This window comes from Sinohyriopsis cumingii, chromosome 7, assembly GCF_028554795.1.
Source record: "Sinohyriopsis cumingii isolate HCF-2022 chromosome 7, ASM2855479v2, whole genome shotgun sequence".
NCBI classification, from domain to species: domain Eukaryota; kingdom Metazoa; phylum Mollusca; class Bivalvia; order Unionida; family Unionidae; genus Sinohyriopsis; species Sinohyriopsis cumingii.
In genome coordinates, this window is record NC_142967.1 from 39,562,166 (window position 1) to 39,634,254 (window position 72,089).

General features: G+C 37.8%; 3 protein-coding genes across 3 annotated transcripts; all 3 read right to left on the reverse strand.

The window, feature by feature from the left end:
- Positions 1 to 19,208: 19,208 nt before the first annotated feature.
- LOC149795064 (uncharacterized) lies at positions 19,209 to 29,796 on the reverse strand. The gene is made up of 2 exons (XM_089963751.1): positions 29,463 to 29,796; positions 19,209 to 19,462 (listed from the first exon to the last, which is right to left on the reverse strand). Exons 1-2 carry the CDS (start codon positions 29,794 to 29,796, stop codon positions 19,209 to 19,211), a joined length of 588 nt encoding a protein of 195 aa, XP_089819877.1.
- Positions 29,797 to 40,697: 10,901 nt separating this feature from the next.
- LOC149795065 (uncharacterized) lies at positions 40,698 to 43,874 on the reverse strand. Its single transcript, XM_089964769.1, has 2 exons — positions 43,694 to 43,874; positions 40,698 to 42,462 (listed from the first exon to the last, which is right to left on the reverse strand). The coding sequence occupies exons 1-2, from the start codon at positions 43,828 to 43,830 to the stop codon at positions 41,805 to 41,807; spliced, it is 795 nt and encodes a 264-aa protein (XP_089820895.1). The 5' UTR covers positions 43,831 to 43,874; the 3' UTR covers positions 40,698 to 41,804.
- A 2,167-nt stretch (positions 43,875 to 46,041) lies between these two features.
- On the reverse strand, positions 46,042 to 51,707 carry LOC149795066 (uncharacterized). Its single transcript, XM_089964027.1, has 2 exons — positions 51,449 to 51,707; positions 46,042 to 46,775 (listed from the first exon to the last, which is right to left on the reverse strand). The coding sequence occupies exons 1-2, from the start codon at positions 51,616 to 51,618 to the stop codon at positions 46,130 to 46,132; spliced, it is 816 nt and encodes a 271-aa protein (XP_089820153.1). The 5' UTR covers positions 51,619 to 51,707; the 3' UTR covers positions 46,042 to 46,129.
- Positions 51,708 to 72,089: the final 20,382 nt, after the last annotated feature.

Below are 72,089 nucleotides of genomic sequence, written 5' to 3' on the forward strand. Positions count from 1 at the left end.
TGATTTTCACCCTCTTGTTTCTTTGCTACTACTTCTTCTTGCTGTTGTTGCTGTTGTTTTTTTCTTACCTCTTCTTGTTGCTGTTGCTGTTGCTGTAGGAGAAAAGCTTGTTCCGCTTCCTTTTGTCGTTGTATAAATTTCTCCAATTCTTCTTTCTGTCTCTGTCTAAAATTCTCCACTTGCGGTAATGACGAAGGTTCCGGAACAAATTCTTGCGAGGTAAGAAAATCCACAAAATCCCAATGTACCTCTTCTGAAAGTAAGTCCGGGTTCCCTTGGGCGGTCTCCCCTGCTGGTGCACCCCAATGGATCGTTTTCTGAATTTCCGTCATGTTGAATCACTGTCGCATAGATTGACTGCACACAAGCGCTAGCGAATCTATATAGACCAACTGACGTCACAGACTAATCTCTTCGGATTGGATGCGGGCTGACTGAATTTTGTAACGCGTGTTTGGATTGGAGAATGAACTCAATCCGTTTCAATCCTACCTCTACCTATAAATAAGCGCAGTTCAGTGCATTGATTCACCTGTTCTCGTCGCTTCAAGATGTGGACCGATGTGCAATCTTCTACGCTTGTGTCTTCCATGATGTTCCGGACGGACATACCCATGTATGTCCGATCCAAGTGGACCGTTGTCCACAGGACAAACACCAGTCTGTGGATACGTAGGATCTACGTAGAAAGACAAGGATGCCTGAAAAGAGTCCTGATTTACGGTCCTACAGTGAAACGTAGCCTAAGGACAAGAAGAAGACCAATGCGGTACCCTTTATGTTAATGGATACATTAACATAAACCCAAAGGCCCTTTTCAGGGCCAGCCATATTTCTCGAAAAGAGATAGCCTTTCCATTGCCTACCCTTTTTTAAATTTAAATTTAAATTTAATTTTAAAAAAACTTTTTAAAAAAAAAAAATCCCATATTCAATTCCCCTTGTCCCTAGACAAACCCAAACTCTATTCCCATGTTCAATTCCCCTTGTCCCTAGACAAGCCCAAACTCTATGTTAAATTCCCATGGTCCCTAGAGTGGCCCAGCGTTTTTCTCCATGTTAAATTTCCATTGTCCCTAGAGTGGCCCAGGGGTGTTTTTAATGCTAAGTCCCATTGTCCCTAGGGTGGCCCCATTTACTACTAATTTGACGTCTTCGGATTTAACGGTATCATGTGGCAGAAATAATATATCAGCCTGATGAACTTCATTAGGAACACTAACATCAAAATGTGCAAAGTGAATTTGTTTAGGCGGTGGTTGGTAAATTTGCCATATTGCCTGTTTGGATAACCACTTTTTAGCTGTAACGCGTGTAACGTTTGCTGCTTCAGCGAGTTTACTAATTGCTGCGCTACCCCTCCAGTATCCTCTTGGGGAATAATAAATCGACTCCATTTATAATTAATTCCCAGCACCTAGCGCTAATTTACCTTTCATCGCGGATTTTATTAACCAACTAGCTAACCTCTCCTTGAAAGATTTATCAGTGATGGAATTTAGCGCGTGAATTAATTTCACATCTGCGAGATGCCTATCTTGTAGATTTTTACTTTTATAACCTACATCATGAGCATAACACGCCTTACCAATAGCGTTTATCGGATACTCACCTGGTTTGGGTTGATCTTGGTCATCAAGTCTGATATCAAGTCGGGTTCCAGGAGCGCAGTAACTATATTCCGGGAGGTGTTTTTCTCCTGGATATTTAGCCCACAGAGCTCCCGGTAATTTTCCTAATTTTGCTGCAATATCACCTCCTTTTTTTGTTGTTCAGTTTAATTATAGTGGCGTGCGCACAATTGTGCATGTGCCACTTTTTTCTGACTGCACCGCAGCCTGCTAGTTGTTCCTGGGGAAGGGGATGGTGCCACCTCCCCCAGGCAATTATGGATTCAAGGAACCCTGATAGTTTGGCCTCAATCTGTGGGTCCATAAAGGTCCCTACAGTTGAATGGTTGGCTGTCATTAGTGGGAAGGAGAGCTCGGGAACGGTCCTGCTTGATTTACATCGCTGGTTTCTTGTTGCATTTGCCTGGTGTTTCTTGCGATTTGCTTTTGTTATTTTTTTTTTCTTCTTCTTCAAAATGTTCTAAAAGGAGGGGGGATGTTCTATGCTGTTTATAGAGGTTCTTAGTAGAAATCGTGTATGAAGAGAGATTTTCAAGGTTATTATGGTATTACTAGTCGAGGTGTTTAGGGTGTGTTTCCTGCGTTATGTTTTTTATAAGTTTTTAGATATTACCTCTTTAAGTTATTTATTAATTAATGTTATTAGAGACTGAATGTTATTTATACTTTATTTAGCAAGAGACCGGAGTCCTAGCCGATTACACGGTTCGTTAAGGACATCTAGGACAGGAATCCTAGCTGATTACTCGGTTCGTTAAGGACATCTAGGACATCCGATTTTGCGGTTTCCTTAGTTTTTTTATAGGTGCTTCGTAAGTGAATTATTTATTAATACTTTTATAAAATTGAATGATATGTTATGGGTTTCTATGTGGTGGCTTCTCAATTTATTTAGCTAGTTACTAGGTCTTTTGGTTTTATGGGGATATTAATTATATTTTGTTCCTAAGTCCTGCTGAGACTATGAATTGATTTATATTTTTATATGCTGATTGTTTATTTTTATAACAGTCCATAAGTAACTCTGGGTATGTGTGTGGTGATCCAATCTCTTTTTGGTTTTTGATAAATATTTTCCGAGCGGGTTGATATTTTGGGCATATATTGAATACGTGGTGTAGATCTTCGGTGGTGTGGCAGTTAAAGCAGTTAATGGTTGCTGGTTTGGGTCCTATAAACATTCCAAAACTGCTTGCTAGTTTAGTTTGTCCAGTTATTATTCTGTTTATGGTTTTCTGTTCTAAATAGGTACCATTAATTGGCATGCTCTGTCGAAGAATTGTTCCCTAGAGTGTGTATTGCGATTTTGGATCGATTTGATAACGCTTAGGGAATCGCTTATAATGACTGCTTTAGGTATTTGGTTGTCTTTGATCCATTGTAGCGATTCAAGTATAGCCCAGAATTCAGTGGTGTAAATGGAGCAATAGTCAGGTAATCTGGATCCCGTTTGTATATTGAATTCAGGGATGACTATTGCTGCTGCTGTTCTTGGTGGGTTGTTTGTTTTTCATCCATCGGTATATATTTTAACATAGTCCGGGTATTTTTGGTTGATTTCGTTTACCAGTACAGGTTTTAGTAAGTTTTCTTGTCCTTCTTTATAGCCTAATTTGGTAGCTTCAATGTTAATCCTTGGTGGTTTTTGTAACCATGATGATTTGTTCTGGTATGTATTGTTTGTTACCTGTTTTTTTAGTAGAGGTATGTTTTCTCTTAATTCAAGGATTACTTTGCCACTTGGTGTGATGGGTATGATTTTGGGTTTGAAGACAACTTTACACTTATTTATAGCTATTTTGGTGGGATGGTTGTCTGGGTGGGTATCTAATCGAATGGAGTATCGGAGAAGCAATTCTTGCCTACGTAATTTTAAAAGTAGTTCTCCTGTTAGTGTTTGTAGTTCTTCTAATGATGTTGAGGGGAGTGTTCCTGTGCATAATAGTAAGGCTTTTCTCTGGATAGTGTCAAGTTTTTGTAGTACAGGTTGCTTAGCCGAGTTATATGCTTGGCAACCGTAATCCAGTTTTGATCTAATTAGGCTTTTATATATCGTGAGGTGGGTTTCCTGGTTGGATCCCCAGTCAGTCCCTGTGATGTTCCTGAGCAAATTGAGATCTTTGTTACAATTCTGGGTGAGTTGTTCAATGTGCTGTTTCCATGTGAGGTGGTTGTCAAAGAACATTCCTAGGAATGTTACTACTGTTACGTATTTGATTAATTGATTTTACATATAGAAGTTTGGATAGACTAGGTTGTTATTTCGTTTGGGGGTGAATATGATTGCCACAGTTTTTTCATGAGATATTTTGAAACCCCATTTGTCCGCCCATCTCCCTATGTTGTCTAGGCTCTGCTGGATGTCTTTAACTACTGTGTTATTGGCAGGATTTCCATTCCTCCATATGCCACTATCATCTGCAAATTGTGACAAGTTTATTTTTGTGGAGGCTGCATTGAGGTCAAGGTCGTTTTCCATTAGGTTAAATAGTAAGGGACTTATTACACTGCCTTGCGGTGTTCTAATTTTAAGTGAAAATTCTTCCGAATGGGTGTTGCCTATTCTTGTGGTAATTTTCCGGCCTGTGAGGAAATCGCCAATCCAGTTGAACAAGCGTCCAGTTATTCCAAATTGGTTTAATTTGGCCATTAGTCCATTGGTCCATACTAAGTCGAAAGCTTTTTCTAGGTCTAAAAAAACCGCTATGAGGTTGCGATCGGTTTTCCTATGTGCGTTAAAAGCGAGTTTGATGTCTGTTTCCAATCTGAGAAGCTGGTCAGTGGTGGACCGTTTGTTCCGAAAACCACATTGATTTATGGAGAGTGGGTTATTGTTTTCTAGGTGGTATTTTAACCTATTTGCGATTATTGTCTCCATTATTTTGCAAATATTGTTTGTAAGGCAGATGGGTCGGTACAAATTTATGTTTTTTTTTTTACTTGGCTTTGGTTTATCACCTGACTGCACTGACTTGTCAGTGGAGATAAATTTAAATTTCTTTGTACCGCATCGCTCACACTTGCCTGTAAGTGCTGATCTGTTATTTTTTGTTGTAATAGTTGTTAGATCACCTGTTGAGGTACGCGCCCTGCATTTCACACAATATAGATCCATATTATTTTTATATTACTTTCATGGAAATCACTGACTTTTCAGCTACAAAACGACGAGAACCAGTTAAGCATCACGCAGCGCTACCAAATTATGTTCGTTTGATTATAATTGGACCATCTGGGAGTGGTAAAACACAATTACTGTTGAATTTAATAATGAAGTGGATGAAGTGGGACAAGTTGTATTTGGTAGCACCTTCAGTTCATGATCAACGATGCTACGAAGTGTTAAAAGATTTTAATGAAAGAGCAAAATTGTTAAACGACGGTGATGCTGTTGTTGAATTTATCACTGATATTGATGAAGCACCAAGTATTGATGATATTGATGGATTTATTAATAATTTAGTTGTTTACGATGATGTAATGCTGGATAAACAATCAAATCCAGCTAGGATAATTTCCAGAGGCAGACACAAAAACACAGATGTAATTTATGTAACCCAAAGATACACCCAAATTCCTAAAGTGATCAGAGATAATTGTAATATCCTTGCCGTGTTCAACGGAGTTGATACACACAAATAAACATTCACCAAACTTAGTGTAGCGGTGATATGGACATAATTAAATTTAAAAATTTATTTAGTCGTGCTCAATCAACCCCACACGGATTTATAACAATAAATTTACACGATCCTAGAACACGGTATCGAATCGGGTAAATAAAATTTTTGGATAATAGCAGCAGAGGGGGCGACGCTCTCAGCTTGTCACCGACGATCGCGTATTTTTCCTTCGATGCAAGAAAGAAAAAAAAAACACATCGGCGATAACAGGTAAGCCAAAAATTTGTCATAGACGGAGTTGTCTTACGTTGAATATCGCATTTTTTTTAACGATTTTTGTCATCTCGTAGGAAGGCTTAATTTGGCGAAATACAGGTGAACCAATTAGAGCTTGTCCGCCCTCTCTGCTGCTCAAATGTACTACCTTCAACAACCGCAAACAGCGATTCCGCCCGACCCAACGCTGGACCGGTCGAAAAGCATATATAAAATGAAATGTATACACAAGCCGCCACCGGACTATCCGACATGCACAGAGAGTGGACGCGTGCGCTGACCGGTAAAAATGGTTTGACACAAACAGAGCAGCAGCAGGGAGGGTGAACAGACCATGGTTATTTCGAAATTTAAAAGCTCCTATGAAATAAGTTTTTGTAGAAACTTTTAATTTCAATTCCAAAGGCTGCTACGGGGTGTTATTTTTGATCGAACAGACCCACACACACATAGGTGTGTATCAAAGACATATGCATGAGGAAAATTTTATTTTTTTTAAATATTTGGTGGAGACCAATCCGATATCGTGATCGTGGATCATGTAAATTTATCGTTATAAATACATGTTGGGTTAACTGAGCGCGACTAAATAAATTTTTAAACTTAACAATATCCATGTCGCCGTTGCACCAAGTTTGATGAATATTTCTTAGCGTGTGCGTGTCAACGCCGTTAAATACCGCTAAAATGTTACAATTATCTCTAATTACCTTTGGTATCTGTGTATACCGCTGAGTTACATAAATAACATGTGTATTTTTATGGCGCCCGCGAGAAAATATCCTGGCCGGATTTGCTTGTTTGTCTAACATCACGTCGTCGTATATAACTAAATTATTGATTTCTCCGTCAAGATCTTCAACAGATGGTGCTTCGTTGATATCTGTGATAAATTCAATAACGTTATCGCTTATCGCCGACTCATTTTTGTTAAAATCCTTCAATACTTGATAACATCGCTGATCGTCAACAGATGGTGCAATTAAATATAATTTGTCCCATTTTAATCATCTCATTATCAAATTTAACAATAACTGAGTTTTACCAGATCCTGATGGGCCTATTATTATCATTCTAATGGAATTTGGTAATGCTGCGTGATGTTTAACCTGCTCACGTTTTTTTGTGGCTGAAAAATCAATTACATTCATGATATAATAATATTTATGGATTTATATTGTGTAAAATGTCGATCGCGTACTCCAACGATAGGTCTGACTGAAGTTGTCACGCGCAATAATAAACCAGCAATGACCGGTGCGTGCGCAAAATGTGGAATAAAGAAATTTAGATTTGTTTCTGGTCAAAAAAAAGTACGGTGGTGACATTGCTTCAGGATTAGCAAAATTACCTGGTGCTCCTTGGGCAAAATATCCCGGAGAAAAACATTTACCTGGATATAATTATTGTGGCCCCGGTACTCGATTAGATATTAGACTTGATGATAATAATAATCCAAATCCGGGCGAAGATCCGGTAAATGCCATCGATGATGCGTCTTATATTCATGATCTTGCTTATCGAAGTGGTGATTTACAACAAAGACATGTCGCGGATGTAAATTTAATTAACGCGCTAAATTCTATTCTTGATAAATCTCTCAAAGAAAGATTTGCTACTTGGATAATCAAAGGCGCAATGAAAAGCAAATTAATGTTCGGCGCTGGTAATAAATAAAATGTACGCAATTTATTATTCACCACGGAGATTTTGGCGAGGAAAATCAGCAATTAGCAAACTTGCAAAAGCCGCTAAAGTAAAAAATCCCGTGGCAGCATCGTGGTTATCAAAGCAGGCTGTTTGGCAAATTTATCTTCCTCCGCCTAAACGAATTGAACACGCACACTTTGACGTTAGTGTACCTAATGAGGTTCACCAGGCCGATATAATGTTTCTTCCTCATGACACCGTTAACGGTAAAACCTACAAATACGTGCTAACGGTCGTTGACATCGCTAGCAGATACAAAGAAGCAGAGCCGCTAGCAACTAAAATAGCTACCGAAGTTGCAAGCGCATTTAACAAAATTTCTCAACAAAAACCTGGACCACAACGTGGTCTGACTTGGCCAAATTTACTCCAAGTTGATCCAGGAAGAGAATTTCTTGGTACTGTTTCGTCGCTGATAAAAAAAAAATTAACACAAATATACGGCGCGGGCACACCGGAATTCATCGAGATCAAGCAATTGTTGAGCGGTTTAAAACACTTGCTGAGCGATTATTTGGGTATCAATATGCGAGGGAATTTACCTCTGATGAGCGATCTCAGGAGTGGGTAGAGAGATTACCTGACGTAATTAGCGCAATTAATAACGAAATAACAAGAACAATGAAGATGAGACCAGCAACGGCAATCACAAAAACAAATATACCAATAATAAGGCGTGATTTTTCAACACGACCCGTTCTAGGTAGTATCATCGTAAGGTATTTATATAAACCTGGTGAGGCTGAAGGTGGCCGAAAAAGAGCAACTGATCCCGTCTGGAGTATAACATCACATAAAATATCTACCGTAACAAGGTCAACAGGAAGACCGGCAATTTATATTCTTGATTCGTTAGCTCCTCAACGTGGATTTACTCGCGAAGAATTACAAGTAATTCCCGCTGATACTCAGTTACCACCCAAATCACTTAGATAACCAATTCGTGCTAACTGAGATAATTTTCTAACTCTAGAAACGGCTAAATAAACTAAATTTGACCATTCTATGCGATCATCAACAATCCAGACGTGAGTATCTATAGTTAGTCCTTGCGACGAATGAATCATCATAGCGTAACCTAATTTCCAAGGAGATTTTTCTGCATTTAACGCCTCTTCGACGAGATTAATGTCAACGGCGACGATATCATTTAATACCAAATTCTTTTTTTTCCTCCTGGTATATCAACGTCGATATTTTGCCGTCGAGTATCTGCTGGCCGATAACACAACGGCACCGGCAATAATGAAAATTTTTCACGTTGACGTTGAAATAATTGTCGCTGAAGATCATCACGAACTATTTTTCTGCTCGCAACTATCAAATGATCAGGTCTCCATAAATCTAAAAAATCTTTCATTGATGTTTCGCTGATTACTTTTCTCATTACGTCGCATTGGATTTTATTTGATTGTAATCGAATTAATTTTTTAAACTCAGTCAAAGATTCATCAAGAGATCTATAATCGGTATTAACTTCTTCAACACAATTTTTTAGCCAGTTATGTGGTGATTCGCCGTCAATTGGATTTGATTGACCATGGTCGCCGCACATTATAACGGGGGTGTTTTTCGACGACAACCACTCAAGAAATAATTTTAACGTATCTAACGAAACCGTACAAATTTCATCAAAGATCATAAATTTATTGATATATTTTTCACCCATACGTAAAGATGTCCAAGTGCCGCCGCTGTATTTGAAATAACTGTGATAAGTACAAGAATTAACGCCACGTTGTTTCATTTCTTTCGCTAATCTGTGTGTTGGCGTCAACACAACTAAGTCTGAGTTTTTAAATAATTCTATTGCTCTGGTAGCTTTTCCTGAACCACTAGTTCTATTGATATACACAAATTTATATCGCGATATCGGATCATACACGGACGGCGCCGATGAAATTTCTAATTTTGTACCGCGATGATATTCGTCACTATCTGCGACGTCGGCGGATTCACAATAACAAAGAATATTCTCATCTTTTATTCTCCAAGTACCCCACGCACCGTCGCTAACAAGATTTTCTAACAGTGATGAATATTTTTCGACGACGTAGAATGAATCAGTTGCCACTCTAACTGCGATATCGGGAAATTGATTTATCATTGAAAGTAAATTAATACTTACGTATGCGAGCATCGACGATCTTAAATGAGTATATTGTGGTGATTCTCCATCAAGATAACTGACTACGGTCCCTAATTTTACTCCATCAACGTGAATAGTTTCTCGGTTACAAAATATACCCCTCGATGTAGTATCGGCAATTATAAAATCTAATTCAACATCGTCCATGAATAACCTAGAATGATGCCGTTTGTGATCATAAGCGCCACCTTGAGTAAATTTACGAATTATTTTTCTATCTAAATCTTTGGCGGTTTTTTCGTCAAGGTCAGTTGCAGCCAAACTTTAGTTTGTTTTTTATACGAAATAATTGCTTCACTAACTATCAACGACGTCAGCATGGACGAATCTAACATATATCGAAGTAGCGCAGTATGAACACAACGTTGATTTGCAAAGTGTTTACCAAACCAAACGTAGCAAATTTTATGTAAATTTTCAGGAAATTCGAATGATACAACACGGGCGAATCCGGTTATGGGAAAATCCGGCAAAGGACCATTTACTGACACCCTAGTCATTTCGCTAGTGGGATGGCCAAATTGAGTAAAATATTTAGTACAATCGCCATATCCTAGAAAACTTCCAGGATAACACGCTGCCTTGTCGACGGATATCATATTGTCGCGGTCATATTTTGTGTTCCATAATCCGCCGTGACCATATTCGACACAACTGTCCTGGACGTCATTGAGAAATTCACCCTTGGTTGGCTTCCAAAGATTTTTCTCTCTAGCAGCGTAAGCAGAAACAGATGAAACATTAAAACAATTAGATAATAATTGCTCAGAATTTGCCGAATATTTATTTGCTAATTTACTCATCGAGTCATGTAATGATTTATTTCTATAAACGTCACCGTTGGGTCGCACAAACTGTTCATAATTATCTTCGCTGCGAAATAACCACACTGATACCGGATCAGATTTACTTATTTTGTGAATAAATTTAAACATCTCCGTGGAATTTTCTTTTTTGTCAGAATAGAATTTAACAACACGATCTCGTGGAAAAATTGTCACCGTGGATGTCCACGCGTGGGAATTGTGATCGATAATTTCTATCGACGCTCCTCGGAATTTATACGCGGATTCGTGTAAAATTTCTCCCGATAATGTTTTTACCGTCATGGGTAATTTTAAGTTACCTGATAACGCAGCAACGTCAGTTATTGATGCGCCGTTGACGACCGATTGAGCCCAGGTATTTATTTTTGCTAACCTTAACTCGGTTAAACCGGATCCACGTTTTGTATTTTTTAGATGTTCCATGACTCGTTCGGCTACACAATTTATCACCGAAGAAATTTTCATCGGGGATAATTTTCCAACATCTGGTTTATTATTTAGTTTGTAAATTCCATAAACAACTGCACTTACCGGGTAAGATCTAGCATAATATGGTTTATCTATGCCTGTTAATAATCCAGGCCGACTATTCCTGGATAAAATAACATTTTTCTTTCCTCCGATTACGGGGTCATGTTTATCACGAATAACCCAAACGCCGTCAAGCATCTGTGCGATAAATTTTATTCCAAAAATAAATTGTTCATCTTTATGGTTAATTCGAATATAATCAATTATTTTTTTGGCTCGCTCGTCGGTCATGGTATTGTCGATGGAATTTGTTTTCCAAGTTGACCAAGTATGAACCGCTCCATCATCAAAAAACTCCTTCTTGGCTTTATCAGCATCAGGTATATCGTATTCAACCTCATCAATGTCAAATAATTTCATATTATATTTTAAACAAATATTTAAATAATAATGAATCATTGCAAATGGCTATTAGTCGCTTCATTGAATTGTTGTAATAAATCATGCAAACGTGAATATTGCGGCGAACATATTCCAGCTGTCCGCGGTGGTAGTTTAGGGCCGCAAAGATGCCTAAATGCCACGTTGGCGTTCGAGGAAAAACCCGATTATGCATAAAATGTGGTGGAAAACGCTATCGAGAACTTAAGAGACATTATGACAAAAAAAATAACCCTAACGACAGAATAATCAAATGTGGAGAAGATTATCTTAACAGATTTCAAGCAAATCTTAATTTAGACAAATGGTAATTACTATATGAATTCAATATTCATAGGACATCCAACCATCGATGGCTACGAAGCATCAATCGACGGCGCAGTCAGACATTGTAAATTAAAAAATCAAGTTGGTGGTGTTATTAATTCTGGTTATCGTCATTTTAGAGCCGGAAAAAAAATTATCTTAATCACAGATTTGTATACGAGTGTTTTAATGGTCTAATCAAAGACGGTCTTGTAATTGACCACGTTGACGGAGATAGACTTAACAATAAATTATCCAATCTTCAAGCAATTACCCCTAGCGAAAATTCTTCGCGAGATAATACCGGTAAATTTTCAAAAACTCCTAAGGCTGTTAAATCAGTAAATGTGAAAACCGGCAAGGAGGAATATTTTCCATCAATGAGCGCCGCTGGTAAACATTTTGGCATTCATCCTGATTCAGTGCGACGTGCTGCAGAAAAAATATATAAATCAACATTTTCGTACGAATTTGATTCGTGGATCGAATTTCCTACAAGTAAATAAATTTCAGAAATAAAATATATTTTTTTATTTACATTTATTAAAGACACAAAATATTGTATAATGAATGAAGAAAATATCAACAACGTAATTGACGCCATGGAAGAATTGAAAAACAAAAAAATAAAATTATCTTCCGAGTTAGATACTGATAAAATTATCTCCGACCTTGAGATACTCGCACACGAGGGTAGATACGTTTTACCAGCCGAATATAAATTTATAAAGAGAATTCAGTCAGCGATGTATCAGTCGTTGGCATCTGTTAACGAGGTACAAATTAAAGAATTTGTTGCGTTATCTGGTGCCGTCGAGAAAATTAGATCAGAATTATCTGACGAGTACGAATCAAGAAAAGTAATTAATACTCGAGCAAGACAATTAAGAAAAATGGTAAATTCTGAGAATTAAAAATTTATTTGTGAAATTTATAAAAATAAAAAAAAATATTTTTATTGTATTTTATCTAATTTTTTTTCTGGTCATTTTTTTTACCGTGGTGAGGATTAAAAATCCTTAGGATCTCACTAACAAATTAATATTTAATGTTTCTCCGCTCATATCAAGTAAATTTCCATCCCTGTCGGTTAATCTGAAATTCATTCTCGATAATAATCGATTATGACACCGTAAATAGGTTGGGTTGATCGGTTCTCGTACAATCAAAGAACCAGGCGGGGTTGTTGGCGAAAACGAATAAAGAATAAATCCTTCCTGAGCCTGATCTGACACTGACGCGTTTGTGCTGTAGCTACCCTCGATGACATCCGCGTGAAGATTAACCGCGACGACGTCCGTTATATTTACGATATCTGGAGAAATATGCCGTCCGCGCCCAGATGGATCATTATCATGCCCAAATATGTATGCACGTGGTAATGCTTTTCTCCATGCGGCATGTAATTGAGAAAATAACTCATCAATGGCGTCACTGACTGATTTTTTCAACTCAGGTGCGTTGTAGCCGGGAAATTTATAATCTGGCAACGCTGCCTCGATTAGCTCGTATAAATTTAAAAATGTTTGTTTATTTGCTGTTTTTTATCAATAATTTCCTGAATCAATTTTTGATGAATATATTCCATGTCGGACGTTAATTGATTTAGTATTTCTACGTGTTTGATTATCTCGCTGCACGCTGATACGTTAAATATACACTCTTGAAAATTCCGTCGTAGCAGCCGTAGTTGTTCTTGATGTTTCTCATTAATCTCCTTGAAAAATATAATAATATTTTTTAGAAAAATAGTTACTTTGTCCTCAACCCATCGTCCGTGCTCACCCCAATACCGTGACATTTCTAAAACCTGACGACCTGTATTAAATTTCCACGATAAATCATTTTTACTAAAAACAAAAAATTCAGCTGTATTGTAATTTTTCATGATATCTAATTTATTTTTATAATCTGGAATAATTTCATGATAAGATTGTTTATCAGTGACATAGTCAGATTTTTTTGGTTATGGTGGCGCAGGCGGTGCTGGCGGTGCAGTTATAGGCCAACCTAGAATTGTTCTAATCGTGGATTGATAAATATCGACGACGTACGGTGATTTTACTTCGATAATTGAGGTTAACGTTGGTTCGTGTGCAAGTATTTTTATACCCGGTTCTTTATCCGCGGTTATATTTTTTATTCTGAGTAATAACTCATCATTGATTTGTTCGACCTGATAACTACCTGTTGGTAATCCAACAACGGTTCAATCGGGAGTACCGTCTGCGTGATTTTTATTAGCGAAAACAAATTATTTGACAATGAACTACCAAATGATTTAGATCTAATATTGGGCCAGCTATAATAAACACGTAATTGTGATAGCGCGATTTCATCGATGGGAATCGCTATTGGAAAATTAATACTAAATTCTGGTTTAGTCGAGCTCGCCGAGATCATTGTTGTTCTTGGCGGTGTTGTGTTCGTCACGATCTGTTGCAGCTCTGACATTATTAGTATCTGTAGCTTTAATATCGGCTTGGTTATAAATTTTTTCATCGCGGAGAATTCAAAATCAGATATATTTCCGTCGTTGAGACTTTCCGACAACAACGATGATAATTTCGAATATGCCGTCGTTGCCATGTGTAATTTATTTACATACGAAGATAATTTCTCGTTCGTACACGAAGATATTTTTTTTGCAATAATATTAAGAACGCCTGCGATTGTTGTTGCCGTAGAAACAGCGATTGTAACAGCGACCGGCGCCATCATTCTTACCGCGGATAATATCATTCCAGCGCCGGCAACAGCTGCTGATACCGAATAAACAACTACGTCAATGACAACTAATCGACGTTGATATTTTTTTATTTTTATCGTGTACGTGTTAATTATATTTTTTAGCGAATCTCGCCATGACCGTGCGAGATTATATCGGTAATCGGACGCGGTCATTATTATCTTACTAATTAAATAATTGAGGTGACTCAGCGATAAATTCTATGCACCACCAATAATCTGTCGACGCTGTTACTGCTCGCTCAGGTGGTTCTAGCTCGAACGTTTCTTCGACGTCTTTATTTAGCAAAAGATTTAAAACTCCAAGAAATCTATCTGCGGAGTGTCTCCATTTATATTTTTTAGTAATTATTCTGAATCTCACCAAGGAAAAAATGTAAAACTGATACATGCCAGTAACAGGCGCGGTGTATTTGAAACTATTATTTTCTGGTGTCCACGTCGCTGATCCAGACGCGGTTGTGAACACGATATTACTAACTTGTTGTGGTGTTATTGTTTGTGGAATACTAATAAAATTAGTTTTACCAATAATTTCTGGAAGCCGTCTTCCAACACCTTCAAATAGATCAGTAGCAGCTTTGATGCTAGCGATTTTTAGGTTAATTTCAGCTATTTTTTCTATTTACTTCGGCGGTTGTTTCATTAATTTTTTTATTTACCTCGGTGGTTGTTTCATTAAATTTTTTATTAGTTTCCTGTAAACCATTAAAATCAGCTATATGTGCGCTGTACTTGGTTCGTTGAATTATATCGGTTAATTTGACATTACTTGTTTGTAACTTTCCATGTTGATCCTGAAAAATAACAACCTCGTCGGGATCTATTCCTGATATCGCTAATAAATTACTAAGGTCTTCTTTTGTCGCGTACTTGGATAAATCAACGTCAACACCTTTTTTGCTCTTAATAGAGATCTTCCATAAATATCAACCATTATTTAATCGAGATTGATTTAATTTATCAGAAGTATAATCAAGTACAACTTTGTGATATGGTTTGATTGACCTCGATATCGCATCAAGAATATTAATTGTTTCAACGCCGCATGTCGGTGGATCAGTTAACGTCTGCGTTGGTAACGTTGAATACCAAATTGGAATATTTAATTTTTTTGCATAATTTAAAAATTCTTTCGGTGGTGCTAACCCGTACGAGTCAAAGTAAATAATTTCACGCGGATTTATCGCGTAAGCAACCCAGTGTGTTCCTGGACCAATACTCGAATCGAGATTTATAATTCAGGTTTCGTTACGGTTTGGTTTGGCCGGTAATTGATCTCGCATAAACACACCTCTGAAGAATTTTATTTTTTTATTTTTTACTTCGTTAGATAAATCTAAATTTGACATTGGCGTTATCGCATTTTTGGATACCATGACGGTGGCGTTCCTGGCAATCGAAGGCCTTTTCCGTACCATGACGGTGGCGTCCCTGGTAACCTCAGGCCGCGTCCTTTTTTTACCATATCGCCCTCCTGTTATTTTTTGTGCTAATTTGCTGCCTGCGTATCTGGCTGCACCTAATACGACGCCTTTTGCTATTATCGGAGCTGCCGCTGCTGATTTTGCTGCTATAAACGGAGCCGCCATGGCTGATTTTGCAATTATTGCTGGTATTATTCCAGCTAATAGTGGGAAAAATCCACCAATTTTAACCATGTCCTTGATGGCGCTTGGACTAAGATCAACGTGGACGCCAATATTTGCTGATTTAGCTTTGGTAAAATGTTTATGTTGAGTTTTAGTTAACGCTAATTTGTTTGGTCCACCTTGAATTTGAGCATTTTTTAACGTTAATTTTACCCCGCAGGTTTTTGTTATATTTGATTGAAGTTTTTTTATCTGACCTGGACTCAGAGTTACACTAACGTGATCGTATGACATTTTATAGTTATCAGGTTGATTTAAATTTAGATCACATTTTTTCTACTGGCGCGTCAATGATTCTCATTCGACCGCTAGTACCCTCAAGAAGCATAGTTCTATCGCTAAGTATAACCGCGATTACTTTATGAACAATTCCCACTGTAGTAATTCTGGCTTTAAAATGTATTTCAACGACAGATTGTTTTATTAAATCGAGATGTTCAAATGAAAAATAATATATCGGATATAAAGTCATAAAATCTAACTGTGATATTTGTAATCCAGTATCAATATTTTGATCTCGCCCCATAAAACTTAACAGGCGATGATATGCACGAGCTACTGAATTATTATTAAAATCTATCGATATTTCTTCAGATGGTTCTTGTTGTCCATTTATTCGCAACGATACATTGGTAGCGGCAACTGAATCAAATATCATATGACTACCTTTTTGATGATATCTGTTATTATTTTGAAAAGCAAACAATATATGTCTAGGTGCAGACACACCTTGTTGAGATGCAATACGCCAAGTAAAATCACCATCAATATTGATAGTGATAGTGTCAGTAGTTGTTGTTAGCCACGACATTACTCATTTACCACCTTGATCCATAAAAGAAAGTAATTTTTGTTCTTCAGGTATCGATGGAGTCAATGCTGGCATCCACAGGGTAAATTTAGTTAATATTACTTTACCATTATTAACAACATCAGCAACTTCATCAGCTGGACCTTCTCGCCAGATAGCATTATTGCTACCATTTCGAATAAAAGTAATTGTGTGTTTGGCTCCAAAAATTACCTTTCTGAAATTTCTACAAAAACCAAATATATGTGATAACGGAATTGCACACGAAAATCTTCTGTGACCTGCTGTTAACATAGCTCTGCGTGCAGCAAATCCTAAGTTGTAATCATTATTTATATCCGCAACTATTGGTTCAACAGCGGCGTTGTCGTTACCAGCAGCGACAGTTTTTGGTTGTCTTTTAACAAGCTGTACATGACTAGCAGCATTAGAATTATCCTTGGTAAACATCATACTTGGACCAGCTGATCTAGTAAAATCATCTGAGTATCTAGCTAAACCTATAATTGTCGTAGCAAGATCAACATTATCGGTAATTGATTCAATTTCTCTTCCATCAATCATATATGTGGCGCTCTTAAATAACGCCAAAATACCGTTGTTGACAAATCCTACTTTGAAATTTCCATCATAAGTGGTATTGTCAAGTTTTAAAATTTCACCGGTAACTTCGATAAATGCCTCAGATGGTAAAAAATATCTGGTTGTATCATGAACCTGAATTTCAACACGATTTTCACTATTTGGTGTTACCGCGTCGTACGAATAATACTGACAATCACGCACCGACGTATCTTTACTTATGGGTTCATCCATGTCAAATGCTTCGTTAGATGTCCGCGCAAACATTTTATTATAAAGATTATCTTCTAAAACGAAGACCGCTGCCTGATATAAAACTAGTATTTATTGGTTGATTTGTTAATTTATTTATTTCTTGATTTACTATTTTATTAACTTCTTGATTTGTTAATTTATTTGTTTCTTGATTTGCTAGTTCTACTAATTTTTTATTTGCTGCACCATTTATTATCTTACTAACATCGCTAGGCATTACAGCGGTGCTAGGTAATTTAACCGAAGCAGCGGCGATAGGTTTTTTTTCTGCCTAATAAATTTGATATTCTATCTTTGACCGCACCAAAAGCTTTACCGGCAAAATCACCAACAGTAGAAACAACTTTATCACGAACTACTCCCATTGCTTTCATTGCTAATTGTTTAAAAAAATATCCAGCTTTAGGAGCTATTCTTGTAACAAAACCTTTAAAAACTTCACCGAACCCATTTCCATGAGTAAATTTGTACATGGGCAACCGAGCATTTACCACTCGAACCTGCACAGGTTTACGATGATGCTTGTGAACGATCATTTTATTTAATTAATTCTTTATTTAACAACTAGTCGCTGTGGTCGTCGATGATTTCATCGATGAGATTTCTATAAACGTGAATATCTACGATGCCACCGCGAAATAATCGCTGACAGATATCGGCTGCCTCGTTGGTTATTTCGCGTGAGTTGTTTCCGGCTCGTTTTCCTCCAATAAGAACTTCTAATCGAGATACGTCGTTAACAACACTATCTGGGCAGACGGAATTATGACCGCTACCGTTAGCACCTGGTGATTGTGGCGGTGAATAAAATTCTTCTTTTCTGGTTGCAATTCTTTGTCTTGATATATAATTTCTAAAAATTTTATATTCTGGGTCAGTAAGATCAACCTTAGAATTTTTATGAGCAAAACATAATGCAGGAATCCAGTCAGATTTATTAAAAGTATGCCAATATTTTTTTATTAGATGTTCTCTTCTATCTTCATAACTTGCAGCAATGCGCTCTAATTCATCTTTAGGTCGAGTTTGTTCTTCAGTTTGTTTTAACCCAGGAAGAATACCACGTTTTCTTACCTCTTGATCTTTAACATCTCCAAGTAGGATTTTTTCGGTGGTTTCAGTGACTGGTTTAAATACCTCCGTCGATAGTTCTCTAAATCCACGTTTTGCATCATCATATGCGCGTATTTTTCTTTTAACAGACTCTCTAACAGGAAGATACTGTTTTATTGCTTCTAATCTTTCTCGTGCTAATCTAGCAGAATGTGGTTCTCCGACACTCATGAGTATTTATATACAAATAATTTCAATTTATAATAATAAAAAAATTACTGGTTGGTCTCGACCAAATATTTTAAAAAAATAAAATTTACCTCATGCATGTCTTTCATACACACCTATGTGTGTGTGGGTCTGTTCGATCAAAAATAACACCCCGTAGCAGCCTTTGGAATTGAAATTAAAAGTTTCTACAAAAAATTATTTCGTAGGAGCTTTTAAATTTGGAAATAACCTTGGTCTGTTCACCCTCCCTGCTGCTACAGAGCTCAAGTAAACACTACATGTAGAAAAGAAAGGGGGGGTGAGTAACATTAAATTTCAGTGTAAATAAGTCCGAAATTAGCCAAATCGTATATTAAAGAACTACTTCAAGTAAATTACACACTAAATTTCCATCCACCATCACATGCATAACATCCGGTTGCAGTAAATCAGAACCAACTATTCAGAAATTGTTATAATATTGTCCAAGAGTAGTGAGAGTGGAACTGTCCTGATGCAGAAGGCTGGTACAGGAGTAAATCCAACCATCTGATTTCCAGCGATGCACGAACCACGAGTAGTGGGAAACGAAATGTGAGGCCTCCAGGCGGGGTAGGATTTTATTCATGTAGTGAAGCTGTGTATCCTCAGAGTGGGTCTGGGGACAAGAAAACTCCGTCAGCCATATTGGCTTTTGGAAACGGTCCCATAATCCTCCTTAGGGGGCAGGGGCCAGTTTTTATGTACAAATTTAATGCCGCAATCAGCGACCTAGTATAAAAAATCATAAAAAAAATCAAATACACAAGTGAGGTCAAAAAGGTCCATATTTTTTTATACCTATATTAAAACAATGCATAAGAATATTATTCACTTGACCAGAGAAGTCAATGGCAGTTCACAGCAGAAGAAATTTATGCACCCCAACCGCTAACTTATACATGCATTTTTCACATCCAAAGGCCATTTTTGACAGCATGTGGTGGTCACAGTGCAAACGCAAGCCCTTTCCCTGGATCTAAATTTTGAAAAACATTGTCTACTAGATAGTTTGATGCAATTCAGAATAGTTGTCATCCAAGCCGTTTTTGAGATACTCTACTTGCCTTGAACCCCCGTGTCTACTGCTATGGGAGGCTAGCTCTTCTTCCTAGCCGACTATTGGTATTTCACTATCAACATACTGCAGAGCAACTATGGAAGTAGACCAGCAAGTTGTTCTTCACCTTTTCTTTTTTGTTTGTTTGTTTGTTTGACTGGCGGCGGAGACCAACGTTATTGTGCACTACTCGTGCTGAAGCCTTCTGCAGATGTATCTGCGGATGATCGGACCGCGCGCGTTTAATTAATAAATTTATTTAGACTAACCTTTGTATCCAGACGGTAAGTATAATCCCTCTTCTAATGATCCACAGCCTTAAATCCTTTAGAACACACACTTTTTTAGTATAAATTCCTGTCAGAACAGAACACATGTGTATTCATCGGCTGTTGACGTCAGATTTGAATTACCCACGCATGCGTGTAAAGCAGCATCACCACAAGGTAAGAGTAACGCGTGAAAACCAGTCTTGCGAGGCATTTATCACTTGAAACTTACTGATGCTTGGGTGGGAGCTGTGTCGTTACGGCATAAATTTAGGAGAGAGACAGATACCGTCGCACATTGGAATCTCTGGCAATGAAACAGCAGACAAAGTTGCGAAAACCAAACTAGGAGATCAAAACTCTATCAAGCTTAACTATAGCTCTACAGAAGCAATAAGCTTCACACAAACATATATAGACCAAACATGGTAAGATTTTTGGAACCCCTCCACAAAAGGTAAAAAGCACCATGAAACCCCAAAAAAACGTAGATAGGAACATACAGCTACCTAAGGGTACCTATTTAGAACAGAAAACCATAAACAGGATAATAACTGGAAAAGCTAAACTAGCAAGCAGTTTTGGAAGGTTTATAGGACCCAAACCAGCAACCATTAACTACTTTAACTGCCACACCACCGAAGATCTACACCACGTATTCAATATATGCCCAAAATATCAACCCGCTCGGAAAATATTTATCAAAAACCAAAAAGAGATTGGATCACCACACACATATCCAGAGTTACTTATGGACTGTAATAAAAATAAACAATCAGCATATAAAAATATAAATCAATTCATAGACTCAGCAGGACTTAGGAATAAAATATAATTAATATCCCCACAAAACCAAAAGACCCAGTAACTAGTTAAATAAATTTAGAAGCCACCACATAAAAACCCATAACATATCATTCAATTTTATAAAAGTATTAATAAATAATTCACTTACGAAGCACCTATAAAAAAAACCAAGGAAACCGCATAATCGGATGACCTAGATGTCCTTAACGATCCGAGTAATCAGCTAGGATTCCGGTCCTAGATGTCCTTAACGAACCGTGTAATCGGCTAGGACTCCGGTCTCTTGCTAAATAAAGTATAAATAACATTCAATCTCTAAAAACAACTTAAAGAGGTAATATCTAAAACTTATTTAAAAAAACATAACTTAGGAAACACACCCTAAACACCTCGACTAGTAATACCATAATAACCTTGAAAATCTCTCTTCATACATGATTTCTACTAAGAACCTCTATAAACAGCATAGAACATCCCCCCCTCCTTTTAGAACATTTTGAAGAAGAAAAAAAATCGAAAAAAAAAAACAAAATAAAAAAAATTGCAAGAAACACCAGGCAAATGCAACAAGAAACCAGCGATGTAAATCAAGCAGGACCGTTCCCGAACTCTCCTTCCCACTAAAGACAGCCAACCATTCAACTGTAGGGACCTTTATGGACCCACAGATTGAGGCCAAACTATGGGGGTTCCTTGAATCCATAAAAGCCTGGGGGAGGTGGCACCATCCCCTTCCCCAGGAACAACTAGCAGGCTGCGGTGCAGTCAGAAAAAAGTGGCACATGCACAATTGTGCGCACGCCACTATAATTAAACATAACAACAACAAAAAGAGAGACAGAGAGAGAGACGTCATGTCAGAAATGTGAGATAGCGTGAATGATAAATAAATTGTAAAAAGACCACAAACTGTATTCAGATGTGAAAATATGCTACACAATAATAATAATAATAATAATAATAATTTATTATTACTAGTGGTAGTATCTTCAATCATATTTAATAACATTTACAATGGTATAAATGGATTTTTAAGACATACATTCATATCTACATAGTAATACTTTACATTACTTATAAGAAGAACATGATTATTATGATGAACATTATTAATAACATTTGCAATGGTATTAATGAATGCATACATACATACATACATACATACATACATACATACATACATACATACATACATACATACATACATACATACATACATACATACATTACTTATAACATGATTAGTATGATGAACTTTATTAATAACATTTACAATAGTATTTATGAATACAAACATACATGCATACATACATATATACGTCTGTTATAATTTTACACCATAACTTATAACATATGGATAATGTTATATTTTAATCAAAAACAATAGTTTCTTCTTCCCTTCTGACCTCTGCATTGACAAGTGTTGCAACAATTTACACAACAATTACATTTGCCGCAAGAGCATATATTACAACTTCCCGCAGAACATTCTTTTAGGCCAGCGGGAAGTTTATCCATTTCGGGAATCCACAATGCCTCAAGAATTTTTCTTCTTAAACAGACTTTACGATTTTTCGCAACCTTTATCATGTTTTCGCCTGTTGTTGTATTCATCATGCTTGTCCTGTTAGGTAGGAGACAAGCATAACCTTTTCTCCCATCTCTGGCACATCTCCCAATCTCTTGCCAATAGCTCAGAATGCTCTGTGGGCATCCCCAAAGAATAACGATATCTGCATCACTGATTTGGATCCCCATTCCGAATGCGAATTACGCTTTCGGGTCTTCGAAATTCCTTGATAAATCTGTCCTGTTTCTCTTTATCCGTGGAGGAATGATACATTTCAGTCAAACGTGTCTTTGCTGAATTTTCGCCTCTGTATACTTGGTCTCCCATTTCTTCAACCAACCAGGACCAAACATTAAATACAGCACTGTATGTTCTGAAATAATAACAATAACAATCCTTTCCATATGAAATATTCCCCCGCACTGCTGTTATCAGACCATGTACATCAGACTCACTTCCCCATCTCCTGCTTTGACTGCAAATATAAACATTCTCCTTCAAATTTTAATCCCTCGCGAAACAAACCGAGCACACACACACACACACACACACACACATTGTCATTGTTGTGTATTTGACTAGAGCCGTGGTATCTCAGTTGTTAGAGGGTCAGACTCGTAATTCAAGGGTAGCTAATTCAATATAGCAGACCAGCACGGGTTGACTGCCTCAGTGTGTCATTGTGAAAGACATTTCGCTCCCTCAGCATGAAATAGTTATTGAGGTTTTTAAAGTGCCGTTAAAGCACACACACACACACACACACACACACAATGGTGACAGAGAGAGCCATGAAATACACAAAGAAAGCAGACAGTTTTTAGGAACAACATATCAAAACTTGCTGAATATATCTTTTTTTGTTCTTTGGGCACCAGACAGATGCCCCCCCCCCCTCCAAAAAAAAATATTTAAAAAGTATTTTATGTTTGTGTGTTTCCCCCTCAGATATGTTGTATGTACTATTTAAACAGAATTTTGGTGTATAATCCGACTCACTTCCCCATCTCCTTATTTTATTTTTCCCTAGTGTTATCTACAGGGTCGTTCGTCCGAGCCTGGTTTTATTCACCTTGCTCGAAGTCCCTTCCCTTGAAAATTTTGTGAACTTTGCTAGAGGTCGCCTAAGTCTCAGTGCTTGCTCTGTGTATTAGTGCTATATTGTGTGTATGGTATATTTTCTGTGTGTTTGAGACAGCAAGTATAAATCAAGTTTTTCCCCAGTTGTCTTATTTCAATTCTTTTGGATTTAGAATCCATTTTATGTTATTTTTAATTTAGAATTTTGGCGATCGGAACGGTGCAATACACTAGGTTATGAAAAAGATCTATTGTTTTATTCGAGTGTTAATCTGTGTCGTTCCTTGCAAAAAGTGCTAGAATTAGAAATAGATAGGCTGTGCTCGATTCAAGATATTATTGTTATTAGTACTAGGAATGCTACAAACTATTTATATTACTATTTGTCGTAATAAAGAATGATTACAAAATGCCTGAAAAGTTTCTCCTGTGTATGACTACTACATGTTGCTCAGGTTTAAAGTTTAAATGTTAGTGTAACAAGTTTATTAAACATCGTACGTTTTATTTGGCTCCACTCAGATCACATAAAGGAGATTATAATCGATGTTAGATGTAGCAAGGATATTCTTATTTAGTTATTTTAATTTTTGTTTTTTCTTTGTACTTATCTTTAGTAGCGTTGGGGTGGGGTTGAGTGGAGGGTGGAGGCGGCGTCAGGCAATGATGCCCAAAACAATCCAGTACGACTTACTTAATTTGGATTATACTCATGTGCGGCCATTCGGCTATGTACGAGTGACCAAGTATTAAAAAGGACATACTGTATACAGGTAATTGTATTTCTTTTCCCGTCGCCCAAAATTAGGTATAAAAGGGTGGAAACAGTTCCTTTGATCTCCTGTCGCTGCACTGCACAACAGGAAACGTTAATCTGTTTAATAGCTGGAGAACACTTCCTTGTAATATACACTCCACCCTTTTATGTATAATTTGGATAGTTGGATAATAGCAACAGATGCTTTCCTTTGTTCTCTACGGTGTAACAATTTTATACTCAAGATTGTATTGTTATATCATTGTCATTCATTTTATTCCCAAGGTAATTAAAAGAAGAGGTATTAAAGAGCACTCGGGTCTGATAAGTCAACGCAGAGAGAGAGAGAGAGAGACAGATCAAAATTGGTGGGAGGTTTGGGCTACCCTCTACTTCAATATAGGAAAACTAATATTGTCTTAAATAGGATAAGAAATATAAATAAAGGGAAAAAATATGCATGGACAGCTTTATACATTTATTTTTACCGATATATGTTAAGTACTCTACCAGAAATCTACAAAAACAACAAACTGACCAAACTCATAGAGCCACCAAGAAATTTGAACCATAAAAAAGATATCATTATGAGATGCAGAAATAATAACAAAATATGGGCGGAAAAGAAAGATGAGATCATATACACAATCATAATACAGGAGTTTCATAAGAAAACTCAATTTGGGGTAGAAATCACAAACCCAATGATACAATGGGAGACAGTGTAGACGAAATTGAGAAATATTTTATATATTAATAATATTATTGATAAGAAACTCTATGATGAAATTATAAACTATATTAGTGATGCAATGATGAGATGCGGGAAAGAAATTTTAATTTAAAGTGGCTACTATAGCAAACATACAATACGGGCTTGTATATATATATATATATATATATATATATATATATATATATATATATATATATATATAAATTATTAACCAAGACAATTAAACACCAATATAAATCGAGGTTGGGGAAGAGCAGAGTATAACTATAACGATTAGAAACATTCAGCCAATCCAAACAAAAACATTAAAGGTTTATAGCAAATACAGAACAGTATACCAACACACACCTATAGCACACATTATACAATAGATCCATGGCAAGGATCACTAGAAATATTACTTTCAAACATGACAAGGAAACCAGCCGAAAGGTGTAATGCCTAAGGAGGGGAGTACTAGCCAAAATAAAACCACTTTAAGTATGTAATTATCAAGAAAAAAAAAAGATCAACTGCAATCAAAAACAAAACAAATTGTCTTCAAATTCTTTTTGAATTTTTATGCAATACTCACAACAACAGGCGATGGGGGAAAAGTTACAGATATAAAATCCTTTAATTTTAGAACAAAGGGGGTTGGCTCAGAGGCCTCTCAGCTTAACATAGCTAGAAGTCCCCGAGACAACCACAGATAAATGAGAGAGAGAGAGAGAGGGTGAGGTGGGGTAAATACCTATCTGGCAAGACTGCGATCGTGATTGTTCTACTTGGGTTGAACAAAAGATACTTAAATATAACTTCTTTCACTTTTGAGGTAGCTGTAGCTGTGAGCGCAATCCAAGGACATTCAGTAAAACTTCTTAGGACTGAAATCTCTCGAAATTCTGGTCTGAAATTTTCACCCCTACAATGATGACAAGTGTTTTTAGCCGCCAAATGATAAGATATGAATTTATATACTATGTGTGTGTGTGTGTGTGTGTGTGAGAGAGAGAGAGAGAGAGAGAGAGAATAGATATACAATTGGTGATATAACGAATACTTACAATAATCGAAGATCGGTCGAAAGAACACTAGCAAAAAACAAAACAAAAAGAAACAATAACAACAGCAACAGCACTCAACACGTACAGCAACAATAAAAAAAAACCGGCTACAAGAGAAGAACTGTTTTGGATCAAACGTTCAGTTATTATTTTCCATAAAATTGATGATACATGATTTATGTTCAGTTTTTAGGGGAAAAAAATCTTTGGGCGTGTTGACTTTTAAGGGTGTCAATAAATTCCAACCCATTGCGTTCATGTGCTCATTCATTACGAGTATCAGCCAGTATGAGACCGTACAATATTTTTAGGTGACGTATAAAATATAATTAATTTTAAATGAAAAAGATAACACATTTCTACAACAGATTAAACATGATGATTGGTCGGTTAAAATTTCTAGCTTTAAATTTCAACCGATTCAAAACACTACATATCATTCTGAAACGAAGTGAGCTTCATCACAAGCAATCAGACATAACTGAGCTCGATATGGCTCATCTAACCATAACGATCTGGACATTACTGCTTCAGGTGATGCAAATATGACCGAGGCCTTTTCCAAACTTTCACCTGCAACATATATTTAAAAAAAAATAATATTTCGTACCTCCTGTTTTGCCACGTTTCCATCATTATTAAAATATTGTTGGATGGATTTCTTTCCTCTGTATACCATTAGCACTGTTCATCTATGGTGAATCGTGCGCATAATCTAAAATGAACTGTGTCTGTGTGTGTGTGTGTGTGCGTGCGTGCGTCTTCTCCACAACGAAATCTATGAACATGGGAGAGAAAGCTTAAGAAAAACAAGCACACAAAATGTAAGCATTTTACTCTTAGAATCGACAGTTAGTCAATCTTTACAAGTTGAGTAACCGTTATAACAAAATTTTTAGAGAACTATGTAGTCATGAACATATTAAGAAACAAATTAGTTAATATTTCAGTCTGATGTGGGCTATGTAATGTCAACTTTTATGAATCCAAATCATCTGGAATTTTCCGCGATTTATAATTCAGACGAATGTTTTGACGCATGTTGCTGGATTGCATCCACTTATTAACTTGGTTTATGTTGTTCAAACGTTAATACCTGTCTCTGATATCTCACCTCCTTTCGACTCGTTTGAGATGCTGGCACATTCAGTCCCATGTTCGCCTAAATCTTGACACTGGTCGGCGATGAGACTTACTAGAGGAGAAATCACTAAGGAAATTTGCTTCTTGGTAGAGTCAATCTGAGTGGAAAAACAAATAAACAATGGACAAGAAGAATGTTACTATCATACTAAAGTATTGTCTCACAAAATGTAGATAACATTTTCAGATTGACGGCAGTTGGAAATTCGAAAATCACAGTCGTAACGTATTGAAGCTGTACGCGTTTCCATGCGTGTGTGCGTTTGAGATAGAGCAGCTTTAATGTTCATTTTTAAAAGAATAGATAAGGTTTGCATTTTGTCTAATGAAATAAAGTTATCAGTTTGGCTTAATTTTGTGTGTGTGTGTGTGTGTGAGAGAGAGAGAGAGAGAGAGAGAGAGAGAGAGACATTACAATGTCCAGAAAAAGTGGCAGAAGACTGTAGCAAACGCTCTTTCCAAATCCAGTAGGTAAAAGTCCGAAGCAAAGATGTTATTAATAAATTTCATCATAATAATCATGTTATAAGTAATGTTAAGTATTAACATGTATGTATGTATGTATGTATGTATGTATTCATAAATACCATTGTAAATGTTATTAATAAAGTTCATCATACTAATCATGTTATAAGTAATGTTAAGTATTAACATGTATGTATGTATACATGCATGCACGTATGTATGTATGTATTCATAAATACCGTTGCAAATGTTATTAATACTGTTCATCATAATATCCTTGTTTTTCTTATAAGTAAAGTATTACTATGTAGATATGTATGCATGTCTTAAAAATCCATTTATACCATTGTAAATGTTATTAAATATGATTGAAGATACTACCACTGGTTATATTATTATTATTATTATTATTATTGTGTAGCATATTTTCACATCTGAATACAGTTTGTGGTCTTTTTACAATTTATTTATCATTCACTCTATCTCACATTTCTGACATGACGTCTCTCTCTCTCTGTCTCTCTCCTAAATTTATGCCGTAACGACACAGCTCCCACCCAAGCATCAGTAAGTTCCCAGTGATAAATGCCTCGCAAGACGGTTTTCACGCGTTACTCTTTCCTTGTGGTGATGCTGCTTTACACGCATGCGTGGGTAATTCAAATCTGACGTCAACAGCCGATGAATACACGTGTTCTGTTCTGACAGGAATTTATACTAAAAAAGTGTGTGTTCTAAAGGATTTAAGGCTGTGGATCATTAGAAGAGGGATTATACTTACCGTCTGGATACAAAGGTTAGTCTAAATAAATTTATTAATTAAACGCGCGCGGTCCGATCATCCGCAGATACGTCTGCAGAAGGCTTCAGCACGAGTAGTGCACAATAACGTTGGTCTCCGCCGCCAGTCAAACAAAAAAAAAAAAAAAAAAAAAAAAAAAGAAGGTGGAGAACATCTTGCTGGTCTACTATGGAAGGTGTACATGACTGACATCAATTTCAGGAACAACACAAGCCCGAAACACCTAGTTCATAAATATATCCATATCTATAAATAGTAAACAATAATAGCTGAAAAAGTCGCACCATAGCCTTAAGTTAAGAAATTTTCCAGGGGCCAATTTACGAAACTGGACCCTGCCACCTTAACACATTAACCCCTGGAGGATTTTGTCATTTTCGCCGTAAAATCGAGTAGGAAACACATTTTGAATGCTATTTTTGAATTGATCCGAAAACACCAAATCCCAGGTGATCTTTCCATAACATACTGCCTAGTTGTGTTAGAAACATCGTTTTTCATTGGCTATTTGGCTCGCGCATGAGCAGAAGGGTAAAAATTGGATTTTTTTTTTTTTTGTTGCTAAACGGAGCCATTATTTTTGTATGGAGACCACTCTTCATTCCAAATGCCCATCTTATCCTATATTTAGCAAAGATTCAACTGTCTGTTTGCAGTTCATACCGGTTTTGCCTTAGATCTGAGACCAAAAAGTCTAAAATCCGGGCATAAAATCGGATTCCGACCACGGACGAATTTTGGGTTAAAAAAATCGGGTCCAAAAATCAGGTGTTTTTTATCTGTATTTTATAGTGCAACTAGATATTCCATATTATTTGGTATCGTTGTAGAGCTACATCTGTCTACCTTTCTATAATACCACCCACTTTAGTGTATCATGCATGACCATGACGCTACATAGCTCGGCAGTAGGCTACTACCTCCAGCCACGTTAACTCGTCGCTAGGGGTTAATGTGTTAAGATAATTAATGAATATATCTGCGTTGCACCAGAAGCCGTGTGTAGCGAGGTAGTCAACACGATATCCCTCACAGTGTTGGAAGAATTGGGCAAACCTATCTTCTCCGTTGGTCATACATTGCTCATGACTTCCACAAAGTGTCGCTGAGGGACTAACCAACAGTTTGCCTGTAAAACGTTGCTCAATTTCTCGCCAGTGCTGTGCTGCCACTTGCGGTGTCATATTGGACTGGTGGTAGAAGTTGGGCTCATTGTAACCAAGAACATACTGGGAATCCGGGTGAATATTCAGATCGGAGCGCCAGCTCCATATCATGGGAACTCGACCGGATTTAAGGTGCCCGCAGTGCAGTTTCTTATCATATATAGTTTTAGTTATTTGGAAATTATTTCCAAATTATTGAGGTTTGTTTGGATTTCAAATAGTTTGATTTAACTTAGAGAAAGTTTGAATTTTGTCGAGAAAACGGTGTAATATATAGTTTTAAAAAGAAACTTATTGTTTTAGATGAGTGATAATTGCGTGTCGTTTTCTCGCTATATCTTAAGTACTTCAGACTGAGAGGCTATATCTGAATAAGGATCCACATTTTTCTTTATTTGCTAATGTTTCTCCTTTTGCAGAATATAGTCTTCTCCTTTATTTATGGAAAGGTTATAAAATTTCCAAAAGTATATTTTTCTTTTTCTTCTTGTTATGGTGTTAGTCCCTACAGGTTATTATGGGTAGGTACTTATTTATTGTGAGTTTATTTTTTTATAACTCCCCTTGATATTTGTTCTATTTGTCCCTTTCCACCGTATGGGTTTTTCTGTTCCTCTTTCGCAGGTCTGTTCACTTCGCGTAGCGCCTACAATGTGATATAGCCCTGCGACGTCTGTGCAACTTACTTCACCAATATGGTGGTTCCCTGTTACCCTTAATCTATGTTATTTAGTGGAGAGAGAGAAAGAAAAAATTCTATTATTATTATTATTATTGAGTTCTATGTTTGAGTTTCATTTTTTTATACTATGAGGAGAGAGTTGGAGGCTGGGCTCCAGCTTGCTTTTGCGTTACTCACCCCTAGCGGGCGGTATTGCCGAAAATCCTCCCCCATCGCTCCCTCCGTATTGAAGCTTCACCTTATATAAAAAGTCCTTTAGACAAAACAGTTTTTAATAGTATTCATTATTTCATAATTTTTATCACCTGGTCACAGGAAACATTTTTGTTATTATATAATCAATTGTTTTTAAAACCACTTTATTTTCATAATCCACATCTATATATAATATATTGTTCCTCTGATATTTCTATTTGTTACCTATTTCCATAATCAGTAGTATCCTATTATTTTTTGTTTTATCCCATTGGGCATTCATATGTAGTTTGGTAAAATTTACTGTTTTGCATAAAGGGCATTTCGGTATTATCCTAATCATACTACGTTTAACAGCTTTTTCGCCTGTAATCCAGGCGTTGTGTAGATATTAAAAAAATATACTTTTTGTTTTTACGGGTTTTATTTTCTCTCAGTTTTATCAAGGTCTTGCCCAGTTACCCCCCCCCCCCCCGTTGTATTATTCTACTCTACATCTTATTCTTTTAGTTACATCTTCTCTGATCCAGTCGTAACTCTTTTTTTCTATCTATTTGCTATAACTCTGTCTTATCCCAATATTTTAAAAGTATATCTTTTATATATCTAAATTTACGTGGCACTTCAATTTTTGTATATTGTTTCTATGTATCTCCGGTCGGCTTCTCATAGTGAAGCAGAACTAGTAGATATACAGTGCCTCCCACACCGTAAGAGGCTCAGGTCGCACTTTTTTGACCTATTTTTTTATATCGGTTAATTTTAGTACTGGGGGCTTGGCTCTACTTTTTGCTCTATATAGAGTCTCTTTTTTATATAATGTATTTTATAGTTCCATATATAGTTTATAATTTCATTATCAAGTTTGTTTATAATTTTGTTATCCATGTCGATATATTTAATTATATAATTGACATTTGAATATAAATATGTTTTGGCCACTTGGCCCACTCTATGATGGATAGTGGCGTTAGGACCCAGAATTTCGCATTTTCTCTTATTTTGTTGACAATATGTTTACAGTCTTCTATAGTTTATTTTTTCCCAAAATACACCCCTTGAGATTTCACCGTGTCTCTTAGTAGGTGAGGAGGGAAACCCGGGTGGTTGCCTCTCGAGTTGCCTATTTTAAAAATTTCAGTCTTGTCGTGGTTTATTTTTGAACCTGATGCTTTACCAAATTTTTCAAAATCTTTTTCTAGGTGTTTATAAGATTTTCCCTCTCTTATAAAGTTCGTACAATCGTCAGCATGTTGGAGCATTTTAAATTCTTCTTTTAAATTTGGTATTTGTATACCTTGTATTCCTGGGTTGTTTCTTATCTCATGACTTAGAGGCAACGATACGAGCCCCTGTGTTTTGAACTGTTTCTGGTCGGACATTGTACGAAGCTCTGATGAGGACTTGAGATGGGAATGGCAGCATATTTTTCTGCAGTTATTTACATAGGTATTTGACAAATTGCTGAAACTTGATTATCTATAAATGTGTGTAAGAGAATGCTACTCATTTCCATCAACATGTCAAGATCGGCTATAGCGTAGTTATTCACATTTGTTCAATTGTAAACAGGAAACCTCGAGCAAAAGGTAGTTTCAGCCTCGTTTAAGAGTATAGTGTTGCGACTCTATCTTCTTAAACTATTTGACTGAAAGAAGCGCAACCAACAAGTTTAGTAAAATTCAACATACAATTTATTTTCCTTGAATACAAAATGAAAATTTTAGAGGAACGTACGGTATTGTGAATTAAATCCAAAATAATTCTCAATGTCCTATCAGAGGTCGGAAGTAAAGAATGTTCCAAATGAACTCCAGTAGTCTTCATTGTCTTGATGTACCACAATGATATAATCCAGAATGTCCGTGAATGAGATCTCGATAATTCCAAAGTAGTGTTTTAGTCCCAAAAAAGTCAATGAACATTTTGTTATGCATATGAATAGTTTAAAGAAATGATTCTACTCAAATTATAACTGAACACAACCACAAGCTCTGATCATAGGTTCCTAAAGACTGATATTAAAACAGGAATGAATAATTGTTTACCTCGTCTCCTTTATATAAAGACTATCACCTGACCTATGATGCAACAGAATGCCCATGATAGAGGTCATTCCAAATGGAAAATTCTATCAAATTTTTAAACAAGGTCAGATCTTTTCCACACGTTAAATAAACATCATAATAAAGATCAGGTAGACAAAAGAGTTTCCAAGGGAAAAACTAAGGTATTGAACTTAGATCCAGGTGAACATCTTTCAAAACCAGACCAAGTAAACGGTAGGCAAAAATGTTTACCTTCAATCACCGTCAAAGGTAAACCACTCTCTCTCTTTCTCTCCCTTTCTCTCTCTCTCTCTCTCTCTCTCTCTCTCTCTCTCTCTCTCTCTCTCTATATATATATATATATATATATATATATATATATATATATATATATATATATATATAGAGAGAGAGAGAGAGAGAGAGAGAGAGATAGATAGATAGATAGATAGATAGATAAAAATGGTACTATGGAATCAGAAAATGACAGTAGAGTTCTCCTACTTCTGGGATTTCAGGGTAAAATTCTCGCTCATTCTTAGGTAGAAAATTTATAGGTATAAAATCAGTATTTTCGCCATCTGATAAATATTATCTTGCATTTGTTCTGACTTCAATGCTCGCAAAATATAGAAAGTATTTCATGCATATGGAACTGGAATACTTCAATGCTAAAGGAGTTATATTTGTGTCAAGATAGATGTTGACTCAATTTCCATTTTCAGACTGGCCAACGTGGTTTGTCCTTCCAGTAATTTCACAAACTGTACTCTTGACTAATCCTTTATTTTTTTACATGATAGTCCCGGTTCTGCCTGGTGTGACGTCGTGCACTCCTGTGAAGTCAACTGTGTTCAAATATTGGAAATTTATCGTGCCGCTTGACTACATGGCACAAGTATTTATAGGTTACTGCATTTGTATGGGAAACTATGAACGAGTTTTCGGAAGGATGTACTGAATGACCTTGGGAGTGCAGTATATCCATCCGTCAAAACGAATTTATATTTTCCCCATACAAATGCAGTAACCTTTTTATCATATGCTCATTTTCTTATCCTACCTAAGGCTTAATTACATAAACAAAAATACACAAGAAATAAAGTAACTTAATTTATGGTGTATTCCAAACTAACTACACAAGCGCAGATTCTTTAGTACACAACAACAACATTATTACTGTGCACATAACTTGGCCCAGATAAATTTTTAACTTAGTCGCGCACTACACATCACTTTCGAAAGATAATGACGTTTTGGTCTACTTAAAATTGAAATTTAGAGTCATATTGTGAATGAATGTGTATTGCAACAACTTTTCCATTTAATCTGGAATGAATTGATTTTGATATTTTTGTCGATTCTGCTACATTTTGTGATAATGACTGGATTTATCTGTGTCAGTTCTACATGAAGTACATCTGACTTCAGCAGAGAGGGAACAGCGTTTTGACGTCTGCAAGTGTTTCTGTTCTGTCATTGAATGTTTGGAATCATAATGTGGGGAAAATATGAAGTATTTCAATTGTAATTATCAAAATGACGCTAATGAATATAATGTTTAGTTCATTTTGAATTCAGTAAGGAGGATGTAATTGCACTTGAAATGTAGTCGAAATTACAGTACAATTTCGAAATGTGTAATCAAGCTTTTGAACCCATGACATGGCTCATGTAATTCGGATTTGCAGAACTAAGAAAGTACATTTTGAGGAAATTCAGGATGAAAAACTGTAAGCATATGTTTTGCTATTCTTATTGCCATCTAAAGAAGACACGTTTATGCCTTGTCACTTGCATGTTATTTGTAGGGACTACGCAATGTTTTGACCTGTCTGACATCTATCGCTAGCCTAAATCCGAAACACTATCCAAAAAGTTAACGTGGGATATTTCAAAGCAGCTGGTATGTGGCAGTCCACGAAACATCTACTATGGTTCATTCAGAAAAAAATGTAATCAACCAAAACGTAAAGCGTTTACCACATAAGTGTACATCATTGTTTACAAAGTAGTTCCTAATATATTATTGGGCGCACGTGTCGTGCACGTGAGTGCAATATGAAGGTGTGCAATATCGTAAAATATTGCACGATTCTGACAATGGAAATGAGCATATAATAATTATAGGTTACTGAATTTGTATGGGAAAATATGAACGAGTTTTTTTTCGGATGGATTACTGCACGACCATGCAATTATCCAAAAGACGCTATGGAATTTAATGTTTATTTCACTTTTAATGTGCAGTAAGGAGAATGTAATTGCACTTGGAATATAGGCGAATTACAGCACATAACTATGCCCAGATAAATTTGAACTTAGTCGCGCGCTAAACATAACTTTTGAAAGAAAATGGCGTTCTGGTCTACTTAAAATTGAAATTTGGAGTCATATTCTGAATGAATGCGCAATGCAACAACTTTTACATTTGATCTGGAAAGACTAGATTTTGGTATTGTTTGTGATTCTACGAAATTTCGTGATTATGGACTGGATTCATCTGTGCAAATTGTACATGAAATGTATCGGATTGAAGCAGTGAGGGACAAGCGTGCTGACATCTTCAAGTGTGTTTGTTTTATCATTGACTATTTAAAATCATAATGTGGGAAAAATATGAAGTCTTTCAATTGCAATTATCAAAAAGACGCTGTGGAATTTAATATTTATTTCACTTTTAATGTGCAGTAAGGAGGATGTAATTGCATTTGGAATATAGTCGCAATTACAATACAGTTTCGAAATGTTTAATCAAGCTTGAGAAATCATAACATGGCTCATGTAATTCGGATATGAAAAACTAAGAAAGTACATTTTGAGGAAATTCAGGATGTAAACCTGTAAGTATATTTTTGCCATTCTTATTACCAGCTAAAGAAAACAGTTTATGCCTTGTAACTTGCATGTTATTTGTATGTACCCAACAATCGCCAAAATCCGAAACATTGTATCAAAAAGGTTCACGCGGAATGTAGCAAAGCAGCTGGTATGTGGCAGTCTACGAAACATCTGCTTTAGTTCATTCAGAACAAATTTAATCAACCAAAACGTAAAGCGTCTGCTACACGAGTGCACACGATTTGTTTACAAAGTAGTTCCTATTATTATATGCTCATTTTTCCCCCCGTTAACTTTACATTGTCAGAATCGTGCAATATTACCCGATACTGTTTCGGATTTAGGCTAGCTACAGTATACAACAGACGCAAGAAAGGGTCCTTACAAATAACACACAAGTGACAAGTCATATACTGTCTTCTCTAGCTGGTGATAAGAATGGCAAAAAAAATATACTTACAGTTTTACATCCTGAACATCCTCAAAATGTACTTTCTTAGTTCTGCACATCCGAATTACATGAGCCATGTCATAGGTTCTCAATCTTGATTACACATTTCGAAATTGTAATGTAATTTCGATGATAAGTGCAATTACATCCTCCTTACTGCACTCAAAATGAAATAAGCTTTAAATTCCATAGCATCTTTTTGATAATTGCAATTCAAAGACTTCATATTTTTCCCGCATTATGATTTCAAACATTCAATGACAGAAACAGAAACACATTTGCAGATGTCAACACTTCACAAACTATTATCAAACTTCGTTTAGCCAAAATAACCATATCTTTCTTTAGCTGCTGATTGGCAACAACTGAAACTGAACAAACCATCGGACCACTGCAATTATGACAACTACTACTAGGCCAACTGGAGATTTGACTAGCATCAGACTAGTGGACTTATGCTAATTTCTTGTCCTGGTCAATAAAGGTGTTGATGACTAAGCTAATTAGTCATTTTGTTTTTGAAATAATTTACGCATTTTATTGGTAGAAAACACAAGACAAAGGAGGTATGAGAGGTTGTCTCATTGACTTTTTAAAACATACGTATAATTGAACAATTGCCATAGTGTCCGTACTGTAAACATTACACCAGTCCTTTATACCATATAGTTCATGTTGTATCAGAACATAATACCTTTAAAAATATATGAAGTCGAAGCCCAAATTAGAAAAAAATTGATAGCAGCAACAACTAACTTTTTGGTCATCCTCCAAGATTTATTTGGGGACCTGGTGATATAAAACTGCACCATCCAACTTGACTGGAAATACCTGTCAATCAGGTGTTCACATTTTTAAGGTAATTAGTCCGTTTCTTGTCCGTTAATAAGTTTAAAAAAGAAAAATGGGAGTGGAATAAAACACAGTTGTTGAGTGAAATCATATATTATAGTCTTCTGAAAGAAAAAAACAAGATATTTTAATAATTAGTTTGAAACCAGATAATCTTGGAAGGATAACACTAATACTCAAGCAGCAAAATCTTGAATTGAAAATGAAGCGTATTCTGGTATATTTTATAATTGGATATGTAAATGTTTTCCATTTTGTCACAACATTTTCTTCTCCTTTGAATGGTTTTATATTAAATTTTACAAATATATGAGCACCACATTAATTTTCGCAATAAAAGATTTGGCAAGAACCGTTAGAATTTTGGGATATCTGCAGTACACATACCATATTCCTTCGTCTTTTGGAAACATTATGGGGTAAACGTATTGTATGAATCATCATTAATATGTATCTTCATGAGTATGTATTTTTTTATTCATGAGTATGTATTTTTTTATTCATGAGTATGTATTTTTTTTAATTCATCTCGGTGGAAACAACCAGGTGTTTTGTACTATATTCTTTAGGTTTCCAGTAACGTTTTATATTTAAATTATATTGATGTGTGAACTTTCTGAAAAGAATTTGCAATATGCAAATTTTTTTAACGCCTTATATGAGGCGAAATGTATTTTGTTGTGACATACATCTGTCTGTTCCCTTTTTCCATTGGCAGAATAACTCAAGTTCTTTACCATTCACCATTACCACACTCTGCAAGTAGCTTGCATTTTAGGAAAGGATGAAAACTGTTGATTTAAGAATCATACGTCAAAGTCACATGGACTGAACAATTGGACACTTTCCATACTGTTACTCGACTGTTATACTTGATAGCTTGACCAACATTCTAATGGTTTGTATTTGCGTTAAGGAAGATGTTGATATATTTTGGAGTCCAAAGTTCAAAGGCCAAAATCACTGGCCGTATAAATAAAATGGTTTCCTCCTCATGTCATGAGTTTTATATCACTTACTTTGACCGGACTTTGTGGAAGTCGCAGCTTTTAGCATTTAAACAAAGAGGACACCTTTTATGTTGGAGTGCAAAGACAAAATGGTCAAGGTCGCATGGACTGGAAGATGGTAACACAGTCTATACTAAACTAAAGTTTAGCATCGCATATCTTGACTAAACTTTGTAGCTATCTTGCTTTTGTGGCACGTATTGATTGAGTTTATCAAATGTTGGAAGTAAATCTTGAAGATACTCAAGGAAGAAAAATGGATTCTGCAAAATTACTAAAGTGCTATGTCTCAAACTATTATCAAACTTCGTGGATAGCTTGCATTGGAGACCAGAAAGGAACCTATTGATTTTGTATTTAATAGGTCGAAAGCAGGGTCACTTAAACTGAATGATAAAACATGGCTTCTGCAAAACTTTCTTTTCATTCTTGCAACAAAAAAAACTGAATGTTGTAAAAACGTCAAGCTTAGTATTTAGTAAGATTCACGATGTGTTTTAACTTTATGAGTTACCCATAACAGCGATGTTGTGTCCAAGCTACTGTGACTAAACATTTTTCAAAGTGTCCAAACTATAGATACTAAACGTATTGCTCCGGTGGCCGAAGCTGTTAGATGACCTGCCTCAGCTGTGGTTCGAACCATGGCCGAGTCATACCAAAGACTTAAAAAGTGATACTAACAGATCCCGTGCTTGGCGCTCAGCATTAAGAGTTAGCTTTATAAGTGGCTGACCTGTTGTCAGGATAATGTGTCTGGGTGGAACATGATGTTACATGTCTTCAACATGATGCCCCAGTGCTAGGCATCACTATAAACTGTCAGTCATAAAATCAAGCAACATAAAATGTCCTAAAGAAATAAACAGACTAAACACTTTTCAAAGTGTCCAAACGGCAGTCATTGAACACTCGTCAGATTCATATTTTGCCTAGGGTTCGATTTTCATAGAAAAAGAACTTCCCTATGCAAGGTACAAAAATAGAGATCATCACCTAAATACTTGTCATGATGTCCAAACTATACAGACTAAATACTTTTCAAAGTGTCCAAACTACTGGGACTAAGGTGGTACTCTACTGAATTTTGCATTGGGTCATTCCAATACATGTTTAAATTTGCTTTCAAAATTGCTTTGTCCAAACTTTCTTTGGGACCTCGAAGTTATATTTTCCAAATATTATGTACGTACTATATTTGCATGTAATTCACATGCGGCTAACAACTGCTTTTGGCTTCGTATCAGTCTGTTAATTGTACCTCTCTTTAGTTGTTTGCAATTATCATAACCACTGTACAAAACTAAGTCTAAGTGAAACATGCTGTTAACCTGCAAAGACACCACAGAACGCATAAATAGCCATAAATGTAGTGTTCTGAGATATTAGTCTAGTCTAGGAAAATATATTGATCTTTAGAGTTTGTAAAATGTCAACCTATTTTCAAGTTTTGTTTTTTAATGAAATATTTCTCTATTCTATTCATTTTAGTTCTGGCAACCCTCTCAACTGTTGATGCCTTTTCTTCCAGTGAGTTCAAATGTACCCAATGTCTCCCTTGTCCAATAAATTATTCCCTTCATGAAACTGTATGTTGCCAGGCTTTCACTTTTTGGAGATGTATATGAAGTCTTCGTGAATTTGTATCCACCTTTGTATGTGTCACATATTTGCTTATCAACAATGTTTGCTAGCAAGATGTCATTAACGTGACTAATATATATATCCTTCAGGAAGGAAATGCGTTTCTTGCTTGATTTTGTAACATGAAGGTTCCATGCTCAGTTAGTTAACAATTCCTTTAATCCAGTACATATTGTTTTAATTGTGTCCAGTTCAACTTGCTTACACAATTAATTGATCTTTATGCAAACAACCGTATTTACAGGATTGTAGTAGAGATCCTTAAAAATTTTTAAACAATTTAAAACGGTACAAATATGTCCAGATAGTACTTACCGCGTAACAGGCCACCATTACACCATCTCCAACTGATGCTTTTATGTTCAACAAATCCTTTTAAACGCATTAATGGTTTTAGATCAATGTCAATTTTTTGTCATTCCTATGGTTGATTAAAAAACAGCTTCACTGAGTCATCTGCTGCTTGTTCTTTTTAATAAAGTTTGTTTTACACCAATTGTATTTTCGTTTTTTTTTTTATAACAAATCTGTGTATATTAATCTGGTAGAGATGTTCAGGTCTTCAAGCCGTTCTGTCAATTTAGCCAAATACGTAATGAAATCCCTGTTCATTCAGCTTTGACAATCTTGCTATCAGGGCTTTACTGCATATCTCAGTATTTATTTATCATTAAACGCAATCTTTAAATCAACATCTTTCCGAAACTACTATTTTTATGTTTGAAAAAGCAAACCAATATTTGTATGCTTTCGAATGTTGTTTTGTATAACAACTAAATATGATAACACTTAAATCCATCCAAACTTGTAATGAAGTACACATTGTTTCTTGATATTGAAATTGTTTTTGTTTTTTTGTTAAACTCATTTGAGATCTCTATCGCCTCTATGAACACTGCCGAGTTGATCACAACTTTGCAAAATCATTGATGTTGCTGTGAAAATTTAAATTTATTTTTGTTGTGATTTTCAGTTCCACAAGTGTAGCATTTTATCAACTCCACATTATATGGAGTAGTAAGATTTTAACAGTATGGTGTATTTCAATTGCAATGATGTGTATGAGGACTCTGGACCACCTCACTGAAAATCCAGTGGCAAGATAATAAGTGCTGGTAGAAAATGTCTAGTAACATGGAGGGGTTATTTTTATGCAGTGGAAATGAAAGTGCGCCAGCGATGTCTTTGTGTAGGCCTGGGTACAGTAAAATATTTGTTTAACATTTGAAAGTAATTACAGCGTGCAAACAATGAGTAGGTGGAATAAAAGAGATATTGTATTTCGATAAATCAGTCGTTTTTAATTTATTGGTTTCACCTATGTACAGCCCATGTCCAAAAATCTTCATTTTTTAAATATAACTTGTGTGCAAGGATAGTACCGTTTGACACACACCATTTGCTGCATGTTGACAGATTTCAGCTGCTTAAGAATGAATTGTTAATTTTCAACTGCTGAACGAAAGCATGACTTAAAATTGCAAAGTCTGTCAACAGTCCAATCTAAAATTACTTGGAAGCATCTGAATTGCTTCATCTCACACTGTCTTAGAAAGAGTTTTCAGAAATTTGTACCTGAAAAATATTGTCAAAATATGTGAAACTGAATGCATAAAACCAAACAACAGCGGAATATGTCTGGATTCCATGCGTAATATAATCAATAAGAATTTTCCTTCTCTCATCTATAATGATTATTTTATCAGATTTGGGCTGGCGCATTTTCTACTGGCTGTAATACTATAATAATTGGATGATGGTGTGAATTCTTGCATTTCAACTATGAAATAGCAGAAGAAGGAAAGAAACGAAAGTCCTTGTATTTGCACACACGCGAGTAGTCCGATAAGTCAAGCCCCCAAATATGTGTTGATACTGACGGATGATATGTGGGTCTGATGTCACCTGTTCATTAAAATGTGCAATTTTGCTGCATGCAAATCTTTCCGGAACAAAGATACATACACTTTAGACACGTACAGGTAATTGGTAACAGCCATATCTGCCGCGAAATTCGAAATGGACACATGCCATATGGTTTTGCTATTACACGTGGATTTACAAGTCACCAAACCTTGGATTTGCTCCAGATATAAAATATACATGTCACCAAATGAACCATTCAGCCGATGGTAGCTCCACAGCCGAGAGAAGCACCGGTAAGTGTATAAAATGTACACCGATGTGTGAAGCAAAAATTGTCTGCAGATATTTGCAGCATATAATGAATAGGTGATGTCTGTCTCCAAACCGAAAATCAATATCATCATGGATGAGGGGCTGAGTTACCGGCCTAACACGCAAAATGTAATTTGCTTATTTGGTATTAATGTTCTATATCTTTTAATTATTGATTTCTACAAAGTGAAATTAAAACAAAACATCAACCTGTCTACTCAGAAGTTATTATAATATTCCCCAAGTGTAGTTAGATTGGAGTCGTGTTGATGCAGTAAGCTGGTGGAGGTGGTAGTCCAACCGTCTGTCATCTTGCGGTGCACGTACCACGAGTAACGGAACACAAAATGGGCGGCCTCCAGTCTCGGTAGGATTTCCTTCATGTACTGAAGCTGTCTGTCCTCAGAGTGGGTCTGTGGGCATGAAAATTCCGTTAGCCATATGGGTTTATGGAAATGGTTCCACAATCTTTGGAGGTAATTCATTGTACTGTCCGGATTACACCAGTAGGCGTGTGTAGCGATGAAGTCAATGCGACAGTTGTGACAAAGTTGAAAGAATTCTGCAAGCCATTCTTCTCCATTGGACATACATGAGTCATGACCACTGCATGGAGCCGCAGCGGGACTAACCAATGGTTTGCCGTGGGAATGTGCCTCGATTTCTGCCCAGTGCTGAACGGCTGCTTGTGGCGTTATGTTGGCTTGCTTGTAAAAGTTGGGCTCATTGAAGCCAAGCACATATTCGGAGTCATGAGGGATGTGCAGAGGAAGGTCCGAATGGGGACGCCAACCCCATACCATTGCAACTCGTCCAGTCTTCAGGGGCCCGCACTGCTGGTGAGTGTGGTAAAATGGAGTCTCGCTCCAATCATACCTGAAAAAATTTTAACCAGCCCATTATCAGGCAGGCGTTATCACTGTAAAACATGAGTGGACAGGTTATCACAGTAACACATAGTAGACAGAGGTTATCACTGTAGTAATTTTGTATACAGAGGTTATCACTGTAAAATATTAGTAGACAGGTTATCACTATAACACATAGTTGATAGATGTTATCACTGGAAAACAGAGCAGATTGAGGTTGTCACTATAACACATAGCTGATAGTTGTTAACACTATAACACATTGTAGAATGATGTTATCGCTATAACACATAGTACAAAGAGGTTATCACTATAACACACAGTAGATGTTATCACTATAACACATTCTAGAAAATTGTTATCGCTATAAGACATAGTACAAAGAGGTTATCACTGTTAACAGATAGTAGATAGAGGTTATCACTATAACACATATTGGATAGAGGTTATCACTATAAGACATTGTAAAATAATGTTATCACTATAACACATAGTACAAAGAGGTTATCACTATAACACACAGTAGATGTTATCACTATAACACATTGTAGAAAGTTGTTATCGCTATAAGACATAGTACAAAGAGGTTATCACTGTAGCACACAGTAGATAGAAGTTATCACTATAACGCATACTATGTAATATCTAAAAATTCAAAGTTTAATCTATGTCATTGGTAGAAGTTATACAATATTTTGTCAAGCAAGCTTGATGGCTCAAGTATTGCTCGAACAGGGCTTAAAGTGGACACAACTGGAAGCCTCAACGGCAACGCCGACATAAAACAGTCAATCACGAACCTGAAACCTTATACACAACACGAACTTCTTAGTGCTACGCCAAATAGGTCTTCTGGTCAGTAATTGTTTGCTATGCTTTGTATCTAATAAGTCAGATTAAGCAAGGTTTCAGCCACTTATAACGTTTTTCTTACCTTCTGATACTTGAGTTGAAATTGTATGATTTTCTGTACGGACGTATAATGGAATATTACTCTTGTGTGCTCTACGTGTCTGTGTTCTATAAGATAACCCCATTCAATGACCATTGGGAATAAGCTTTATAAAAAAAACAAAAGAGTATGATAGACATCCAGAGAAAGTATAATGCTTAAGTCATTCACTAGAGGCCCATCCCATTCACTTTACCCAAACTCCAGGAATAGGCCCAAGGAAGAGCAAGCAATGGTTGAAATAGATTTTTTTAAACAAAACAATTTAGAAAAAGAAAGTACCTACCACCAATGTACATTGTTGAAACGATCCAAGTCTCCGCATCTGTAATGACTGTTAGAGACCGCCAAACCTTTTTTACCCGATCCCAGCGCACCTTTCATGCAGACGACAACTACAATCAGAAGAGCGAGTGACGCCATGGTTTCCACCAACAGACGAAACTAATTTCTTTTGGCAAAGAGTTTGAGATAAGATAAATTATTTTGGTGGTCATAGATGGACATCGTGACTCCTTAAATTAGGAGTGGCAGATGTATCTTGATGAATGCGGTGTGATAAGATTTGTACATGCTCGGGAGGTCGCATATAGTAGGTCATATATGAAACTATATTGGAGTCAACGCGACAACAAATGCAGGGCTAGAAAATCGAATGGGCAATGCGTTCCTGATCGAGTCCATGATACTGCTATCAATTTCTCTGCCGTACATTTTGCGATATGTCCGATAAAACAGTGATAGGAACGTTTCAGGATATGAAGAAGAAGGATCCAAAATGGTAGAGGAAACAGAGTTGTCCTTACAAAACGGATATGAACTTCACTTTAGTAAATCTAATGTGATACGACAATGACACTCAATTACATGCTCTAGAAAGCATACGATGTATGTTTGTGAATTTGAATTATGTTCTGTTCTGCAATCTTGTAAATTTTGAAAACAGTGGCGTAGCAAGAAATTCTGCGCTCCATCCCCGCCCCCGCATAACTTAATTCTTAGGCATCTTCCCAATAAACAAATTATAATTAAAATGATGGGAATTTTGCTAATATTCCCACCCCCACATCCAGTCCAGTTGCAGGGGTTGCTTGGGAGCTTGCTACGACACTGTCTGAAAGGTTTGAGTATACACTCAATGAGGTCATAGGGTTTACTAAGGATTTGAAATATTGTAGCGCAAAATAATTTGATATGGCGTAGACACCATAGAAAGTCTTTATTGTGTTGTCAGAAAGATGATTTTTAATCCTTCTTAGTAAAAAAAGAAACAGCAGAGGCTTGTTTGGAATACACGTTACAGATTTGTATAGTCTAAATCAGTGATTATTCCACGTCTACACCTAAAACGGCCGGTGATTCCATTACATTTCATATATGGTTATGAATGGAAATATTTAGAGAATACTGAATTGTTCCCAATTGTTGGTTAATAAGCATCAGGCAAGTAGTTTTGTGTTATCGGTACCAATATGTTGCCAATTACAAAACTTTGCTAAACCTTTTAAGTTTTCCCGACGATGCAATGTTACTTCTTTAAGCCTTTAAATACACTGTAGTGTCATCAGCATACCTATCGGTATTATAACTATATAGTACAAAACCATTGATTTTGTTTAAACAAGATAGGATCCAGGATATTACCCTGAAGTCAAATACTGCTGTGTTGAAGATTTGCTTACTGAGAGTAATATTTGCTGTCGAAGTTCAGTGGAAGACTGGAATAATTTTTTACTCTAGGATGACATATTCAGGAATGTTACTTTGTACAGAAGTATTTGACAGTCAACAAGGTGAAACGCTTCATGGGGATCAACAAAGACTGTACATACTATATTGTTATCAATATCTCCTATCCAATTATCAGTGTGGTTAAAAAGGCACGTATAACATAAATGTTTTTCCTCGAAAACAGTAATCAGCATCAAGAAGTGTTCTACATTCACATAGATACCTCTATTGATGCTTGGACAGGTCAGTTTCAGTGACTTTAGATAAAGTGGATGAACTACAGATAATTGTCAGGAGCATTGTTTTCTCGTTACAAATTATAGTTAGTTTCGAACAATATCAGTATTAATGTTAATGTTGATTGTGTGGCTGTGTATGGTATACATTTTAGAATCTTGGGCCCATAGCCATCAGTCCCTGTAGCCTTTGAATTATCGAGTTTGTCAATATACTCTTTTTCAACATACAATCTTATAGGCGGTAAGTCGAATGGATTTTCTTTACAAAGTTTATCATCAAATGTTTTGCAATCAAAATGTGGCCTCAATTGCTTAGATTTGGTCCTTACCTGAAAGCTTTTATGGAGGAAATGCGCATAATGCTTTTAATAGGACAGAGTTAATATGGAATCTGATTTTAAAAAATATTAAAAATCGCCACACGTCAAACAAAGATTTTAGTGTTTCCGAGTGGCAGCAGTTGAAGCACAGTGTTATATACCATACGCCAGCTTTTATGATGACAACATGGAAATCTAATCTCCCATTATGCAAGGTTCATCATTGCAACTCAGAATATAAGCGGGAAAAAGGCTTGAGGACATATAAATTAGCTTGCAATCGAACGAACAGATAAAGGAATAGGGATGAAAAAAGAACAATAAAACACATACTTTGTCACATATCATGTATTATTAATTGCATGTTTGCAATGGGCCTATGTGTATAACATCCGGTTGCAGTAAACAGACCTGGAAATCGGAATCACCTATTCAGAAATTGTTATAATATTGTCCAAGAGTAGTGAGAGTGGAACTGTCCTGATGCAGAAGGCTGGCAGAGGAGTAAATCCAACCATCTGATTTCCAGCGGTGCACGAACCATGAGTAGTGGGAAACGAAATGTGAGGCCTCTAGGCGGGGTAGAATTTCTTTCATGTAGTGAAGCTGTGTATCCTCAGAGTGGGTCTGGGGACAAGAAAACTCTGTCAGCCATATTGGCTTATGGAAACGGTCCCATAATCCTTTTAGATAATTAATGGTTGTATCTGCGTTGCACCAGTAGCCGTGTGTAGCGAGGTAGTCAACACGACAGCCCTGACAATGTTGGAAGAACTGGGCAAACCATTCTTCTCCGTTGGCCATACATTGCTCATGACTTCCACAAGGCGCCGCTGAGGGACTAACCAACAGTTTGCCTGTAAAACGTTGCTCAATTTCTCGCCAGTGCTGTGCTGCCACTTGCGGTGTCATATTGGACTGGTGATAGAAGTTGGGCTCATTGAAACCAAGAACATACTGGGAATCCGGGTGAATATTCAGATCGGAGCTCCAGCTCCATATCATGGGAACTCGACCGGATTTAAGGTGCCCGCAGTGCAGTTTCTCATGGTAGGATGGTGTCTTGCTCCAGTCATACCTGAAAAGTAAAACACTCTTCAAATCGTGTTGGCTCATTTACATATTACTACTGCCTTTAGTATTTCATATTTTCAACGTTATACATTCTGAACAACAGTTGGTTATGTCAACATTGTTTATATGACAAGGTATTGGCCTAATTACCCGACAAATTCGAATGTGCTTAAGTCATTTCATTAGAGATTAGAGTACATGTTTGGTAAATAAATATATATCGTTACTAACACAGTAATGCGAATTTGACTGCTAGATCACGCCCAGCTGTTCGAAGTAGAACATCCGGATCATTACGAGACATGGATTATCTTACGCTGACAACGAGACTTCATCTAGAAATCACGATCGAACTACTTTAGTAATGATTTTTGTTTGTAATATACCTTTCTATATTCAGATAGATAAATAAAATCCCAAAACGTTACTAAAACAAAAACAACAGAAATTACTGAAGACTTCAACCTTTCTGATACGAACGTAGTCTTAAATCCTAAATCAAATTAGAGTTTTGTTAGTACTCCACATATCCTAAGGACACACGAGAGTTCTTCGATGCATTTGTTCAGTTGTAAACTTGAAACCTCGAACAAAAGGTAGTCGCAGACTATTTTAAGAATATCTTAAACTATTTGACAAAAAGAAGCGAAACCAACAAGTTTAGTAAAATTCAACATACAGTTTATTTCCCTTGAATACAAAATTAAAATTTAAGAGGAACTTATGGTATTGCGAATTAAATCCAAAATAATCCTAAATGTCCTATCACAGGTCCAGAAGTATAGAATGTTCAGAATCAATTTTAATAGTTTTGAATGTCTTGATGTAGCACAATAATATTAATGTCTTTGAATGAGTCCTCAATAATTCCAAAGTAGTGTTTAAGTCCAAAAATATTAAATAAACACTTTGTTATGCGAATGAATAATTTAAATAAATGATTATAACTGAACACAGTCACAAGCTCTGATCATAGATTCCCAAATGCTGATATTAAAACAGGAATGACTAATGGTTTTTACCTCGTCTCCTTTATATAAAGACTATCACCTGAGCTATGATGCGACAGAATACCCTTGATGTAGGTCATTCCCAATGGAAAATTCCATCAATTTTTTAAACAAGGTCAGGTCTATTACTAAACCTTAAATAAACATCATGACAAGCATCAGGTAGACAAAAGAGTTTCCAAGGTCTTCAACTTAAACCGAGGTAAACATCTTTAAAAATGAGACCAAGTAAAAGGTAGGCCTGAAAGATTACCCTCAATCACCGTCAAAGTTCAACAACACACACACTCTCTCTTATATATATATATATATATATATATATATATATATATATATATATATATATATATATATATATATATATATATATATATATATATATATATACATACATACATACATACATACATACACAGAATCATAAAAGGACAGCATTGTTCTCCTACTCCTGGGATTTCAGGGTAAAGTTCTCGCTCATTATTGGGTAGGAAATTTATAGGTATTATATCAGTATTTCGTCATCTGGCCGCTCCGGTGACCTAGAGGTTAGAGTGTCCGCCTCGGATGCAGGAGCTCGTTATACCAAAGCTTATAAAAGTGGTACTAACAGATGCCTCGCTTGGCGCTCAGAATTAAGAGATTAGTGTTAGGACTGGTCTGTGGCAAGATGCACCAGTGCTAGACATCATTATAAATTGCCACAGTGGAGACATCGTAGCGATATGACTGAAGCACTGTTAAAGCTACGTTCAAATACCAAATCACAAACACACATTTTCGTCATATGATAAATATTATCTTACATTTGTTCTGATTTCAATGCTCGCAAAATATAGAAAGTAGCTCATACATATGTAGCTGGAATGTTTCAATGGTTAAGGAGTTCTACTCGTGACAAGATAGATGTTGGCTCAATTTCCATATTCAGACTTGCCAACGTGGTTTATCCTTCCAGTAATTTTACAAATTGCACTCTTGACTAATCCTTTATTCTTGCATGATGCTATCGGTTCCGCCTGGTGTGACGTCGAGCACTTCTGTGAAGTCAGCTGTGTTCAAATATCTGAATTTATCGTGCTGCTTGACTACATGGCACGAGTATTTATATGTTACTGCATTTGTATGGGAAAAAATGAACGAGTTCATATTTTCCCATACAAATGCAGTAACTTTTTTAAAATTATATGCTCATTTTCTTATTCTACCAAAGGCTTACTTATATATAAAAAATACACTACAAAAAACAAAGTAGCTTACTTTAAGCTGTATTCCAATCTAAATAAACAAGCGCAGATTCTTCAGTACACAACGACACTATTAATGCGCATATGAGTCCTCCCAGATAAATTTGAACTTAGTCGCGCGCTAGACATCACTTTCGAAAGACAATGGCGTTTTGTTCTAGTTAAAATTGAAATTTAGAGTAATATTGTGAATGAATGCGCATGGCAACAGCTTTTCCATTTCATTTGGTATAAATTGATTTTGGTATTTGTGTCGATTCTACTAAATTTCGTGATAATGACTGGATTGATTTGTTTCAATTCTACAAGTACATATGATTTCAACAGAGAGGGAGCAGCGTGTTGACGTCTGCAAGTGTTTTTGTTCTGTTACTGAATGTTTGGAATCATAATGTGGGAAAATGTGAAGTATTTCAATTGTAATTATAAAAAAGACGCTAAGGAATATAATGTTAATTTCATTTTGAGTGCAGTAAGGAGGATATAATTGCACTTGGAATGTAGTCGAAATTACAGTACAATTTAGAAATGTATAATCAAGCTTTAGAACTCATGACATGGCTCATGTAATTCGGATTTCAGAAGTAAGAAACCATCTTTTTGAAGAAATTCAGGATGTAAAACTGTAAGCATATGTGTTTGCCATTCTTATTACCAGCTAAAGAAGACACATTTATTCCTTGACACTTGCATGTTATTTGTAGGGACCCAGCAATGTTTTAACCTATCTGGTGTCTATCGCTAGCCTAAATCCGAAACACCGTATCAAAAATGTTGACGTGGATATTGCAAAGCAGCTGGTATGTGGCAGTCCACAATACATCTGCTTTAGTTTATTCAGAGAAAAATGTTGTAAACAAAAGCGTATACTTCACGATTGTACATGATTTATTTACAAAGTAGTTCTTAATACATCATTGGGCGCACGAGTCGTGTACGTGAGTGCAATATGAGCGTGTGCAATATCGTAAAATAGTGTACGATTCTGACAATATAATGTTAACGGAGATAAAAATGAGTATATAAAAATTATAGGTTACTGCATTTGTATGGGAAAATATGAACGAGTTTTTAGAATGGAAATACTGTACGACCTTGGGAGTGAAGTATATCCATCCGACGAAACGAATTAATATTTTTCCATACAAATGCAGTAACCTTTTCATTAAATACTAATTTATTTTATTGTACCTAATGCTTAATTATATTAACAAAATACACTACACGAAACAAAGTAACTGAATATATGCCGCATTCCAAACTAAATACACAAGCGCAACATTCATCATTACACAACAACAACATTATTACTGCGCAAATAACTCCGCCCAGATAAATTTGAACTTAGTCGCGCGCTCGACAAAACTTTCGAAAGCAAATGGCGTGTCTAGTTAAAATTGAAATTTGGAGTCATATTGTAAATGAATGCGCATTGCAACAACTTTTCCATTTGATCTGGAATGAATAGATTTGGGTGGTTTTTTTTTCTCGATTCTACGAAATTTCGTGATTATGGACTGGATTTATATGTGACAATTCCACCTGAAATACATGGGATTGAAGAAGCTTGTTCCCTATTGGGTAATATTGAAAGATTCTGACAATGTAAAGTTAACGGAGAAAAATAAGCATATAATAAACACGGTTTCGCTGTGTGCAAATGTTTGCCAGAGCACGCAGAAACAGACTTTGAACCTTCGAGCTGAGCTCAGATTCTTTCTACATGCTCTAGCAAACGTTTCCACATATCCCTATATTTGTGTATTGTATCACATGATGTTAGCGATATGACACTTCTTTAAGGTTTAAGACTTCTTAAATCATCACACGGCATCATCGGTGTGACACTTCCAAAAGGTTGAAGACTACTCGAGTCATCACATGGCGTTACCGGTATGACATTTCTCTAAGGCTGAAGTATACTCGAATCATATATATTTAGAAATGATTCATATTAAGAGGCCGTGTACCTGATAAGCCAGACAGACATAGGCGAGTCAGTACTTTACTGGCTTCTGCTATCCAGCCTTGTGATGGGTGGTAATTGATCTGTAAGATGCAGTGATCGTTGCCACCGTTGAGGCAGCCTGTGACACCATGCTCTACGCATATTGTTCAGATTTTATAACGTGTGATCTACTGCCTCCCGTGTTGTTTGCCCTTGCTGGCGAGAGCATGTATAAAATGACATTCACCGAAGTTAATATAACATTGACCAGAAGGGATTAAATGTGAATGGTGCCTTTTTATTTATCAGCATGATGCATTATTAGAATAGTAGACATTTTGTCTTAAAATATTAGTTCCAACATATTAAAATACTAGACATTTTGTTTAAATAATCATTTCTAGCATAGACAAATAGTATACATTATATGTTTAAACGTCAGCTTAAATATATACATAAGTATAGTATTACATACCACCAATGTACGTTAGTGAAAGCATCTAGATCTCCGCATCTGTAATTTTCTGGGGCGACCGCCAAGCCCTTTTTCCCAGATCCCAGTGCTCCTTTCAGGCAGATGGCAATTAAAACCAAGATATTTAAAGCAACCATTTGGATTTTAAGCTCCGTCTGATGGCTTATCATCAATGATAACAGTACGATAGTATGAGATTTTATTCCTGGGACAGGAAATCGTGATGCTTCCAAAGGTAATTTATAGGGTGATTAGAAGTGTATATGATAGTTCCAAAGTGAAATATGATATGAAATGTACACTGAAGTTTAAACAAGCTGCAGTGTGATAAGAGCACATTGCTACGAATCTGTGGTCACAAACTAAGTAAGAGAAAGAAGCAAAGCGAACAGGTTTTGTAAAATGTAAAAAAGAATTTAATTATCAAAGTTAAAAATGAAAATGAGAGGAATTTATAGTATTATGAAGTGAATCCAGAATAATGTTAATACAAATCCAAAGCAATGAAAAGTTCCGTATTAATTTCAAAACCGGAAATGTACTTGTCTTACAAGAATTATGACGTTGTCTAGATTGCGTCGTCCAGAACTCCTTGGAATAATTCACAACAGTTCCAGAATAATATTATAGTCCAAATAATGATCTGAACAGTCCAAACAAATATTTTTTCTCTAGAATAATGTCTAAGTACAACATAAACACGTCTGCAAACTTACAACAAGAACACAAGAAACGTGGACGACTCCAAAATCGGAAGGAATCTGATTGCTCAGTTCTTTCCTTATATACACCTTCTACTGTGACTTTATCTCACATTTTACCCAACCAATGGGAAGTTACTAAAATCTTCTTCAATTGTCTAAACCCAACAAACCAATGAAACAATTAAGCCAAAGTCGTAATTAAGATTATTATTAGCATTTGTCAACACACACGTAAGCATCTATTTATAGATCCTATGTAATTTGTACGCTCTTTAGAGACGCAGGTCACGTAGGCAAAATCTAACTAATGATATTCTGTAAGTTTAAAACCATGACTAAAGTTTACAAAAATGAAATAAAATTATATACTAGGAGTAACCAATAATATAGATATACATAACAACACATTTCCATTGTGCAAAAAATATTGCACATACTTTTTCAACAAACAACGATGGTGTGATTTTGAAAAGGAATAAAAAAGATAAAAGTAATGCGCACACTTCACGAAGACCATTAACAGTAATCCTTCTTGTGAATGGCATTATGTCGTCCAGAGAACATAAATTATACTATTTTCCACAATACACTTGAACCCAATCGAGAGTTAAATAGTGCAAGAACCTAATTAGAAATACCTTGTCACACACACACACACACATACACACACACCACATACACACACAATACAAAGAAATACATAAAAAAGAAGATAACATAATACAAAATATACATAGCTTTCCAAATTATATCATAAAACGAGAAACCAGTTAATTTTATGATATATTACCATTGTTTAAGGAAATACTGGTACTAGTACAACATTTCGAAGGAAAAATGAATTCACATAATAACGAGACAACTATATACTCTTTCCGGCGATGGACAGTAAAGTTACGAGTTTTGGCTAAACAAACATTTCCATTGGATTTTTAAAAAATTTTAATCGCATAAAGTATAATCGTACCATGCATAGTGGATATTGTCAGAAATTTCATAGCATTATATTATATTTATTCTATTTTAATCTGGACTCTTGGTCTTATTCCAAACGTTTGTCTTTATGAACTATCCGTTACAAACTTGCCAGATCATAATTGACGATAAACTTACATTAATACTATTTGAAAATGTACTTTTATTATTATTAATTGTAGAATCTGGTGAGGCACACGTACAGTTTGTAAGCCAAGCGTAAAAGTGTTTCGTGTGACATATACAATTTGCTGGCCGCACACACATACACACACACACACACACACAGTGAGCAGAGTGTGAGAGTGTAAACTTAATGTGACACATATTCAATCATTGAGTCAAATTTAAGAGTGTAAACTTAATGTGACACATATTCAATCACTGAGTCAAATTTAAGAGTGTGAACTTAATGTGATGTTAACTGTATGCGAGAAAAAATGTTGATCTAATGCTTTTCTTTTTCATTTGTGCAAGGAAGCTTACTGAAATTACAGGAAATATGTGAAGGATATCTGAGCTTTTAGTAGACATACGGAAATATTAAACTCGTGAAGTGGAAACATTTTGTATTGTCATCCGTGTCTTCGCAACTCGTGACAGTACAAAGTATGTCTATACATAATGTTTCCACATAAAATGTTCCATTTCACGGGTGAAATATTTCCGATATCAATATAAAATCGTAGATTTTCTTTTTATTATACATTTTTTTAAATCAAGGTCGATTTGGATCTTCTTTTTTTTTTGTTGTTGTTGTATCTATGCCAATGTGATATACAGATATATTATTACATCGATAGCATGAAGTTTCTAAATATTACAATAATTTTTGGACAGCGACGTATGACAGAGTAGATATATAGACTAATTTACATATTTCTATATATTAAATATAACATTAAGTCTCATTTAAACGAGGTCAAAATGTCACACAGACGTAAATGATCATGTATTTGTATATTTAACATTTAAGTGTACTGGCCTAGATCTGGTAATATCTAGCTGTCGCCTCAGGATTTATTATTAACATTATTATAATACAATCCTCTGAATGACAAATTATAGGCACTGTCAACAAAATGCAGCAGTGAATCGTCAATTACTGCTATTATTGTCACCAACTTTGACTGAAATACACCGCATCCTCTAAATTCGTTTCGAGGAATGCTACTCTCTATCATTCAGTAATCGCTTTCATTAATAGCTCTCTCTAAAATTGTTTCGAGTTGCACTGCCCTCTAAACTAGTTTCGATTAGTACTGTCCTATAAAATCGTTTTCAGTAGCAATGCCCTCTAAATCGTTTCCAGTAGTAATGCCCTCTAAATCGTTTCCAGCAGCACAACCCTCTAAAATCTTTCGAGCAGTAATACTCTCTAAACTCGTTTCGAGGAGTACGGCCCTCTAAAATCGTTTCGATTTGTACTGCCCTCTAAAAATTGTCCTAGTAGCACTGTCCTCTAAATTCGTTTCGATTAGATTTGTCAATTAAAATATAAAATCGTTTCCAGTAGTATTGACCTCTACAGTCATTTCCAGTAGTACTGCCCTCTAAAATGGTTCCAAGTAGCATTGCCCTCTAAACTCGTTTTGATTAGTACTGTCCTATAAACTCGTTTCCAGCAGTACTGTCCTCTCAAATCGTTTCGAACAGCAATACCCTCTAAAATCGTTTTGAATAGTACTGTCCTCTCAAATCGTTTCGAACAGCAATACCCTCTAAAATCGTTTTGAATAGTACTGTCCTCTCAAATCGTTTCGAACAGCAATACCCTCTAAAATCGTTTTGAATAGTACTGCCCTCTAAAGTTGTTCCGATGAGTACTGCCCTTTAAAATCGTTTCGAGGAGTACTGCCATCTAAAGTCGTTCGAGCAGTACTGCTCTCTAAAATTGTTTTGAGTAGTACTGTCCTCTAAAATTGTTTCGAGGAGTACTGCCCTCTAAAATCGTTTCGAGGAGTACTACCTCTTATTCATTATTCTGACAATCGTTTTAATTTTCTTTCATATTATTGGCGCCGTAACTTTTAGAATCCAGGTAAACTATATATTAGATCGTGTTTGATGACTGTGATGAATTTTACTGAATGACATTTTTTTTCAATGATTGCCCATTTATATCGATTTTAATCTCCAACGATACATTTACAAAAACTCCCCGTAGTCCTTTGTAATGTCGAAGATTATTGCAGCAATTTTGATAGGTAATTTTGTATCTCCTTGAGAATACAAATGTAATGCAAGGTCTATAGTAGTTTCTAAAGAGCTACCTACGGTCTATCTGTGATAGTTGACATTGATTTCTTTGATAGTTTGTGATAATTTTACATTAGTTTGGATCATATTATCGACCAGTTTGAATATGCAGTGAGCATTGGTAACTGGCAAAAAGGTTTTTGTTGATTTAGTGTGTTGTTCCGACAATGTTTGCTTAGACTAATATAAGTGCTTTCAGTTTTAGCTAGGAAATAATTGTCAGATAAATCTCAAATGCACCCTTCAGACTAAAGCGTGTTTTGAGAGCCGCTTTAATCCTATTGCATAAATAGGCATTTAACATTTGTAGCTGTGCAAACATTTCGAAAGATGAAATGTACATTTTTTAATTAAGAGTCTTGAATAGAAATGTTAAATATTTGTTTGTTGCTTTCACATTAAATCGCCGTCTGATATTAATAAAAAAGACAATAATTTAAGCAAATCAAATATTATTTCTAATCATATTATTTGGGACGTAACATGTGCATTTCTGTGTATGTTGTCCGGATTGTCCTTCCTTGGCCATGTCGTCAGGAAAATTACTTTTTAAAAAAATAAAAAATTTAAAACATCATATTCCGTCATGCCTACATAATTCTGTCCGTCCATTCTAATCTGACTACGCCATCTGCTATATTTTTTTTAAAAAACTACTCTCATCCTTCCGTGTGTGTTGAAGTGTGTTCATACGCTCTTTGTCTCGTCAACATGGTTAGTTCAAGAAACAGCTCAGCTGATCAGATCAAATTTACAATCATTCTGATGCTCCTTGAGAAGTAAAGTCTGTTTTATCATCGGCAATGGCACTTAAAAAGCAAACAGCAAGAAATTCCACCGGACCCATGACGTGGAATACGTGACCAGTGACAGAAACAGAAACAGAATGACAAAATGATATTTTTATACAAAACTACAAAGATTATCTACAAATACTTAAATAGAAGCACAATTCTGCAATAGAAAATATTTGTGAGTAACACATGAACAACAAGCAGCACGAGGGAAAACGGTGTCGTACAGGGCAACACCAGAACTGGAGAAATATTTCATCACCAAGCGGATAGTGACAGAGAAAGGTGACTTTTTAGAGTGAAGTTATAAGGAAGGTAAACATGAGATAGACGTGTCCCAGATTCCCATGTAAATAGACCCAGTATGACACGCATTATGGTAGCACTACATTAACAAAGACTTTGTAAAATTAACATATTCCTTGAATAGGAAAGGCTCCAACGGATGAATTTTAAGACCCTACGAAAAATATTTTTTAAAAAGGACAATAGAAGCACATCTGTCTGTTTCAATGGGTGGATTTTAAGACCCAAAGGGAATAAGCCTATATTATCGTTTGGGAAAATGGATATATGAGAAGAAAAAGTTATTGTAAAAAAATCCGGAACCAATTTTACGAAAGATCAAAACAAGGACAATAGAAGTACATCAGTCGGATATCCCCATGGAGAATGCCTAAGAAGCTACTATCAAACGCTTCGAAGAGAAGATAAAGATAAAGGTTGTGAACTAACAAATGGATATCATCCCACTAATGCCCATCAAAAATGGAGTAATGATAATAGAAATTGAAATTAAAGAAATCAGGAAGACGAAATCAGTGTTTTTCCTACACGGATTTCTCACCAAATCATGGTGCAAGGGCTGTATTTACTTCAGGAAATGCAATCGATATGAGGAAACAGGTCATACACCTCACAAATACCCCTCCAACAAAGAGGAAAATAAAAAGGAAAGCATAAGACAGCAAAGAGACCAACCGATACAAAAACCTACAAGTAAATCAGCAGAAAGCACAGAAGATAATTCAAATAGAAACAAGTAACAGCAAGAAAAATTAGACAGAAGCACTATTGACAGAATCAATGACAACAAAAACAAGAGACCAACCAACACAAAAACCACTAGTAAATCAGCAGCAAACAAAGCAGTATATTCAAATAGATTCAAGTAACAGCAATAAAGAATCAAACCCAACAACTAGTCAAACAAGCATACTAGAGCGAACAAGAACAACTAAACAAACCAGGACAGGATCAATTCTAGAGAATGTAGCAACAATACAAGCAGAAGAAATAAAGAGAATTTCAAATGAGGAACCAATGACAACAACAACAAGGACTTCGCCGAAACAGAGAACACAAAAGGTCCAGGGAATGTTAAATAGAACATCATCACCACCAATAACAAAAATGATAACATCACAAACGAGAGTAGAAACGATTACATATTTGGATAAAACACCACTACCATCAACACCAACAACAATGACAACACCGCAAACAAGAAGAGAATCCTATACAAAAATGGTATTACAGATGATCGAGAAACCAACGGTACAACCAAGAACAACCAAGAGAAACATCAATAATGAAGAAGTGAAGCCGCCAGAAGAAAACAACCAAATGACAAGATCAACACAAATAGAAAGAAGAGAAATAGCAAAAACAACACTTAAGAGAACAGAAGAAGAGAGAACAGAAAAATAATTACTAGAAAAGAGATGAAAAGACGCAAACGACTAGAGGACGAAGAGGAGATGGAAACATATTTCGCGGAATGGAAGAATATTTAGAATTAAACAAATATACTGGAATCAAGGGTTGTTATCGCCGGGGGCGGATGTGGGAGATAAGCACCCACTTCCCTTGGAAAACCCCAAATGGCTTGCGTCTGATAGAGCCTCTGACAACCAAATCCAGCTCCAGGCCTTCACGAGTGGCTTAACTAGGCTAGCCGGAACCTGTTTAAACTGACTGCAGAAGGGATTACAGGAAAGTTTCTGGTGCCTCAAAACCAGACTCTTCGGGCAGATGGAGCTCGTTAACCTTGGGTGGTCGCCCATCTAGGAAAAGGTAAACTCTGACTTCAAACCATCGCTGCATTGCGACTATACCCATTCATGGCAAAGGCTAAGGGAGTAAATCCTAACAGAAAATCCGGAGACGGAGTCCATAAGGCGACTTGGCATTATTTTCAGTGTCATTTCGGCAACTTCTGCGACATCGCTGGTGCTATGACGTATCTGCTTGTCCTTTCCCTTGGATCCATCAACTGCGTGGAGAGGGGGTTTCAGCTGCATGGGCACCAACTGATTCTCCATATCATCCAGCCTAGGCTTGCGTCCTGGAGAGGACACTTCAGTTTCGCTCCACAGCGTCGACACAACACGGCAAGCAGCAGTTTACCGGTTATAAGTCATCGCTCGAGTGGTGTAGTCCACACGCCATGGGTTGCTTCCGACGGCGAGAGAGACCGACAGGTCTCACTGGACAGCTACCGCCCGCCTCAAGCTGGGGAGCCCTAGACAATAAGGTGCCGTCCCTCCACAGTTCGTCTGCCTTACTGGGTGCGTAGGGCTTAAGGTACGCGAGTACCTGACAGAGAGTACTGCAACTACTGCACCAAGAAATAACAAACGAAAACCAATAAGGAAACATCAAATCCTCAAGTTAGGTACCTGGAATGTCCGGACCATGCCGACTGGACTCTCAAATGATCTCCAGGCAATCGGCGATGTTCGAAAGACTTCAGTCATCAACAAAGAACTTGCAAGACTCCAGGTCGACATCGTCGCACTACAGGAGACAAGGTTACCAGATTCCGGGTCCCTCAGAGACAAGAACTAAACCTTCTGGCAAGGAAAGAGCGCTGACGAAGCCAGAGAGTTTGGTGTCGGATTCGCCGTCAGGAATTCTCTGCTGGGGATGATAGAACCCTGCCAACAAGGACACGGAAGACTGCTATCCCTCTGCCTCTACACAACAACCAGGCCTGTTAACCTGATAAGCGTTTACGCTCCCACACAAAGCGCCATCGCAGACATCAAGGATGAGTTCTACCACGAGTAGACAAACCTCCCAAGGAGGAGAACTTGATATTAATAGGCGACTTCAACGCTAGGGTGGGTGCCGATCATGACGCTTGACTTTCCTGTCTTGGCAAGTTTGGCATTGGGAAGATGAATGAGAACGGGCAGCGACTCCTAGAAATGTGCTCGTATCACGACCTCAGCATCACCAATTCATTCTTTCAGACAAAGCCACATCATAAAGTGTCTTGGAAGCATGCCCGGTCCAAACACTGGCATCAGTTTGTCTGCAATAAAGGGTGTACTTTATACCCGTACCTTCCACAACGCTGACTGCGACACTAGTAGTGAATGGGGACACTTTACGTATAATGGGAATTAGCATTAAAAACACCCTTGGGACACTTTACGTATAATGGAAATTTAACATGGAGAAAAATCGTGGGACACTTTACGTACAAGGGGAATTAACATGGGAATAAATCGTGGGATACTATACGTACAAGGGGAATTTAACATGGGAATAAATCGTGGGATACTATACGTACAAGGGAAATTTAACATGGGATTTTTTTTTAAAAAAGTTTTTTTAAAATTTAAATTTAAATTTAAATTTAAAAAAGGGGTAGGCAATTCAAAGACTATCTCTTTTCGAGAAATATGGGGGCCCTGAAAAGGGCCTTTGGGTTTATGTTAATATGCCCTTAACATAGAGGGCATTTGCGACATCTTCTTTTCCTCAAACTTCGTCTTACAGCAGGGCCATACATCAGAGTCCTCTTGAGGCAACCTTGTCTCTCTATGTAGACTCTTCTTATCCACAGGCTGCTGTTGGTCCTGTAGACAACGGTCCACTTGGATCGGACATACATGAGCATGTCCGTCCTGAACATCATTGTTGACACAAGGGTTGAAGATTCAACGTCGGTCCACATGTTGAGGCTCCGAGAATAGGTGAATCAATGCAGTGAACTGCGCTTATTTATAGGGACAGAAAGGATTGAAACGGATTGAGTTCATTCACCAATCCAAACACGCGTTACAGAATTCAGTCAGCCCGCATCCAATCCGAAGAGAGCACTCTGTGACGTCACGTAGTCAATATAGATTCGCTAGCGCTTGTGTGCATTCAGTCTATGCGACAGTGATTCAACATGACGGAAACTCAGAAAACGATCCATTGGGGTGCACCAGCAGGGGAGACCGCCCAAGGGAACCCGGACTTACTTTCAGAAGAGGTGAATTGGGATTTTGTGGATTTTCTCTCCTCGCAAGAATTTGTTCCGGAACCTTCGTTACCTTCTTCATTACCGCAAGTGGAGAATTTTAGACAGAGACAGAAAGAAGAATTGGAGAAATTTATACAACGACAAAAGGAAGCGGAACAGGCTTTTCTCCTACAGCAACAGCAACAAGAAGAAGAGGTAAGAAAAAAACAACAGCAAGAAGAAGTAGCAGCAAAGAAACAAGAGGGTGAAAATCAAACGGTCACGGTATTGTTGGACATTTTAGCGGAGTTAAGAAGTCTGAAACAAATGTATCAGACTTCTTTATCACGACCGAAGAGAATACGACCTTCCCGAGCTAAACACGTCAACCCTGTGACTAAGCCTACCTTACCACCCTTAGTGATTTCAACCCAATCATTATCATCATCATCAACATTACGCAGTCCAGAAGTAGGCCTTGGCCGTGGCAAAGGCATAAGGCAGTTAAAGTTGATTGCTTAAACTCACCCTTTCACCATGAAGAAAAAAGGCCCTTTTCAGGGCCACCCACATTTCTCGAAAAGAAATACAATTTCAATTTGCCAATAACTCAAAAAATAACTCACCCATGTTACCCTTATAGTACGTGTCTGTGTATGAGTGCGTGAGTGTAGCTTCTTATTTTAAAATGAAAACTCAAAGACTCTTACCTTATATCATTCATTTATTCTTTTCTCCATTTTTTTACAATCCAATTCACAATTTATAACACAACACTTTAATCAAAAGTTCATTAATTTCTTCTTTTCTCCTTCTTTAGTCTCTCTGTTTTTTGAATTTCTTCACCGTCACACTCTTTTCCTCTTCTTCTTCCTCCTCGCTTTCTTCCCTTCTTCTTTTTTTCTCCTGTTTCTTTTTCTTCACCTGTCTTCTTTCTTCCTCAGAAGAATCCCTCTCTTCCTCCGAAGAATCCCTCTCTTCTTCTGAAGAATTCCTCTTTTCTTCTGACTCCTCTTGTTTCTTTTTTGGGCAATCTGGAGACCAATGTCCTTTTTCTTTACAATAATAACAGGTATCTTGACTTTTGTCTTTTTTATCCCCTGTTTTTTTTCTTTTTTGACGGTCGGGACAGTCTGAAGACCAATGTCCTTTCTTCTGACAGATATAGCAAGTATCTTGACTTTTATCTCTAAAGGAAGGAGAGTAGTCCGTAGGCTGGTCTGAAGAGAATTTTCTAATGACCCCTCGCAAAGCTCTGACGAAACGTTCCATCTGGTCAGTCTCTTCCATCGTTGTGCTCGGCTTGAGAGTGAAATGAATAGTGAAAGGACAAGACACACACCCTTTTATATACGCTGGTCTGCTATGACTATAAAGTAGTTTATGGTGTTTGAACTTGAGTCATTTGACTTTTTGCTTTCAAGATGAAACGATCCCATTCATTCGAGAAGAAAGAAGAAAGTAAGAGGCAGAAACGTGATCTCTCGCCTCGTACCAGGGCTGAAATCTTGGCACAAATTCATGCCAGTGATTTTGAAGAGGACATGAGTGAACCAGAATCCGAACCCTCTAAACCAAGTTCATCACCCTTTGTCAACCCTGAAAAGTACTATTCCATTCGAGAGACGGAAAAGCGCTCCTCTAGAAAATTTAGAACCACGGCTTACAAATACACGGTGAAGTTTAAAGATTTCAAGGCTGAAGTGCCGTTAGAGAAAGCAGAAGTGTTCATCACCGAGGTGTGGGATTCTTTGCTCACTGCACTCAAGCGACAATGTCAACCCAAAGAAGACGATCGCTTGAGACTTTCCATACAACACGACGGTTTGAAATCCCCTGTTTGGATCGAGTTTAGCACCCCTGCAGAATTGACTGCTTCCAAAGTCATGGACAAGATTCAACACGTACAACAATCTAATGATCAGTTTGACATCACCGATGGTAAAGCCACACTGGACATGACCCACGTCTCTCCTCCTCAAGGGACAGGACGCAAAAAGATGTTATTGGTGGACGACCTTCGCAACACCAAAAAGAGTCTTGTCCGAATTAACAACTCTCATGACCAGATGTGTTTAGCCCGTGCCATCGTGGTGGGACGAACCTATGCCGACAAGAACGACACGGTAGAATGGAAAAGAACCTGGAACACTATTCAACGTTCCCATCTAGCCAAACAACGAAACGAAGCAGAACTCCTGTTACAACAAACCGGACTGTCCAAAGACACACTCTGTGGCATTCCTGAGATGCAAAAATTGCAAGATACCCTAGCTCCACGCTACACCTTGAAAGTGCACCCTCAAGAAGTACGCGGACCTCTGTTGTTTCGAGGCCAAGACTTTAAGGACGGAAAATACATTCATCTTTATCATCACGATGAACATTTCGATACCATTACCAGTATCACCGGATTCCTGAAATACGGTTATTACTGTGAGAAATGTGACCATGGTTATAACAATCGAGAGCAACACAAGCATTGTGGATCGAAATGCACAGGATGTTTGGCCTCTTCACCCTGTCTGAGCGAAGAACCAGTGCCTTGTTCCACTTGTCTGCGCACGTTTGTCAGCCCTACCTGTTACCAACAACATCTGAAGACGCAAGGTTCACAGAAGAAATGCGCTTGTCAACTGCTGAGATTGTGCCCCGCGTGTGGACAAGGCATACGTACCAATAGTGTCAAGGCACACGTATGTCGAGGAAAGAAAAAATGTCACATTTGTCACCACATCGTGGACTTGGAACACCAATGTTACGTGCAAAAATACCAACCCCCACCTGAGAAAGAGGACGGTCACAAGAAGAAAGGCAATTTCATCTTTTTCGATTTCGAATGTATGCAAGAAACTGGCATTCACATTCCTAATTTCTGCGTGGCTCATCGAGCGTGCGAGAAGTGCATTCAAGAACCTATCTTCAGTCATTGCCCTCACTGCAGCAAGATTCCCGGAGGGCGTGAAAAAATCTTTCGGGGACCCAACACGTTAGCCGATTTTGCCCAATGGGTCTTAGACCCCGTCGACAAGACATGGAGCCAAGAGGACATCGAACGTTACGGAGATTGTCATCGTCATGCCACGGTGATGGCTCACAATTTCTCCGGATACGATGGACAGTTTCTTTTGAGGTACTATACGGAACAAGGCACCGAGCGTCCTAAAGTGACTTTGAACGGAGCCAAAATCATTTTCATGCAAGTGGGACAAGTGCAGTTTAAAGATTCGATGAGTTACTTGGCCATGCCTTTGAGTCGAATGCCTAAAACGTTTGGAATGACAGAAATGGCTAAAGGGTACTTTCCACACTTTTTCAATACGGAAGCCAATCAACACGCCGTTCTACCCCATTTACCTGAAGCTCACTATTACGACCCCGACAACATGCGTACCGAACAACGAGAAGCTTTCTACGCTTGGTACCAGGCTCACGCCTCGGACCCTTTCGACTTTCAGGAAGAAATGCTAAAGTATTGTCGTTCCGACGTGGACATTTTACGGCGTTGCTGTGGAAAATTTCGAGAACTGTTCATGGAACACGGAGGGGTCGATCCTTTGAAAGAAGCTTGCACCATTGCCAAAGCGTGTTCCTTAGTGTATCGACAACGATTCATGCCTGAAAAGACCGTGGCTGTCATCAGTCCTCAAACGACCAACTATGTCAAACGTCAATACTCGGTCAAAGCCCTACGCTGGTTACATTACTTGTGCGACAAGGAAGACAAGTGGATTCAGCATGCCCGCAACGGAGGGGGCGAAAAGACCATCGGAACGTATTCGGTCGATGGCTGGGACTTAGAAAACCCCAAGATCGTGTACGAGTTTAACGGTTGTTTATTTCACGGATGTCCCGTCTGTTACCCTGACCGTGGCACTAAAAATCAGTTTTTGCAACGAACCATGGAAGACTTGTACCAGGACACTTGTCAGCGGCGCCTAAAGTTGGAACAGGAAGGATACCAAGTGGTGGAAATGTGGGAACACGAATACGATCACCGTTTGAAAACCGATTCCGAGTTTAAACGTGCCGTGGAAAGTTACAAGCTGATGGACCCCCTAAACCCGAGGGATAGTTTGTACGGAGGAAGGACCAATGCCACCTGTTTGTTGTACCAAGCCGACGAAGAGAAAGGAGAAGAAATCAAATACTTGGACGTGTGTTCGCTGTATCCCTACGTGTGCAAATATTGTCGCTTTCCCGTAGGGCACCCGCAATTGCTGACGGAACACATCGACCTGAAAAACATTCGACAATACGAAGGCTTGATCAAGTGCAAAGTTTTGCCTCCCACGAACCTCTACCATCCCGTCTTACCTCACCATTGTCAAGGCAAACTGATGTTTCCCTTGTGCCGTACTTGTGCCGAAACGTGCAACCAAGACCAAGCTTGTCAGCACACCCAGGAAGAACGGGCCTTGACGGGAACCTGGGTCAGCGTGGAATTGTTCAAAGCTCTGGACATGGGATACCAACTGTTAGAAGTGTACGAAATTTGCCACTTTCCCAAGACACAACAATACCACAAGGGTGATCCCAGTCAGAAAGGCATTTTCGCCGACTACGTGGATGCCTTTTTGAAACTGAAACAAGAAGCCAGCGGCTATCCGTCCTGGTGTCACACTCCCGAAGACCAAATACAATTCAAAGAGAAATACTACGAACAAGAAGGCATCTCTTTAGACCACATCGAGAAAAACGAAGGCAGGCGATCGTTTGCCAAAGTGATGTTAAATTGCTTGTGAGGTAAAATGGCACAACGACCGTGTTTACCCAAGACGGAATATTTGACAGAACCTTCCCGCTACTTCCAGATGATTCACGACAAAACCAAATACATGAAACACGTGGACGTCGTTCGAGAGAATTTGATCTTGGTCAATTACGAAGAAGATCTGGACTTTGTGCAAGACGACCCTTTTGGAAATGTCATCATTGCGGCTTACGTGACAGCTCATGCTCGCTTAAAATTGTACGAAGCTTTAGAACTGTTAGAAGAACGCGTCCTGTACTTTGACACGGACAGTTGCATTTACATCCATCACCCGATTCAACATCACCCTAACATCGAAGGAGACCGTTTAGGAGCCTGGACAGACGAGCATCCCGACGACAAGATTCTAAGTTTCGTCAGTGGTGGTCCCAAAAATTACGGCTACGAATACCGTGACAAACAAGGAGAAGTGCACACGATGTGCAAAGTGAAAGGACTAACTCTGAATTATCGTACCAGTCGAGTGGTCAATTTTGGGGTATTGAAAGAAGCCTTGCAATCGGGAGAGGATGGAAACTTTAAAGTGACCACCTATCAACCGAACAAGATTGTACGTTTACCCACTCACCACATCGTCAGTCGACCCTTGGAAAAAGTCTATCAAATCGTGTACCAGAAGCGAGTTCGACTTCCCAATCATTTCACCTTACCGTATGGACACGTTGGTATAAAACATTGGTTGTAAGAGGATAGTTACCCCACCAGAAAGATGACTTCGCCACAGCAAGAATCGAGTGAGAAACCCGATGAGAACTCCAAGTTCAAACCCTACCATTTTCCATTCTTCTTACCTGACTATTGTGATTGTGCCCGTCGATTGGACACGTTTCAGAAATGGCCTACGGATAGGGAAGGATTACCTTCTTCGCATGTTTTAGCTAGAACAGGATTTGTCTACTTGGGACCTGAGTCAGGATTGGGATACGAGGTACAGTGTTTTGCTTGCGGACTGAAGTTACGAATGGATCTATGTATCTATAAAGATTCAGCTATTCTGGAACATACTCGATGGTCTCCGCACTGCCCTTACCTTTCTATGGCCTTTCCACCCATCACACTACGGTACAATGTTGACGGTACCTTAGAGACGGTACCTTCCAGAACAAGACATAAAAAACGTAAAAAAGGAAAGATGTACAAGCTGGAGACTGCATTGCGACTAGTATAAAAAGGGGGCTATGGTCAAGATCGATAGTTCATTGTGACTACCAAGACTGAGCGAACAAGATGAATACTTTGAAAAAGACATCGTTCCAGTTTGGGGATTGTAAAAAAGTTGTATCTTCCTCTAGTGTGACTAATACTGGATGGATAAGACCCATGCATTGCGACGGAAAATGTCCGGAAGGAAACTGCGATTGTCCATGTGGTTACCATTGTAATTGCGTAACGGAGTTTGCAGACGAGTGCGATTGTGAGCCTTGCGATGGGACCGATGCTGTACCTTGTGACCTGAGCGATGCCGTAAAGCATCATGGGAACTTTAGTGCCCCTACCCCTGTCATGGAAAGTGATGCTGTGCGTGTCAAACCTGTGGGATGCGAAAGCGATGCTGCTCGTCCTCTTGGACATTTTACTGGGTTTCGTTTTAAAGGGGAATGTCGACCTTCACGTTTACCTCCCTACGGATGTCATCCAGCCCTGAGCAAACTCCTACCCATGTCACTCAACCCTCATCGAAACGAACCTGTGAAAAACGAATATTCGTTTCCTGTGCGTTCGTCGGAATACTGCGACTTTGAAAATCGTCTTCAATCGTTCAAAGGAAAATGGCCAAAGTATCTGGGAGGACCGACCCCCGAAGAATTAGCCAGAGCCGGATTTTTCTACTTGGGCGAAGGAGATAAAGTCAAGTGCTTCAGTTGCGGTGTGTCACTTCACCACTGGGAACCGCAAGATTCGGCCTACGTAGAACATGCTCGATGGTCACCGAATTGTCATTACTTACCTTTAGTGGGACCGAGACATTGAAGTAACTTCTTACCATAATCATCTGTTCATGGATACTTTACAAGAGAACATTTGTGCTTTGCCTGTGGAGTTGAGAGAACGCATTTACCGAGAGCTGGTCAAAATACAAGTGAAACGTAAAGAACAATTGCATCCGATACGTCACCGGTGTTTGAACCACTGGTACCTGAAGGCTATACAAGGACTGATTCAATTGAAAGTGTTCCATTGGACAGACATTGATCAACGACCTCCTGGTTATAAAAAGGAATGGTTTGGTATGGACGATTCTATCTACTACATTGTAGACGTATTGCATCGAATTCCAGAGGAAGAGTTAACGAATTACCAACATCTTTCACACAATGTCAACTTGGTGAAAGAGGAAACTTCTGAACGAATTGTAATGTGTAGATTAGTGACTCAACGATTTAAATTCGACACTGAAGTGAAACCATGTTTGTGCAAAGAGTACATTTCTTGTGTCAGACCAAAGAGGATTTAGTATGACCTATTCATGGATACTTTACAAGAGAACATTCGTGCTTTGCCTGTGGAGTTGAGAGAACGCATTTACCGAGAGCTGGTCAAAATACAAGTGAAACGTAAAGAACAATTGCATCCGATACGTCACCAGATCTTTAACCACTGGTACCTGAATGGTATAAGAGAACTGATTCGTCAGAAATTCTTTCAATGGTCAGACATTGTTCAACACTTTGAGGTCGCTAATGATCGACATGTTCATGATTATGGTTACTTCGAGATTCACCTAGTGCAATGCATTGAGGAAGACAAGTTAAAGGATTACCAACATATTTTACGTGGAATCTACTTAGAGGAAGAGGAAACACCTAAACGAACTCTGACGTTTCGGTTACAGTATGCAAGATTTAGATTCCCTACTGGAGAACGAAGATCTCTGGCTAGAAAGTACGTCTATTGCATCCGAAAAAAAGAGAATATAAAAACAGGCTGCCATGCCACGGTTTATGTCACATGTCATCCAACAGATTCCGTGGAAGGAACTCAATGACCATATTCAAACTGTGGATCATTACCATCGATTATTACAAGAACTGTATCCATTCAATTTTGGACGACAAGTGGTGTGTGTCTTAGTGACTTGTTTTCTGGGATTTCGTTTACCAGCCGATTCCTTGTGGACTCTTTACGATCAGTACTTACCACCTCCATGGCCTTAAATGGTCACGAAAAACTCCTTTTGTTCAAAGCCTTGCGTTTTCATCTGGATACTTCTCGACCTCAACAGGAAAAAAAGATTCGTCAACTTTTAGCGACCCAAGACGTGTATGACGATGTGTGTGTAGCTTGTGACTTACACCCTCATTGGACAGATGTTCGTGATTGGAAAAAGGGGGGTTTTGAGGTTTGGACCCAAGAAGTGGCCCAGTATGCACAAGAGTTGTTCAAGGAAAAAAGTTACTTTTCAACCCGTGTTAGTGACGGTGCCAGAAGAACCCGTCACCGAGAACAACCACTCGCTTCAGGACAGGACTGTCATGGACATGCCTGAAAGGTCATTCCGGGAGGACACTTGTGTGACAATACCTCATGTAGAAACTGTAAGAACATTACACACTGTCCCTAGGACATCTTGGTTAACCAAAACATGTTGTACAGACACTTGTTTATATTTCACTTTGATCGCTTTGCTGTGTTTTATATTCCTGTACATCACTATTTGGGTTGTATGTATTTTTGTCTTTCGTGTTCATATTTGAAAAAAAACATTCAATAAACGTGTTCTGAAAAAGTATATAAACTCTTGTCTTGTTTGTTTTTTCGTGTCACAAGTGACATTTCTCATACCATGGCTACCTCTGCTGTCTCTGCTCCCTCTTCCTCTACTGTCAAAGTCATCGACGAACACTTAGATCGTGCCAGTTGGGAGGCTTTGTATCTTCGCCATCCCTTTAACATGCTCATTGCTGGACCTAGCGGTTCGGGCAAAACCGAATTCGTCAAACGTTTGATCGAACATAAACATCATTTGATCGATCGGCCCCCTCAACGGATCGTGTGGTGTTACAAAGAGTGGCAATCGGCGTACAGCCTCTTGCGAGAAAGTCAAGGCGATTCCATCGTGTTTGTGGAAGGCATTCCTAAAGAAGACGACGGCATCGTCTCTGACTCCCGTCTAACCCATTTGGTCATTTTCGACGACATGTTAGGAGAAGACGAAGAAGAAATTAAATTGTGGTTCACGCGCAAAGGGCATCACCGTAATGCCAGTGTCATTTACATCACCCAAAATTTGTTTCAACAAAGTAAAGCCCATCGCACCATCAGTCTCAATGCGCATTACGTGGTCTTGTTTAAAAGCCCTCGAGATAAATCGCAAGTGCAAGTCTTAGCCAAACAGTTAGGAACGCCTTGGCTGACTCAGGCGTACGACGATGCCACACAAACGCCACACGCCTATTTACTCGTCGATTTGAAACCTACGACCCCCGAGGATTTGCGATTTCGTACCCACTTGTTTCACCACTGGTGCCAAGACGGAGGGCCTGTCCTGTACACGTCTCCGTCCTCGACTTCATTTCACTCCTCCCATGAAAAAAATCTATAAAAACCTCAGACCCTTTTTCGTCTGTCTCACACAGTGTGAACATGACGTCCCTTCAGTCGCATCTTCCCGTCAAATTGATTCGTGCCTTGTATGGCATCAGTCGAGAAAAAGATCCACAAACACGAGCCCGTGTCTTAGAAGCTAGTCTCAAAGAAGTCTTACGATGGTTCACGGTGACGGCACGTCAATTACTCCAAGGAATCATTCAGATTCCTCATCAAACCCAACGCTTTTTCGATCGAAACAAAGTCGCTTTGGTCAAACTGGCCGATCCCCGCATCGACACTCAAACCAAAAAACAAATCATTTTGAAACCTGGAGGGAGCGGTACTCTAGGAGGGGTCATCATTCGCTCACTCTTAAGATGGGATCCTAATGCCCCCAAAGTTATCCCCAAGACAAAAGTTCAACGAAGCCCCAAGAAGAAAAAGAAAAAGACCAAGTCCCCAAGAAGAATAACTTCTCCAGTGGCAGGACCCTCCTCTTACCAGACACCACCACCATCACCCCGGAAAAAGAAAAGAAGCCCCCAGAAAAAGAAACAGAGAAAAAGTCCTCAGAAAAAGAAAAGTCCACAGAAGAAAACTAGTCGCAAGAGAGGCACTTCGGCCAGGACGCAACCTTACACTCGCAAACCACGACCTGCCACATCGTCTCCGGCAGCCTCACGTTTGTCCACTTCTCCGTTGATGTCACCAGGAACTGAAGAGTACTTGGAGACGTTGATCACACCAAGAACTTCTCCGTTGATGACCCCCAAAAGAACTTCCCCAGTGGCAGGACCTTCCAATTTAGCGGCAGTGGCTGCTGCTCACAAAGTACCTTCTCCCAAAATCAAAGTCCAAGAAAGATCGGGCATGTTACAAAGTTTACTGGATTTGTCCAAGCAAGAACTGGCTCGATTTAGTCCGTTACGTACCCCTGCACGACGTGTCATGCCTGTCCTCAAACTGATAAAACGTAAAGACAATCAGTGGCGACGCGTTCCAGTATAAAAAAGGCCTGTGACCAAGTAGGGTATCAGTGTTTTTTAGGTGCTCCTAAAGACTCAAAGATGTCACCCTCCAGAAAACCCCAAGGAAAGAAAAGAAAAGGACTGCCACCACGTTTAGCCAAACATGGGGACCTGTTATCTGTCCTGTCCAAAGCTTCTCCACCCCTACGAAAAAAACTCATTCAAACAGCCTCCAAAGAGGTCATCGATACCGTGTGCGAATGTTGTTTGAACGTTTTGAAAGGCACGATCCCTTTGTCCAAACACCAGAAACAATGCTTAGGCAAACATCGTCACGTTCTTCGGAAAATGGTTCAAAAGAAAATTCCCATTCGTCAAAAAAAGAAGATGTTGGTCCAACGTGGAGGCATTTTACCTCTCTTGTTAGGCCCCATACTGAAAGGAGTCTTGGGAACCATGTTGGGAGGACTGATGGGAGCAAGATAAAAAGGCCTTCGGAAGTCCCAAGATCTCAGAATTCACCCCTGACAACCCCATGGAAGGACGAAAACTAGCTTTAGTGCCTTACAAACGATGGATGGAATACCATCGGTGGCAAGAACAGCGCACCCCGCATTTACCTCCCAATCCCAATTTGAGCGAGATGTCCCAGTTACAACACGAATTGCAGTCCTTGCTGGATCGCCAAGATTTGTCCGAAACAGAAAAATCGCAAAAGTACGGTCAACTCTTGCAACGACTGCAACTCTTTCACCAGAAAGCTTTAGACGAAACAGCTCTACCCACTTTGAAAGATTTTAAGACCTTGATGAAAAGTCCAGCACCATCACCAGTACCAGTACCAGTACCACCAGTACCCGTGACCAAGACAGAAAAAGGAAAAGAAGAAGAAGAAGAAGGATTTCAAACTCCACCAGAAAAAGTACGCAAGTTAACAACACCACCTACCTCCAGAATTGGATGGATTAAAAAGATGATGGCCACCCCTTCTTCCTCACAAGAGAAAAAGAAAGTGAAGACAGAAGTGAAGACAGAAGTGAAACAAGAACCGATATCCCCCGCTCAGACATCCTCCTCATCTTCGACACCTATTGCTGGCCGCACACGCAAAGCCTTGCAATCCAAGAAAATACCCCAAGAGAAAAAGAGTAGCCTCTTCCAAGAGTGGGTGCCTTATTAACACACCAATCCACACAAAAAAAATGGAAAAAGTCTTAGCCAGCATTTACTACGATCCCTCCCATCCTGCAGGTTACGCAGGAGTTCAAAAATTGTTTCGTGCTGCCAAAACGCGACTGAAAAGTCTCCGTTTACCTCAAGTGCAACGATGGTTACAAGAACAAGTTACCTACACTTTACACAAACCCATTCGACGCAAGTTTGCCAGAAGTCGCACC

Excerpts from the sequence above, each read along its gene's own strand:
- LOC149795066 (XM_089964027.1), bottom strand. The coding sequence starts at position 51,618 with ATGATAAGCCATCAGACGGAGCTTAAAATCCAAATGGTTGCTTTAAAT. Across the intron at positions 46,776-51,448 it reads TTCACTAACGTACATTGGTG|GTATGACTGGAGCAAGACAC; the intron begins GTATGTAATACT and ends TTTACTTTTCAG.
- LOC149795065 (XM_089964769.1), bottom strand. The coding sequence starts at position 43,830 with ATGGCGTCACTCGCTCTTCTGATTGTAGTTGTCGTCTGCATGAAAGGT. Across the intron at positions 42,463-43,693 it reads TTCAACAATGTACATTGGTG|GTATGATTGGAGCGAGACTC; the intron begins GTAGGTACTTTC and ends AAATTTTTTCAG.
- LOC149795064 (XM_089963751.1), bottom strand. The coding sequence starts at position 29,796 with ATGATATGGAGCTGGCGCTCCGATCTGAATATTCACCCGGATTCCCAG. Across the intron at positions 19,463-29,462 it reads TCTTAACACATTAACCCCTA|GAGGATTATGGGACCGTTTC; the intron begins GCGACGAGTTAA and ends CTGCCCCCTAAG.